The sequence below is a fragment of the Haliotis asinina genome, chromosome 6, assembly GCF_037392515.1.
Source record: "Haliotis asinina isolate JCU_RB_2024 chromosome 6, JCU_Hal_asi_v2, whole genome shotgun sequence".
NCBI classification, from domain to species: Eukaryota; Metazoa; Mollusca; class Gastropoda; order Lepetellida; family Haliotidae; genus Haliotis; species Haliotis asinina.
Window position 1 is genome coordinate 71,219,379 of NC_090285.1, and position 71,613 is coordinate 71,290,991.

At 39.9% G+C, this 71,613-nt stretch overlaps 1 protein-coding gene across 4 annotated transcripts; it reads left to right on the plus strand.

Moving 5' to 3' along the window:
- Positions 1-14,632: 14,632 nt before the first annotated feature.
- Positions 14,633-44,693, plus strand: LOC137287579 (beta-1,4-galactosyltransferase galt-1-like). Of its 4 annotated transcripts, XM_067819947.1 has the most exons (4): positions 23,396-24,500; positions 25,107-25,209; positions 28,466-28,577; positions 41,329-44,693. In XM_067819947.1, exon 4 carries the CDS (start codon positions 41,689-41,691, stop codon positions 43,204-43,206), a length of 1,518 nt encoding a protein of 505 aa, XP_067676048.1. In that variant the 5' UTR covers positions 23,396-24,500; positions 25,107-25,209; positions 28,466-28,577; positions 41,329-41,688; the 3' UTR covers positions 43,207-44,693. The 4 variants fall into 4 exon arrangements, with proteins under 4 accessions (XP_067676047.1, XP_067676048.1, XP_067676049.1 ...); XM_067819948.1 differs by lacking the exon at positions 25,107-25,209 and having other exon boundaries at positions 24,292-24,500; XM_067819946.1 differs by lacking the exons at positions 23,396-24,500; positions 25,107-25,209; positions 28,466-28,577 and adding an exon at positions 14,633-15,101.
- The last annotated feature ends 26,920 nt before the right edge of the window (positions 44,694-71,613 follow it).

Consider the following 71,613-nt stretch of genomic DNA (forward strand, 5'->3'; position numbering starts at 1 on the left):
ACAATGTATCACATACCGATACACAGCTATAAAGTGTTACAATGTATCATATACCGATACACAGCTATACAGTGTTACAATGTATCATATGCCGATACACGGCTATACAGAGTTACAATGTATCACATACCGATACACAGCTATAAAGTGTTACAATGTATCATATACCGATACACAGCTATACAGTGTTACAATGTATCACATACCGATACACAGCTATACAGAGTTACAATGTATCATATACCGATACACAGCTATAAAGTGTTACAATGTATTATATACCGATACACAACCATACAGTGTTACAATGTATTATAAGCCTTAACACAACCACACAGTCGCAGCACATGAGTAATTAAATGGATACCACAGCACACATGGGTACATCAGTAGATCACAGATGTCACACACTGGTACATCAGCAAGACATATCCCAGATATCACAGATATCACACACTGGTACATCAGCAAGACATATCCCAGATATCACAGATATCACACACTGGTACATCAGCAAGACAGATCACAGATATCACAGATATCACACACTGGTACATCAGCAAGACAGATCACAGATGTTACACACTGGTACATCAGCAACATGTATCACAGGTGTCACACATGGGTACATCAGCAAGGTGTATCACAGATGTCACAAATGGGTACATCAGAAAGATAGATCACAGATGTCACACATGGGTACATCAGCAAGACAGATCACAAATGTCACAAATGTAAGAATGTCAAGTTTTGATTGGCTCACGTAACTCTGATAAAATACCATGTACACTCGTTATGATCCGTAAGCATGGAGTACAAAAGTCGTATCAACCCCCCATGCCTCAGTGACCATGTGAAGTGAGAAAAGTGTGCATCACCAAGCCTTCAGCATAACGTGTGCTGCATTGAGGGCAATCCATCAGTTGGTGTTAAAATGGTAACGTTTTGCCACAACAACTCAGTTCGATGCGTAGTGTTTTCTTTTGATTTAGTAAAAGCATTTGACTAAATAAATCCATTATCACATCCTGTCTCGGGAAATACAGGGTTTTATCAGTCTAATAAAACCCCATATTTCCCTTGACAGGATGTAAACACTTATAACATCAGCAAGACATGTTACACGTGGGTATCAGTAGATCTCAGATGTCACATATGGGTACATCAGTAGATCACAGATGTCACACATGGTACATCAGAAGATCAGAGATGTCACACATGGTACATCAGAAGATCACAGATGTCACACATGGGTGCATCAGAAGATCACAGATGTCACACATGGGTGCATCAGAAGATCACAGATGTCACACATATGTACCTCAAGGTCATGAAGTTCAGAAGTAGGGTATGAAGGCCTCGTATCTACTTTATTCCAACCTTACAGTAATCACATATGTGACATTGCATCTCTCTCATAAACTGCCACCTTCTCATGAGGATGCATGATTATTTACTATGTTCCATTATTTATTAGCTTTGATTGCAACATATCAGCATATTGGTATTGCCACACTCAAGGCACCAAATACTCCCCCACTGCCAGCACATTAAACATTAATCTCACTCAATATCAAAACGATGGTGTATGACCCATGTAATGGTACAGCACGAAGGCCAGTACAACTGTTTGTGTCCATGTTGTTGATCATCCTTCTTTGTTTGCATATGGACCTAAAAGTCCAGTGACCAAGCGCCGACAAACAGTGTTTCCAGTTCCAGTCTTGCAAATCAACACGTTCAACAACATACAAATTTGCACTCTCCACTCATGTTCCTTATAGATAGACGTTTTCTCACAAACTGAGCGAACTCTTTCTCATTTCTCATTGCCACAAGGCACACAGATCATAGGAGACTTGTCAAACCTGACACTGCAGCCTCCACTTGAAGGCTGCAGACTTAATATTTCTCCCAACCTAATAAGGAGAGCCATTTGGAGCTTTGGGGCTGATTAAAGCTGCCCTATGTGGACAGGTTGTAGGACATATTATCTGTTCAACAGACGTCAAGTCCCGACCTGTCGCCATCAATAATTAATTCTACAATTGGTTATCATTGTAAACATGGAGCAAAGAACGTGGTAGAGTTCTGTCTAAGTTCAGCAGACAGAAGGCTGATTATAGTCTGGCTGTTTTTGGAGAGGAAGGGTGGCTTGTCTTGCTGTGCAAAGATGGTCTGTCTTCAGCCATATCACTTTCTCATGGCTAATCATACCGATTTATGTTACTAAGCACTGAAATGATCTGACATGCTAGTGAGTGAGTGAGTGAGTGAGTGAGTGAGTGAGTTTGTGAGGTTATATGCTGCTCTAAACCACCTTTCAGTGATAATATCTCATGGGGAATGAACACATGTCTTATATATATATATATCATATATATCTGGTGGACCTTCCACTGGAATGTCCTGACAGACTGTTGTGTATGGTGGACCTTCAACTGGACTTTTGAACTTGTCCTGGCAGACTCCTCCATCTGGTGGACCTTCTACTGGACAGTTGAATGTCATGACAGACTGTTGTGTATGGTGGACCTTCAGCTGGACTTTTGAACTTGTCCTGGCAGACTCCTTCATCTGGTGGACCTTCTACTGGACAGTTGAATGTCATGACAGACTGTTGTGTATGGTGGACCTTCTACTGGACAGTTGAATGTCATGACAGACTGTTGTGTATGGTGAACCTTCCACTGGAGGTTTGAACTTGTCCTGGCAGACTCCTCCATCTGGTGGACCTTCTACTGGACAGTTGAATGTCATGACAGACTGTTGTGTATGGTGAACCTTCCACTGGAGGTTTCAGTATCTATATCCATGCCCATATTATCTGTATTCTTTTCCAGTAACCTGTACATTCTAGTCAGTATCTGTATATCCTTGACTATATCTGTATATCCTTGACTATATCTGTATATCCTTGACTATGTCTTCATATCCTTGACTATATCTGTATATCCTTGACTTCATGTGTTTATCCTTATGTACATCTGTGTGTACTTGTCTATATCTGTATATCTTTGACTATATCTCTATATCCACATTCATATCTGTATATTCTAGTCTATGGCTCTATATCTTTGTCCATATGTCTATATCCTTGTTCATATTTGTATAGCCTTTTCCATATCTCTATATGCCTGTCCACTATGTCTGTAGATCTTGTATAAAATATATTGTATATATAAGTCTGAATATCCTGGTCAAGAGACATAATTCAGTCCTTTTGGTTAGCCTGATTGGAACAATCAGCATATCCCGACAAATTGGTCACCTACTTTCTGAAATATACAACAGACATATGTCTCACGTGACACCCCATGGTAGCCCACTGCAGCCCACTCAACCTACAGCATGAGCATCAATGAGGACCATCAGGTCATGATGACCAAGGTGATGCATAGTGTTAATCTACAACCTACTAAGGCCTACTCTACATGTCAGTGTGCACGCAATACAGATAACATCACCAGGGACAAGTTAGGAACACAGACTGGTGACTGTCCCACACCACTTAATCACTGACAGATTTATATCAGCAGTTTGCATGCATGTCTCGTTGAGGTGTTTCAAGGGTACATATATATTGGATTTGCCCTGTGTGTAGGGTGGGTGTGACTATGTATATGATGGACTGTGTCAGCCAATGCCATGTACAGGGCATGGGAAAGTTAAACTGAAGTCCTACCATTGCAACACACTGCAAACATCCAGTTGAATACCTTCTCAAGCCATGAAGTTGTCCAGTTGTCAGCTTTATCAATGAATGACCAGCTTTACTTACCATAGTGATACATGCAGACACAACAGACATAAACACACAGTCAGAGGCACAGACACACAGAGACACACACAAGTTGTGTGACTCAATAGTTTGCCAACCTCCACAAATGCCTAAAGTGTAATATGTTATTTACTGGATGAAAGTTTGCATTCAACATTATTTGGCTTTGTTTGGATTGTAAAAGGTATTAACATTTTAGTTCCAATGACTTGTAACTACGCAATCCTCAAGGTAAAACCTGTCACTGATTATATATCATGTTCTCTAGTCTGTTTGAAGTTCTACATGTCAGGTATCACGTTTCAGCTGCTTAGACAATGACTGTCATTCAATGACTGTAGTTACCGAGTTAGCTTTTAAACATTACTTTATCAACATAAACAATGTAAACATCATATACATCATGCACAGGATGATGATTGTCTTTAAAATATATCATAAATGTTAGGCCTAGAGGACAACAGACCTGATGTGCTACAGAAGGTGTCCAAAACACAATGTTAACTGCTTTTGTATGGATGACTGTGAGCAGGACGTCCAAACACCCAGACTTAGTTCTGGTGAACCCCCCATTTTTTTATTGCCTCTTTGACACATCAACAATATAACTATGGTAACAACCCATGTTAACAATATAACTGTTAACAATCAATATCAACAATGTAACTATGGTAACAACCCACATCAACTATATGACTGTTAACAACCTACTACAACAATATAACTCTGGTAACAACCAACATCAACAATACAACTATGGTAGCAACTCACATCAACAGTATAACTGTTAACAACCTACACCAACAATATAACTGTTAGCCACTCATGTCAGCAATGTAACTATGGTAACAACTCCAATCAACAATGTAACAATGGTAACAACCCACATCAACTACATAACTGTTAACAACCTACTACAACAATATAACTATGGTAACAACCAACATCAACAATACAATTATGGTAACAACTCACATCAACAATATAACTGTTAACAACCTACACCAACAATATAACTGTTAGCCACTCATGTCAGCAATGTAACTATGGTAACAACTCCAATCAACAATGTAACAATGGTAACAACCCACATCAACTACATAACTGTTAACAACCTACTACAACAATATAACTATGGTAACAACCAACATCAACAATACAATTATGGTAACAACTCACATCAACAATATAACTATGGTAACAACCAACATCAACAATACAATTATGGTAACAACTCACATCAACAGTATAACTGTTAACAACCTACACCAACAATATAACTGTTAGCCACTCATGTCAGCAATGTATAGTATTCCCAGAAATTATTGAGAATCATGTTGCGTCATGTAACTCATTACGTTTATTAACTTCTGGCGTTTTACTTACATAAACATGTTAAAACATCATCCTTTTACAGTCTCAGTCTTGTTTTAGTACTTTGTTAGACCTCCTCGCTCAGCAATGTATGCCTGAATACGCCTAGGCACACTACCCATGACTCCCCACACATTCTCAATTGGGTTTAGGTCTGGGCTGTAACTGGGCCAGTCTAAAACTTGAACATTTTCGCCCGACAACCACTGTTTTGTGTAGCGCGCAGTGTGTTTTGGGTCATTATCATGCTGAAAATCCAATCATCTTCAAACAATGTTTGTGCTGTCGGAAGAAGGTGACCATTTAGAATGTCAACGTATCTTTCTTTTGTCAAGTTTCCCGTGAAAAGACACAATGGCGTCACTCCGCGAGCCGATATGCCAGCCCACATGTGAAACTTCGGGCTATGTTTTGGTCGCTGGTAGATAGATTTGACAGTATCTTTGGTCCAAATTTTCACACAATTAGGGAAAAGCCAAACAGAACTTTCATCCGAAAAGAAAACATTATCCCAATCTTGATTTTCATGAGCCCGACACCAGTTTCAACGTTTTTCCTTTTGTGCATCTTTCATCAACGGCGAGGGAATTCCACGTTTTTTCACCCAATTAAGTCTCTGTAATTCCTGCCTAACTGTTTCATTGCATACCTGAGGACTTCCTCTGCTAATCATTTCATTTCTGATGTTCTCAACACTTTTCAATTTGCCCCTACTCACAATCTGCCCAGGTCTTCGGCGATCCACAACACTGAATTTCCTAGGCCGACCTGCCCCTGCTTTGTGCTCTATCCCGGTTCCTGTTTGAATATTCTTCAAAGTTCTGTATGCTGTAGACAGAGGAATACCATGTCTACAAGCTAACACTTTAGCATCAGCCTCACCCCTTTCAAAATCATCTAGAATGAGCTTTCTTTTCTTTCTTGCTGTAAATTCTGCCATGTCAACACAGGAAGCCGTCTGCTCAGACAAGGGAGATAACTCTTGACGTAATGAGCTGCCTTCTAAGCCTTGAAGAGCTGTCTCCCTTATTTAGTATGCTTAGTGCATAGTGAAAGCCCTTTTTCCAATCTTATCATCATTAGAAAAAAAACAAAGATTTTCTCAATAATTTCTGGGAACACTGTAACTATGTTAACAAATCATATCCACAATACAATTATGGTAACAACTCACATCAACAATATAACTATGGTAACAAGCCACATCAACAATATAACTATGGTAACAACCTACACCAACAATATAACTATGGTAACAACTCACATCAACAGTATAACTGTTAACAACCTACACAAACAATATAACTGTTAGCCACTCATGTCAGCAATGTAACTATGGTAACAACTCACATCAACAATGTATCTATGGTAACAACCCACATCAACAATACAATTATGGTAACAACTCACATCAACAATATAACTATGGTAACAACTCACATCAACAATATAACTGTTAACACCTTACACCAACAATATAACTGTTAGCAACTCATGTCAGCAATATAACTATGGTAACAAGCCACATCAACAATGTAACTATGGTAACAACCTACACCAACAATGTAACTATGGTAACAACCTACACCAACAATGTAACTATGGTAACAACTCACATCAACAATGTAACTATGGTAACAACCTACATCAACAATACAACTCTGGTAACAACCTACACCAACAATATAACTATGGCAACAACCTACATCACTAATGTAACTATGGTAACAACTCACATCAACAATGTAACTATGGTAACAACACAGGAAGCCGTCTGCTCAGACAAGGGAGATAACTCTCGACGTAATGAGCTGCCTTCTAAGCCTTGAAGAGCTGTCTCCCTTATTTAGTATGCTTAGTGCATAGTGAAAGCCCTTTTTCCAATCTTATCATCATTAGAAAAAAAACAAAGATTTTCTCAATAATTTCTGGGAACACTGTAACTATGTTAACAAATCATATCCACAATACAATTATGGTAACAACTCACATCAACAATACAACTATGGTAACAACCTACATCAACAATACAACTATGGTAACAACCTACACCAACAATGTAACTATGGTAACAACTCACATCAACAATGCAAAAATGACAACAACCCACATCAACAATATAACTATCAGGTAACAACCTACATGAACAATGTAACTATGGTGACAACCTACATTAACTGCATAACTGTCAACAACCTACACCAACAATGTATCTATGGTAACGACCTACATCAACAATATAACTATGGTAACAACCAACATCAACAATACAACTATGGTAGCAACTCACATCAACAATATAACTGTTAACAACTTACACCAACAATATAACTGTTAGCCACTCATGTCAGCAATGTAACTATGGTAACAACCTACACCAACAATATAACTATGGTAACAACTCACATCAACAATATAACTGTTAACAACCTACACCAACAATATAACTATGGTAACAACTCACATCAACAATATAACTGTTAAACAACTTACACCAACTGTATGCTGAATGTGTACATTAAACTAAACAAATCTTTGGGCTTGAAGTGAAGTAACTGATTCAAATGTTAAACATTGTTAGATTCAAACACCAAAACACAACAGACTCATGCATGTGGAACACAGACTTCCAGTGCAACTTGTGGCAATGTGCCCTTTGAAAAAGCTACAGACAGACAGTATTAAACTCTCACAATTTCTTCTACACGCTATAGTGCAAACCATTAGGTGTCCAGGACAGAAGCAGAGCCACTGAATGGTTACAAGAAGTTGAAGAGGGACAGACAGAGGGACAGGTTCTGGCCACTGACAGAGTACATGGCAGACCTCACTCTGATGGTCCAGAAAAACATGAAGGGTAGATGACTGATAAGTTGTGCTCCAAGCCCTTCGGAACAGATTCAATTTATACATGACTATCAAATTTGAGAGTGTTCACATACTTTTTGTTTGAAGTATATTTCACATCAGTGCTTCATATCAGTGTTTGCAATACTTTAATTTACCAGCCAGCCATCACGGCTTGCTGCTACCTGCAGGCTTTAAAATCTACAGGCCCTGAGCGAAATCTACAGGCCCATTTCAAACCAATAAAATCAAAATAGACTACATTCTACACAGTTTCAAGCTGTTTCTACAAAATCAAGTTAAGCCTGTAGCACCCAGTGCAGTTTTTATTTCTTAGACTGGTGTTGACAATCCTCTGTCAAAGTGCAGTAAAACTGTAAGTTATTGTAACATGATGGACCGTGGATGATTCCTGAACGCTAATAAAGGAAAAATGAGAAAACACTCTACCTGAAAATAACTGACAGTTAATTTACAGAAGACCACTAGTGCCGCCACGTACTTGAAACTGCCGGCCCAACACAATAATTACCGGTGCTGGGCCTCTGGGCCGGTGGATATTTCCAACGCTGTTTCAGTGTATGAATGAATTCTGTACAATACAGTGCATGAATGTGTTACTTACTCTGCATGAATATGTTCCTGTTTTCCTTACACTGCATTAATATCTCCCTTACACTTTATGGATATGTTTCTAACAATGCATAATCTGTACCTTCCATCGCATGAATATATTTTTCAGCGACAGTCACTTGCTATTTTGTTGAACGTATTTCATTACAATGATACATCCATGATTTGATAATGAATGTAAATATGCACAAAAATACACAAATACACATTTTAAACTATTTCAGGAAATACTCATCAGCAAGGAATCAAAGACGCAGGTTGAAAATGTCTGTGACAAGTAGGAAACAAAACTGTTAAAAGAAAACCATTAGTCTCACATTCATCAAGAACAATTCTGTAAAGTGTCTTGGAAACTTCTATAGAAATATTCATCTTGGTGACCTGACCAGGATAATGATTTACGAGAAACATGGCAATTGCATATTTTAAAGATTTATTAAATCCTGTATCACAAGCTGACTGTGGCCAGGAGTGGGGTGTTCACACTGGAAACTGTATTACTGAACAGTTATGCACGTTGTACTGATTGTGTAAATGGTGAACTGTCTTATGACATAACAATTGCAGAAATTACATCTGCCATAGACATTGCTGCACTGAATAAGTCACCAGGAGACAACAGAATTTGGAAAGAAACTGAAGGATATAACTGCACCCTGCCTTATTGTTTTCACAGAAATTGTGTGAAGATGATGTGCCAGCTGTACAGATTACTTCCATGATAATGCCGACAGACAGACAGACAGACAGACAGACAGACAGACAGACAGACAGACAGACAGACAGACAGACAGACAGACAGACAGACAGGAATGAATGAATGAATGATGAATCTAGTAACTATAGGAGCACATCATTGTTCAACTTTCTGTATCATTCACAAGCATTATAAACAAGACAATGAATACCTTTGTCGTGCATGAAGGTCAATACTGGTCAATACCAAGGTGGGTTCAGGAAACATCATTTTATTTATGTTTCAATCCATAAGGCAGATATCCACCTTATGTAAAACATTTTATAACTGTATAAATTATTAGATAAGGCTTGTTACAAAGCCTTCATACAGATATCCAAAACAATGTTATGGACAATGTCACATAAAATTTGTAATCGTAAATGTCTTAAATGGGCAACCGACATAAAGAAATTGTTATTTACATATGTGCTCAGGGGTGGATACAGCTTTTGGAGAAAGAGGGGGCTGTGCACTACTGAGAAAAGAGAGGGTGCACACATTTTCACCTTAGTTTCAATGGTCTTTAACCAAATTTCAGGACAAAGGGGGGCAGGGGGTAGGGGGTGGTTTGATGTGCTCCCTTGTAGCCCACCTCTGGGTGAGTCTGTGGGGGTAGGCAATGTGTGGGTGTGTCAAGGTGTGGGCAATGTAAATGTTTACTCAAAGAGTCGTTGACTGTGTGAATAAGAAATGGCATTCTAAGTACTAGAAAAACAATGTAGCATATGCCAGGTTTGGGCTTCCATTCCAGTACTTTTTTTGGTTGACTTCCATCCGGGATTTGAACCCAAACCCTCAGAAGCAAGTATCTAATCGCCAGCGCACAATGTCATCTGCCTAACCTGCTCAGCCACCATGACTTCCACAAAAACTGAAGTCAGACAACTGACAGTCTAGACTGCATATGTTGTGTACCCCTCTGCTAAGTGTAAACTAGTATGGCTCCTATGGCTGAAAGCTGTAATTACACAATACCATTTAGAAAGTGGTCAAATGTAGGCACCTAATCACTAGTGGTGGCTGAGTGGGGTAGGTGGCTGACTTTGTGTGTTGCTGATTAGGTGCCTGACTCTGAGGGTGTGGGTTCGAATCCTGGATGGGACTCAACCAAATAAAGTACTAGAATGTGTACTTTACTAAGAAAGTGTAATCCCAAATATGATATATGTTGCATTTGACCACTTTCTAAATGGTATTGTGTAATCATAGAAAAAGATCTTTATGTTTCGATTCATCCATGAATACTGCGTATAGTCAAGAATTGTAAATGCTTTGGAGAACCCAAAATACACCAGGTCATTACTTCTATTTAGAACATGTTTTAATCGTTTAAGAGCAGAAATGTTAGAAGAGGTTTTAGTAAAGCTGAAGCTGGTGATGTCCTCTCTGTAATGTACTAGAAGATGAGAAACAGCATTGTCAGGAATATGTTCTACACACTATATCAATATGTGTTCCACTGGCTGGATATGTTCTTTACAATACAAGAATCTGTTCCTGACACTGTGAGCATGTTCCATGCACTGTATGAACATGTTATTTCAGGCCACAACATGTCTGACACCCTGAGGCATGCCCTGCTAGACTTCAACCAAGGACTCAGTTCATGATTTAGTCTCTATGCAAAGCTCCCAACAGCTCACTTAAGTAGAATAATTTTTTTCTATTTTACTGCCGACATGCCCCATAACAAGTTCCATCTTGGAACTCACTCCACTGAAAACTGTGAGCGATACTGGGTCATTAAACATCCCAAACACCAAACAGATGACTAAACCCTCAACACACAGCTGAGTTGATATCACTCATTTCTAAGGATATTCATAAAAATAACAACAAAAAACTGATATAAACACCATTATTTCTCCATCGTAATCATTAACAGTACTGGCAGCCTGCTGCTGGCTAGTTTCATTGTGGGCTTACAACAGTATTTTATAGCCAGCAGAGTGTGCCAATACATTTTCCAAGTGTACATATTTGACCACATCATTAACTACGGGACATAGTTTAGTTTTGGTAGTTCAATGATGTCTGTATAATTCATAATCAATCAAACTGTAACTTCCACAGATCAACCTACCCATTTATCTAACACCAAATGTGACTGGTCCAGAGAATGCTTTCAGCCAATGAATTATGTCATTCTTTTCTGCTTTTCTGATTCAAATGGCAGTGACACTAAATGAATCAACAGTGACCACCAAGCTATGATTTTATTAAACTTGCTTTAGCACATGTTTAAGTTTACCTAACTACAAGTAATTCATTAATTACTTTATTTTAACACTGTATCTCAATTTCCTATTTTTAATACTGGGCTGGTTACATGTTCACTGGGCCAGCAACATTTTTTAGTTATCAGCCCTGCAGGCTTCCTGGCTTTGTTAAAAGTTTCATACACTGCACCATCTCTTCCTCTGATCCCTGTTTCAAGTGAACCTCTCATCTGCTCTCACAGTGTAGCTCTGATCTCAGGATGGTGGACATATCACAGATGTGCATTTCAATATTTCAATCAAGTGTCTCACAGTCACTGGCAGATGGATTGATTCTGTGTCACTGACAGCAGAGGATTTAATTATTCTACAAATATCTGTGTCATTTTTATTAAAGTTTGCAGAGACACAACAAATGTAGTGACATGTCTGCAAGGTGAAGCAGGCCCTGATGTCAGACCTGCAAGCAGGTGCCCCCAACACATATCACCTTATCTTTCTTCAGTTCAATCACTGTAAAGTCAGTTGATTTGTATAACAACATCACTATGACCAAGGATGTAAATACAGTGTTTTCAACATCTCTTTGATCAAGGATGTACACAATGACAGTGTTTCCATCTCAGTGATCAAGGTTGTAGTTTACACTGTGTTTCCAACGGGAACTCCCCAGTTTGCCAGTAGGTATTGTATAAAGGCCCCAGGTCTCTAGACAGTACTAATCTCTTAAAGCAACTGATGATGCACTTTAGTTTTTATCAACATCCCTGAGCTGGTGAATATGGTTCACCTTACCAACACCAACACAGTTCACCTGAACTGACACTAACATGAGTGATTAAATTAAGTGTTTAAATCACTGCATAATGGAAAACATACTAGTTCAGCTCACATTCCTCCCGAATTCTCGAGGAGTTTACTACATGATGGAAGTTGTGAGTGAAATTCAGATGAGAGACTGTGCACTAGAAGTGTGGAAAGGCTTAATGTCCTGCAGCAGTCAACACTGCCAACAATCTCATCCGCAAGTATAGAAACATCATTAAAAACCATGTCTCAGATCCTACAAAGTTGAAATCAGATGCCATCATTGCTGACTTGAAAGTAACAGTCAAATTTGATCACAGACCCGTACTAACCATATACCCAGAGGAGGTTAATACAACAAAACTGTATATTTTAGCAAAATTAATGATGTAAATATCAGTTATATAGTCCATAGGAAACATCTGTTCAATTGTCTGATATATGCCTCATATAAATGTCCGACTCAATAATGATGTATGCGTGTGATAGTGTGTATATTGTCATATTTTGTAATACTGTAGATTTGAAACATGGTGATAGTACTAGTGTTGCCTTATGGCCATATTTCATAATACTGTTGATGAGATTAATGAGGACGATAATATACCATTCAAAATGTAGGGGATATTGGATTTACAATATGAAGCCATAGAGGAAACACATGATGAAGAGATATTACAGGGAAATGTGACAATTTATTCCATTCCTTTGGAAATGTTTCATCTGTATAAATATATATATATATTTTTCTCATATGCGTTGGCATTGGCTAGTGGTTTGCTCCCAAAATGGAATATTCTCTACTTTTTTTTCAAAGTTGTATAAGTTTAAAAGAATGAAGTGACAGTGTCAACGTTGTGGGTAGCCTAGTTACCCTGGACTTCATTACACAGGGAACAGCTTGCCTTGCATGCTCATTCAGGCATATCCTCTAAAATCCCATGTACACCATCTCTATGATCAAGGATGTAAACAGTCTGTTTCCAACATCTCTGTGATCAAGGATATAAACACTATATTCCAACATCCTATGATCAAGGATGTAAATGCTGTGTTTCCAATGTCTCTCTGATTGAGGATGTAAACACTGTATTACAACATACTATGATCAAGGATGTAAATGCTGTGTTTCCAATGTCTCTCTGATTGAGGATGTAAACACTGTATTAGCAACATACTATGATCAAGGATGTAAATGCTGTGTTTCCAATGTCTCTCTGATTGAGGATGTAAACACTGTATTACAACATACTATGATCAAGGATGTAAATGCTGTGTTTCCAATGTCTCTCTGATTGAGGATGTAAACACTGTATTACAATGATCAATCATACAAACACTGTGTACTCGCTCTGACAACTGGAAGCAGGAGTGACAGTTCCATGGAACAATTCACTGACCAATTATAGATCACGCAGTTATAGAATTTACTCATGTCAGCCACCAGAGACGCATTGCTGGAGTCAAGAAAGAAGGATATGAAGAAATAGAGAAAGGGTTTGAGCGAACGTTGACTGGTGCTCAGTGCTGTTGAATCAGGACCTTGAACTGATTGAAGGGAACAGAGTGGTGATTGCAGCCATTGATGCGATTTGAACAGCAGATGTGTCCTGATCACCACACAACTAAAGAAACATGGAAGGAGTAATCAGGAGAGCTAATCAATAGCAGACAGTAGACAAGTCTCCCTTCCCTGACTCAGACTTCTGCTGCAAGTGGAGACCCTCCTGCTACAGAATATGCTCCATCCTCCAATACCCGCCATGCCTGATAACCAGCAGTCTAAGAATGGCAGAATGTATTGAACTGGTGCCGAGTCACGATGGCAGACGGGCATACATTATGAGGATAAGCCATGATGCTTCACATGTTGCCTGATCCGTGATGTGTGTTATTGTGTGGATACCATGTGTGTTTATGCCTAAGTGTATAGAAAACAATGTCATGGGGGATTCCTCACTGGTTCTGCTTCAGTGAACATAGCGAACCATATTGTGTGCAGTGCCTTTGAAATAGCTCACTGAATTAACAAATGTGGTGTGGATGTACTTGTGGCTCAATCTAATGTGTCCATTGCATGTCGTGTGACAGTGGACATACAGATCAATGAGAATTTGTGAGTAATCCTGTTCTGAGAATGGAGAGATCGTGTGGATGTCCAGTTCCATTCATACATCAGGCAGTGTCGCGTCTTGTGCTGAAGACAATGGACCGGCCTCGGCAACAGTCTCACAACACTCACAAGCAAGGGAACAAAAGCCAGCTTCCTCAACACAATTAGGATAGCAGAAATTCAGCTGGGTCTGCAGTGATGATGTTTGTCTGTACTCTCTTTCCACAGTCACTGTCACCGATGGCTGCTGACACAGTAGGGTATGCTGGCATGAAGGTGTTATAATGTGGATCAGCCACCATCCATTGTGCAGAGACACAGGGCCACTGTTATGCCATAACTATCTGATCATTATGACATGAACTAAGGCAGTCCTGTGTGATGTGTGACAGTACCACTAGTGGACATTAGAGGTATCTCTGTAGTGCCAAACCCAGCAATAACTGTCCAGTGTTCTCCCAACACACCGCTGTAGTGGCTGCAGTCGTCAGCTGATCCCCAGGCTGGAGCAAGACGACTATTGCCAGGGAAAACTCTTGTACAATGCTGGACTACTAGCTGACAGAATCAGCAGTCACTATACTTCAGGTAAGTATTGCCTGCTGTCACCTTTAACCAGCTTCATACACCATGACACGATACATGATACTCCCTACCCATGTGTGCTTGTGTGCAGGAATGTTTACTGAAGTATAATATTAGTGGAAAGCTGTGCTTGATAACTTCCTGGTCACACGTTGCTCACTTCATACCAGGAAAAATGTAACAGTGAATGAGTATAGAAAACCATCACCACAAACAACACTTTATCTGTCATTCATGTTAAACATGATCAGATTGAAGAAAGGACATCCCACAGGGTGGTCTTCATAGGAAATCCTTTTTTCCTCGATGCCTATATGCTGTTAGGTACATAGACTATGTATCTTTCATATTATAACTTGTTTCACAATACACATACACAGGTCTATATGCTGTTAAGTACACAGTAATGTATGTGTCACAATACACATCTTGACATGCACAGGTTTATACGCTGTTAAGTACACAGTAATGTATATGTCACAATACACATCTTGACATGCACGGGTTTATATGCTGTCAAGTACACAGTAATGTATGTGTCACAATATACATCTTGACATGCACAGGTTTATATGCTGTAAAGTACACAGTAATGTATGTGTCACAATACACATCTTGACATGCACGGGTTTATATGCTGTCAAGTACACAGTAATGTATGTGTCACAATACACATTCTGACATGCACAAGTTTATATGCTGTTAAGTACACAGCAATGTATGTGTCACAATACATATCTTGACATGCACAGGTTTATATGCTGTCAAGTACACAGTAATGTATGTGTCACAATACACATCTTGACATGCACAGGCTTATATGCTGTCAAGTACACAGTAATGTATGTGTCACAATACACATTCTGACATGCACAGGTTTATATGCTGTTAAGTACACAGTAATGTATGTGTCACAATACACATCTTCACATGCACAGGTTTATATGCTGTCAAGTACACAGTAATGTATGTGTCACAATACACATCTTGACATGCACAGGTTTATATGCTGTCAAGTACACAGTAATGTATGTGTCACAATACACATTCTGACATGCACAGGTTTATATGCTGTCAAGTACACAGTAATGTATGTGTCACAATACACATCTTGACATGCACAGGTTTATATGCTGTCAAGTACACAGTAATGTATGTGTCACAATACACATTCTGACATGCACAAGTTTATATGCTGTCAAGTACACAGTAATGTATGTGTCACAATACACATTCTGACATGCACAAGTTTATATGCTGTTAAGTACACAGTAATGTATGTGTCACAATACACATCCTGAAATACACAGGCCTATATGCTGTTAAGTACACTGTATTGCATGTGTCAGAATACACATCCTGACATACACAGGTCTATATGCTGTGAAGTACACAGTATTGTATGTGTCACAATACACATCCTGACATACACAGGTCTATATGCTGTTAAGTACACAGTATTGTATGTGTCACAATACACATCCTGACATACACTGTATATAAGTATACTGACTAAAAGCCTTTAAGGGTTTGAAATCTGCTGTATGTAATGCAACACTCTACTCTTAGATAAATTAAACGGACAATATTAAGCATTATCTGTTTTACTCTTGTTATTTCAACTTAGTTTCAACAGGTTCTGAAAATCAACTATGCAGTGTGGTTTATAATGAATACTGTATTCATTATTCGTCCCCTGTTGTGAGCAGCTCACTGCTGATTCTGTAGATGACAATTATATGTGGGCACTTACTACGCAAGTTGTTAAGTGCAGTTACAGCAGCACTTTAATTAAAGCAAAACGACAGGTCATCTGTTCTTTGAATGGCATCTACAAATGCTGCACATAAGGAAGAGAATTTGATGAATGTCAGCTTCTTTGTCATAAGGCACACAATGTTTCACAGTATATATTTACTTCTTTATCAGCTGATATAGTGAGTGAGTGAGTTGGGTTTTACACCACTTTTAGCAACATTCTAGCAATATCATTACAGGTGACACCCGAAATGTCAGGTGATGAAGGTGAAAGTATACACAAACATTAGGTCCACCTATATTTTCTAGCATAGCGTAAAGGTGTACAGTGTATAAACTGAGTTTAGTCGACTTCTTTCAGAGAAATTTGGTGGCAGGTACCACAAAAAAATGTCTCATGGTTTGTTCCTAGTTACTTTGCATGATGTTGTGCGAGATGGTGTCTGAGATGTCCATTATATAAATGAAATAAATACTGCAGAGTGATGTGTTAAACAATAGTGAAGTGAAGAGCAGAAAAGTTAATCATTGCCAGCAACTACTAGCTCACCAGGTGGCCAACTGGGAGGTGTGTTTGTCAGTTAGGTGGTTGATGCCCATAATGTGCAACTAGTACAGCCCTGATACAAGATTGTTACAGGTTCCAGTTACTCAGTTATTGTTCCAGGGTGGATATGCTGAGTGAGTGAGTGAGTTGATTGGGGTGATTTATTGTCGCTTACTTTACATTAGGACATATCTTGGCTTGGTGTTGTCAGCAGCAGATACACTTGGGGAGACATGTTGTGTGCATAACCTTCCTATACTCTGACTGAAGGCAACAAGTTGATGTGACCATCCATCACTGTAAGGTTCTCAGGTACAGAGTGGGACTGCAGGCAAATATTGATAGCAATCAATAGATCAGTGTCACCACTTACAACCCTGACTGACCTTTCACCACAACTCCGACCATCCGACCTCAGCACAACCTGTGACTGGGAGACATAAGACAAAAGTCATGTTTGATAATGTTGGGGGTATGTCCTGTTAATATCTCCTTTCTTGCAGCTGTTACAAACAATTATGTGTTTTTCTGATCTGTTTTTAAGACACAACACATAACTTGAAGAGCAGGTCTCCATGACATATTGTGCCACAGTATTGATGGAATATCAACACAAGGAAGAATATATGTTAAATGATTGTAGCAGTAACTCCTGCAAGCACTGACCTGAACGGGATGTTTGGGGAATGTTGAAACACCCAAAACCGTCCCAGTACTCAATCTCCATAGATATACAGAGGAGAATCTAGACTACAGTAAAAAGACAAGGAATCACCAAGGTTGACTGGATTTTTAGTGCTGCCATGTAGACAGTACTGCCATGTGGGTGTCCTGTAGACAATACTGCCATGTGGGTGTCCTGTAGACAATACTGCCATGTGGGTGTCCTGTAGACAATACTGCCATGTGAGTGTCCTGTAGACCGTACAGCCATGTGGGTGTACAGTAGACAATACTGCCATATGGGTGTACTGTAGTCAGTACTGCCATGTGCATGTCCTGTAGACAGTACTTCCATGTGAGTGTCCTGTAGACAGTACTGCCATGTGGGTGTCCTGTAGACAGTACTGCCATGTGGGTGTACAGTAGACAATACTGCCATATGGGTGTACTGTAGTCAGTACTGCCATGTGCATGTCCTGTAGACAGTACTTCCATGTGAGTGTCCTGTAGACAGTACTGCCATGTGGGTGTCCTGTAGACAATACTGCCATGTGGGTGTCCTGTAGACAGTACTGCCATGTGGGTGTCCTGCAGACAATACTGCCATGTGGGTGTACAGTAAACAATACTGCCATGTGGGTGTACTGTAGATAGTACTGCCATGTGGGTGTCCTGTAGACAATATTACCATGTGGGAGTCCTGTAGACAGTACTGCCATGTGGGTGTCCTGTAGACAATACTGCTATGTGGGTGTCCTGTAGATAATATGGCCATGTGGGTGTTCTGTGGACAATAATGCCATGTGGGTGTCCTGTAGACAATACGGCCACATGGGTGCCTTGTAGACAACACTGCCATATGGGTGTTATGTAGACAATACTGATATGTAGGTGTCCTGTAGACAATACTGCCATGTGGGTGTCCTGTGGACAATACAGCCACATGGGTGTCCTGTAGACAATACTGCTATGTGGGTGTCCTGTAGACAATACTGCCGTGTGGGTGTCCTGTGGACAATACAGCCACATGGGTGTCCTGTAGACAATACTGCTATGTGGGTGTCCTGTAGACAGTACTGCCATGTGGGTGTCCTGTAGACAATACTGCCATGTGGGTGTCCTGTAGACAGTACTGCCATGTGGGTGTCCTGCAGACAATACTGCCATGTGGGTGTACAGTAAACAATACTGCCATGTGGGTGTACTGTAGATAGTACTGCCATGTGGGTGTCCTGTAGACAATATTACCATGTGGGAGTCCTGTAGACAGTACTGCCATGTGGGTGTCCTGTAGACAATACTGCTATGTGGGTGTCCTGTAGATAATATGGCCATGTGGGTGTTCTGTGGACAATAATGCCATGTGGGTGTCCTGTAGACAATACGGCCACATGGGTGCCTTGTAGACAACACTGCCATATGGGTGTTATGTAGACAATACTGATATGTAGGTGTCCTGTAGACAATACTGCCATGTGGGAGTCCTGTAGACAGTACTGCCATGTGGGTGTCCTGTAGACAATACTGCTATGTGGGTGTCCTGTAGACAATACTGCTATGTGGGTGTCCTGTAGATAATACTGCTATGTGGGTGTCCTGTAGACAATACTGCCGTGTGGGTGTCCTGTGGACAATACAGCCACATGGGTGTCCTGTAGACAATACTGCTATGTGGGTGTCCTGTAGATAATATGGCCATGTGGGTGTTCCATGACAATAATGCCACATGGGTGTCTTGTAGACAATACTGCTATGTGGGTGTCCTGTAGACAATACTGCTATGTGGGTGTCCTGTAGACAATACAGCCACATGGGTGTCCTGTGGACAATACAGCCACATGGGTGTCCTGTAGACAATACTGCTATGTGGGTGTCCTGTAGACAATACTGCTATGTGGGTGTCCTGTAGACAATACTGCTATGTGGGTGTCCTGTAGACAATACTGCCATGTGGGTGTCCTGTAGACAATACTGCTATGTGGGTGTCCTGTAGACAATACTGCCATGTGGGTGTTCCATGACAATAATGCCACATGGGTGTCTTGTAGACAGTACTGCCATGTGAGTGTCCTGTAGGCAATACTACTACGTAGGTGAACTGTAGACAGTACTGCCATGTGTCTTATTGACAATACTGCCATGTGGGTGTCCTGTAGGCAATACTGATATGTAGGTGTATTGTGGACAATACTGCCATGTGGGTGTCTGTGTTAATAGGAAGGTTAAAACAGACAGAAAAGTACATCACTTTATAGCTGGCACGTAATCGCCAGCTGACAATGTCAGCCGCCTAACCCACTCAGCCACAAACGTGGAAGTTGGACAACTGATAGTTGATTTAAGCACCTAACTGATGATTCAAACCAAGGAATATATCCACACAGTTCAACAAATTTCCTCCATGATATCTTGTTAACTATTACATTAATATTTGATAGGTAACGATCTTTAGCCTCATGAATAAAATAAAAGCTGCCGTAATCAATAAATGAGTGAATGAAGTTTCAGAGAGCTGTCAGCAGTTAGAGTCCTCCACTGCCTGACACTGTACCACAATGTCACATGCAATCCCTCACTATGATAGCCTACAACTGACTACATCACACTGTGATAATCAACAATTGAGGACTTCACACTATGAAAATCAACAACTGACTACATCACACTATGAGAGTCAACAACTGACTACTTCACACTATGATAGTCAACAATTGACGACTTAACACTATGAGAGTCAACAACTGACTACATCACACTATGAGAGTCAACAACTGACTACATCACACTATGATAATCAACAATTGACGACTTCACACTATGAGAGTCAACATCTGACTACATCACACTATGATAGTCAACAACTGACTACATCACACTATGATAATCAACAATTGACGACTTCACACTATGAGAGTCAAAAATTGACTGCATCACACTATGATAGTCAAGAACTGACTACATCACACTATGATAATCAAGAACTGACTACATCACACTATGATAATCAACAACTGACTACATCACACTATATATGATAACATACAACTGACTTCATTTCACTATGATAATCAACAACTGACTACATAGCACTGAGATAGCCTACAACTGACTACATCACACTATGATAATCAACAACTGACTACATAGCACTGAGATAGCCTACAACTGACTACATCACACTATGATAATCAACAACTGACTACATAGCACTGAGATAGCCTACAACTGACTACATCACACTATGATAATCAACAACTGACTACACAGCACTGAGATAGCCTACAACTGACTACATCACACTATGATAATCAACAACTGACTACATAGCACTGAGATAGCCTAAACTAAATAGCTCAGCCTACCAATAACTATTTCAATCTACATCTGATAACAGTCTACACCTGTTTACAACATGCTTATTGATAACATATGAATGTAGTGGAGAACTTTGTGAATACATGATGTCAGTGTTCAGTGAGTATAGACTTCATAGCACATGATATCTATTCATGTAGTAGTCACATCATGAGGAGCGTTACCTTGACATCCATCTTGTATATGCAGCATCATTTCATGTTATCACCACACACTAACACAATGCATGGAAGCACGTGAACAAAATGGGAGCCTCATACACGTGCATGGGGTTTCATTATGAATCTTGACTGCCAACCTTGTTGAATATAGGCAAATGACAGCCACAACATACTATTCCACTGTGAGCAGTGGGGTAGCCTAGCGGTTAAAGTTTTGGTTTGTCATGCTGAAGACTCGGGTTCAAATCCCCATATGTGTACAATATGTGAAGCCCATTCCTGAAGTTCCCTGCCCTGATGTTGTGGAATATTGGAAAAGTGGCATGAAACCAAACTCAGTCAGTCAATCAGTACTATTCCACTGGCTCATTCCTTGTCCACAGATGACATGTCTGCCATGATGCTGACACAACCATACATCCCCTACCATATCTATGGTTTGTACATAGGTCACTCACAAATGCATTGTAGCTTCAAAGAAGCAATGGGTTCAAAGTTCAAAGAAGCGACATTTATAGTGCAATATAACATGTACAGTCTGGCATTGTGTTGACTGGTACAGTGTCACATTGACACAATGGCAACTCGGTACACATGACTGTGACAGTGTCACACCGACACATGACCACTGTCATCAACACCTGATTACTACAGACACCCAGGAGGGACTCACCCCAGCCTGTTACAAACGTTTCATTCTATAAACCAGCTACTACTCATGTTTGTGGAGCATGTAAAAACGACATTGTATGTACAATGTAAGTGCCCACATCCCTACTCCCCTGCATGTTATGTCCAGAATTAATATATTAAAATATTTCTAAAATAATTTACAATTGTGGCAGCTAGATGGTGTCTGTATAAGTCATAATCAATCAAACTGTAATTTCAACATGTCAGCCTACCCATTTATCTAACACTAAATGTTTCTTGTCTAGAGAATGCTTTCAGCCAATGAATAATATCATTCCTATCTGGTTTTCTGATTCAGATGGCAGTGACACTAAATACTAAATGAATCAATAGTGACCACCAAGCTATGATTTTATTAAATTTGCTTTTGCACATGTTAATGTTTACCTCACTACAAGTAATTCATTAATAACTTTAATTTAACACCATATCTCAATTTCCTGTATTTAATACAGGGCTGGTTACATGTTAACACTTGCAGCCTCAAACCAAATATATACTGAGGGAAAAAAATAATGGATCACCTAAAAGCTTGAGGGTTCCTTTATTTTTTTTCCATGTTTCTTCATGAGCTATGTTATACACAAGTTTTTGAAGACCTTGGTAATAACTACTTATGACCATCTCCTAAACAGCATCACATATTCATGTATGTGAATGATACCAGAAGCTATAAACTCAACAGAACTAGCATCTACTGGAAACTGAAGCCATGTGTCTACTGGTGTAGTCCAACCTACAGTTGGTTGCCTTGCTTAATGATGGAGCTGTTGATTAATGCAGTATCGGGAACGCCCAGGTCACAGTGTCAAGTGTGCTCTGACTGCATAGTTAGACATCTCTCACTCAAAACAATACATTGGTAACTATTGCAATTAGTTTTAGTCCTGATCAAATTTTTTCAGATTTATCAAAATTATGAACAGTAAATAAATAACTTGCAGTGTCTGAATATAGATTGCCTGCCACATCACTCACTGCATGTGAGGCAGTTGACTCAAAATGAGCTGAGATTCAGATAAACACCAGGATATCATGGTGAGCTGCAGCAGTATGCAAATCACCTATGTGAGAACAAGCCGTGAGCACAACTAGCCCCTATAGTCTGAAGTGATCAAATCAGGAGATCACCACAAGGGAAGTTCCACGACAATGTGTGGAAGTTGGTTCCGGCTCTGATTGGTCCAGTCTCAGTTGTCTGCTACAGCGCAGGTGACGGGGGACCACACCACATAAAGTTAATGAACACGCCAGAAGGAGGTCTGTAAGTGGAGGGACGTCTTTAGCAGCATGTGCTACTCATGTGGATAATTGTGCTGTCCCAATATTGAATGGCTTCCACTTGTACACCAGCAGCTACAGAATTATAGTAGTGAACATTATTAATGAAGGGAAGTTTCAAGCTTGCTTCTACCATCACAGTGTCATAAGCCAGTAGCCAGATGTTTGTGATCTCATAAAGCTGACGACCTGATGCCAGCATTACAGAGGCAAGTCTAGGATCTGGAGCTTGAGAGAGAATATAGTAACGTGTTTTAACAGAGGGAGATTTCATCACTGAAACACAAGGAAAAATAGCCAGTTGAAATGTCAGCTTCATCTATGTAAATGTGTTTACTTTTTCCATCCAGTGAGGAGTCAGTGAATTATACCAATCCCTGGTTATGAAGTCACTTTTCCTGTTGAAATTATGTTTTTTGTATAACTTTCAGAACTTGAACCAATATTCTGTGATGATTTTTCTGATTTTCTGTGAGTTACTGTGAATTTATCAATTAATGAGAAAAAAACAACCATTTCAAATATAGACAAAATCCCCGCGCTTCAGCATTCCATCTCATGAATCTTGCAAGATTCATAATGTCTCTCTGCCTCAAGCAGACAATCCCAAACAAGCTGTGACAGACAAACTTGAGGACTAAACAAGCAAAAAGCCTTCAACAGAGGCATGCCTGATTTATAGCCCTTATCAAGGCAGTAAACGTGCTACAGATTTACTGTGATACAGAGTCCACTCAAGTACATTGAGGGAGGGAGGGAGGGACAGCGCTGTCTGCTTCCTCCAATACGGCTTCTCCAAGTTGGACAGCTGGAACACCTGTGAGTAGGTGACATGAGCCTGTCGTCTGCAGCCACGAGGTGGTTGTTGGGAGAGCTGGGGGCCGGTGTTGGATGTACATGGAGTAACAGAACAGCCTCCTGAAGGTAGGGGAGGATACAATGTCCACTTGAACATTGTCCTTTTATAAAGAGCAGATAATTGTATATTTTGTTCATATTCTCATTAAACTGGAAAAGAATTTAATTTGATGTAATTCATAAAACATTGTATGGCAAACGATTTGCATAATTTTCTATAGAATATTCAAAATATACCATCAATTTTTTCGACTGTACAATTTTTAAAACATTTATGTGGGAGTCTGCAGTTGAGGCAATAACTAAGCAGTTGTATTAGGAGTCTTCTTCAGTATCAAATATCTGACTGATATAGCACTATATGAGGCTAAGAGGATGACAAAAGGATTTTAAATTTATCAGTAAATGCAGATAAATGCTGTTAATATTTAGTTGTGTCAGTACCATTCCATCTAGAGTAGAACTATGAAAGCATGAACTGAACTGATTATATACACTGTATGTATTCCAAATGAAACAAACCAATTCGATTTCCATATATAGCAAAACGGAAGTCGTTCGTCATGTTCCATTGGAATTAAGACATTGTTAAATATTAACAATGGCCAAATGACAGAATCAATATAAGTGAAACTGTATCTTAGGGGTAATAGCATGATGTTGTCTCTCCAGATGTGATTGTCCTCTGCTTGCTGTTGTACTCTGTGGATTCTACCTACAGCACCAGGAAGTCAGCTTTAAGGGAGCTATGTGGGGCAGATTGGAGAGCAAAGGGGTACCTATCTGGGGTAGAGTAGAGAATAAGGGACACCTGTCTGGGGTAGTGTGAAGAGTAAGGGACACCTGTCTGGGGTAGTGTGAAGAGTAAGAAGCACCTGTCTGGGGTAGTGCAGAGAATCTGCTCCTTGAATCATAGTAGACCATTCCCCTTTCATAATTCATCAGATTCATTAGTGCAAGTGGATACACATACTTGGCCACTACCTAACTCTGGGGTTCCACAACACATCATTGTACACATATGTACCCATGCTAATCTCCACTGAGAAATATCTCACTTAATGTAACTCTGATGAGCACAGATACTTAAAGATCACATATACTCTAGGGGGTCAAAATGCATAAATCACTCATTGATCGTTATATATGAAACCCCATCATTAAAACTGCACATTTCGATCTTTAATTACCTTAAATCGACCTTTTTGACAACACTGCACAATTCTCAACCGCAAAGGAAATTTCAGCCAATCAGAGCGGCGCATCTCTGTGATGTAATAGTAGGTATAAATATGACAGATATGAGGGTCTAAAAAGAATTCATCTACATTTCAGGGGTTAAACTATTTCATTTACAGGTTTGTACAAACTCGAAATCGCGAAAGCTGTTGTGAAAAATGAAAGCTATATGTTCTCACAATCTACTATCATTTAGTTTTGTCTCCTGCTTTGCCTAGTTTTCAAGTTACAACCCTTGTTTTCATAGATTCTGTCAAAATCACTTGGTGTTGCAAGGTTGTAATCCGTGTTAGGTGGTATAAACCTACATGTTATTTGTCATCATTCACTTGGTGCTCACTTAATGAATTTATAAAAGGTAAAATTAGTGGTAACGCCACTTAGATTACCAGACAAAGGCCCCTATTTGGCATTTCTTGTGTCTGGATTGATCAAAGGATCTGATTGATTAATTACGCTGATTGATTAATTACTTTTATGCAGATTTAAATGGGGGAATTGTCAAAAGGTAGTGTTTATGTATGTACATTTACTAATCTATATTGAATACACTCTGTCATGTCTGTGTCTATGTAAAAACAACACCCTTCTTTCAAAGGATTAACCACCAACACATTGATTGATTGCTCATTATTGGCTAACTAAATTACTTTTTCAAAAGAATGACGCACATTATGCAATTAGTTGCCAGGTGTGCTATCTTGGCTGACCAATGAGACTATACAGCAATGTGAAAAACCTGAAACAATACATCACATTTTCTTATGTTAGACTGTTAAAAGACGCATCTTGGAAGTCTGCAGATGAATTATATATATTACTAATTTTTGTGGTTATTGATGGATACATTCCTCGAACAAGGTATTAGCCTGACACTGCTCCTATAACTCTAATTTTAATATTTGCATTATGTGTTTGTTAAGTTGTCGTAGATTTCAACGGAATCATTGTTTTCGTCGTGAAGTGTAATGATACAGACCACATACACTAGGGCTTGTGTGCGAATTATGATTCATGTAGGCAAACTATGAAATGTCTAGATACTACATTCCTGTTATACATTCACAGATCGCTTCTTTTCATTAAGTTTCAAAATGCATACAAGTATGACTATAAACAAATTAGGATTATGAGACCAAGTATAAAGACGTATATTGACAAGTGTCTACATACTGGTGAGTGAACGTTACAAACCAAGTAAATTTAGCAAGTGAAGAAATGCATCGCGCAGTATTTTCACTTCGACCCCGACCTCGCCTATGTTATGTTACGGGTTGTGTCATGCAAACTCTTTTTGGTAATGATTCAAAGACATATTTAACTACTAGCAGAAAGTACTTTTGATCTTCTAACTTAATGAAAACAAACTATAATCTCATTAATTCAAATGGATTTGACTTCACGATTTTCAATCTTAGGATGAATGCTATTTAAGTTTCTTTAAACTTAAATAAAATTACTTTCTACTGGTATTAAAATATGTATTTTATTGATGGACAATAATATAACAGTTTCACTCTTGGAAGTGAGGTGGAGGTCAATATAACATTGCTTGCAATATAAATGTCACTTCGACTCCCACCTTGCTTCCTTTGAAGAAGTCCTTATGTTAAAAGTTGTGTCGTGCAAAATCCTTTTGGCCATGATTCAAATGCATGTTTAACTACAAGTAAAAAGTAGTTTTGAATTTCTAACTTGATGGGAACAAACCATAATCTTAATAATTCTTACAGACTTTAGCCCATGACTTCACAATTTTCAAAAATGTGAAAAAAAAGAAAGTGGTGCCCTGTCTTAGGATGAATGACTTGTAAAGTCAAAATTACTTTTCACTGGTAGTAAAATATGTATTTTATTGATGGACATTAGGATTTTACATGATATTGCTTATACCATGACAATTTCACTCTTGGAAGCGAGGCGGGGGTCAATATATTATTACTTATGATAATATTGTCACTTCGACCACAACCTCGTTTTGTGGAAGACAGCTTTATATGCATGCAAAATCCTTTGGGTCAGCAATGTGTAGTAGGCAGTCTTGATTTTATAAACTTGATGAAACTTGAACTCCATATCTTATCCTGGAGGCGTGTTAGGGGGCGAACCATCCGATTTAATATATACCACAGGCTTCCACAAAGCTCCCTTTGCACACACTAACAACCAATTTAAGCACAAACTGTGCATAGTGACACCATCACCCGACCCCAAGGAACAATTGACGGCAACACAACAATTCGGCATGTCTTTGGTGACGTCGAGAAATCAGCAAAATGACTAACTTCCTACACATTTTCTGTACAACTAACTGAAAATCGTTCGTTCTATGGCATCACTGCAGGGCTCTGGCGACAGAGTTACGTAACCTGTCTGTGGTTTCATTTGCGGGCAAGAGAGAAGCAGACTGCTTTTTAGCAACTTTTAAGCACTTGGTATTAATTAACCACAAGGTTTTCTTTAAAAAAAAGGAATGGCGTTCAGTTTATGACTAACCAGAAGGCTTTCATATGCAGTGATAAAAAGAGTACCAAAAAATTGAGTTTAGTTGTTCTTTAAGATTTGCAGAATTTCTGTCAACTGTAAACCTTTGCTCTCTTCTAAATTGCCTCCAATTCTGTACTTCATCTGGCTACAATTATATACTATGATGGTGATGATTTGTGTGAATCTGAATTCACCCTATCATTGACCCACTGCACGGAAGAAACGTTAAATAGGCCTATCATGCCATTGAAATTTATTCATACATAAAAGACATGCATTGACAGTTACTTCCCAATATATGGCAGCTCTCTGTTTGACTTGCTGGCTGTTGGGTGACTTCCCGATTTGCAGGAGATGCGTCCTTTCACTTGCCTTCACTGATGCCAGGAGTGTTGTTCTTCTCAACAATATTGTTACGTAAGTGTCTCAGTTTGGGAAGAAATCCTAGTGAGGGTGATAAAAGGAATGTTTTGTTTGTTTATATTTTCAGCACTTTTTTCAGCTTGGAAGATGGGGTGTAGTTTCAGGTGGTTAGGACTGGGAGATGGGGTGTAGTTTCAGGTGGTTAGGATTAGGAGATGGAGTGTAGTTTCAAGTGGTTAGGATTGGGAGATGGAGTGTTACTAGTTTCAGGTGGTTAGGATTATGTGGGGTGGGTATATTTGAAGTGGTAAGGTTTAGGTTGTGTGTGTGTAGTTTCAGGTGGTTAGGACTGGGAGATGGAGTATAGTTTCCGGAGGTTATGATTGGGAGATGGAGTGTAGTTTCAGGTGGTTAGGATTGGGAGATGGAGTGTAGTTTCAGGTGGTTAGGTTTGGCAGATGAAGTGTAGTTTCAGGTGGTTAGGATTGGGAGATGAAGTGTAGTTTCAGGTGGTTAGGATTGGGAGATGAAGTGTAGTTTCAGGTGGTTAGGACTGGGAGATGGAATGTAGTCTCCGGAGGTTATGATTGGGAGATGAAGTGTAGTTTCAGGTGGTTAGGATTAGGAGATGGAGTGTAATTTCAGGTGGTTAGGATTGGGATATGGAGTGTAGTTTCAGGTGGTTAGGATTGGGAGATGAAGTGTAGTTTCAGGTGGTTAGGATTGGGTGGGGGGGGGGGGGGGGTGTACATCTGTAAAACCCAATCTTCACTTTTTTATCATCAGCATTATGATTTTAACAACAAGCAGCATGTGAACAAGTTGTTTTCTCAATACCTTTATTATTAGTATCCATTAAATTTCAGTAACAGGTCTGAAGATCTGTCAAGATACATTTTTGGCTTGTGAAAACAGGTTCATTGTTAGTTATATATTTTGACACACCTGGGCCTTCATGTTTCATAACTGAAGCCCATGCAAAATGTCTGCCTCCCAAATGTCCATTTTTTCTGTTTGATCTCAGACATAATCATCCAGTATCTACCACTATATACATAATCTTCTAATATCTACCATTATATACATAATCTTCTTATATCTACCACTATATATATATAATCATCCAGTATCTATCACTATATACATAATCTTCTTATATCTACCATTATATACATAATCTTCTAATATCTACCACTATATATATATAATCATCCAGTATCTATCACTATATACATAATCTTGTTATATCTACCATTATATACATAATCTTCTAATATCTACCACTATATATATAATCATCCAGTATCTATCACTATATACATAATCTTCTTATATCTACCATTATATACATAATCTTCTAATATCTACCACTATATATATATAATCATCCAGTATCTATCACTATATACATAATCTTGTTATATCTACCGCTATATACATAATCTTCTAATATCTACCACTATATACACAATCTTCCGATATCTACCACTATATACATAATCTTTCAGTATCTACCAATAGCTACTGATGGTATACATGACAAAAGATTGACCAGTTCCAAAGACATCCTACAAATATTTTACCAGCAGAGGTGTCTAGTCAACTCAGGCAGTTTGATTGATCCATTCTGCAACATAAACACAACCTGAAACATTCAGGAAAAGTATATAAGGAAACTACTTTATACTTAAACACATGTCAACAACAAATTCCTGGGCTCCTGCAGACTGAGCCAGGTGTCAATGGAGTGTACACCTTCCTGATAAAATGTGGTGATGTGAAGCATCCACTAAGTCTGTATTGGGTGTTGCTGGTGAGTCTGTACTGGGTGTTGCTGGTGAGTCTGTACTGGGTGTTGCTGGTGAGTCTGTACTGGATGTTGCCTGTGAGTCTGTACTGGGTGTTGCTTGTGAGTCTGTACTGGGTGTTGCTTGTGAGTCTGTACTGGTTGTTGCTGGTGAGTATGTACTTGGTGTTGTGGTGAGTCTATACTGGGTGCTACTTGTGAGTGTATTGGGTGTTGCTTGTGAGTCTGTACTGAGTGTTGCTTGTGAGTCGTCTTTACTGGGTCCTGGGTGCTACTTGTTAGTCTGTACTGGGTGTTGCTTGTGAGTCATCTGTACTGGGTGTTGCTGGTGAGTCTGTACTGGGTGTTGCTTGTGAGTTTGTATTGGCTGTGGCTGGTGAGTCTGTACTGGGTGTTGCTGGTGAGTCTGTACTGGTGATACGTGTTCCCTGCAAGTGATACGTTCCTGGGTGAGGTGCAGGTGATACATGTTGCAGGCAGGTAAACCTGGTCATAAATATTTGAGCCTGAGACAGCTAGCATAATGATTGATGACATGATGTTTGAAGGAGTAAAAAAACACAACAGGAAAAATCAAATGGTAGATAACATACAAAATGGTCCATGGGTTGCAATGTCAAGAATGTGTTGTGGACAATTTGAGCAATGGTCCTGCCTGTAGCTTTACAATCTAGATATCACGAGCAGTGATTTACCACATGAGGTATGATGCCCCATTAATCCAAAACACATTTGATGACCACTTAATGTAGTTGGTTGTGGTGACAAGTACAGGGCAACAGGGACCAATGCTGGACTCACCATGTTCAAGGGGATTTATGATTATCTTGTCCTCCCGTTCATCTGCTAACATTTATGGGGAACATATAACTGATTCTTACCAGGAACTCTCATAGAGATAAAATCAGAGATTTCATTAACATGCTAATAGAACCATTAATGGCGCAGCATGTAAAAGTAGCCTCATCAAAAGCTTAAGATAGAGTAGTAGCCAGGTAAATAGTTCATATTAGATTAATAGCCTCATCAATTGCTCATTGTAGAATATCATCCCCATCAATACCTCAATGTAGAGTAGTAACCTTATCAACGGCTCATTGTGAAATAGCAGCTCATCAACAGATCATAGAACAGTAGCCCCTTCAACAGCTCACAGTAGAATAGTAGCCCCATCAATGGCTCACAGTAGAATAGTAGCCCCATCGATGACTCACAGTGTAATAGTAGAAGCCCCTTCAATAGCTCATTCGTAGCTGATTGTGTTTCTTTTACTATATTATCTTATGCTTTGACATTTTGGTTGTATAGATGAAAGACAGTGGTAAACTGCAAACCTTTAGCTTACAACACCAGCTTAAATTTCAAGAGTGAATTTTGAAAAAAATAGCACATGTACATGGACATGACACTTGAGGAATGTTTCTTGTTAATGTGGAATCCCAGTTCTCCCCAGATGCTGTACAACTTCATCACCCGGGGATCTGCATAGCCGTACCTATCTGTAATGTGTAGGGTCAACTTGAACATAAGAGACCCTTCAAAACAAACTTTCTCAAAGTAAAGACACACTTTCACAAATTTCTCAAGTTGGGTTTTGATGGACTTTCTCAATTGCCTCCCTTATCTACTTAAATCTTGAAATGAGTGTGACAAGTACACTAGAAACTCTGACTGAGGACATAGAGAGAGGAGGTGCAGAGAAAGGAGGACCACACATCTCTCATTATATTGGTATTAGCTCTGTGGGATGGCTAACTGTTATTCTTACAAAAACACACAACAGCTAGAATAGAGAAAGAACACTTTTGAAAGTCACATATGAGTGTTGTGTCTGTCAGCCCATTGAAACATCTCATGTCAAGCAAACACCACTATTTACCATCTCTCATAATCCATTCAGGTAGTTAATTATTGAATGGCGTTTGTGACAATCCTTCACAGTCCTGCCAAAAGACCGTGTATCAGAGACTCTGGCGTACAGTGTTTGCTAATGATTGAGGTAAAGCTGGTGGGATTTAACTCTGTGTTGACACTCAATGCATGTAATGCTCCCACCTTCCCTCGTTGGGGCGGCTGATTACCTTGTTGACATCTCACAAAGTGACCTGCTCAGGTGAGCTATGAAGGTATTCATTGAGATTTAACATTTTCCTCAGGTGACATTTGGACATGTATATTCATACTGTGATTTAAAATTGTCCTAAGGTGACATATGACAGGTTTTCATTGTAATCTAACATGTTTCACAGGTGGCACATGGACAGGTATTGATAGCAAGTTATGAGCTATGAGGCTATTCATTGTGATTTTACACTTTGCTCACCTGAGATAAGGACACTTATCTACTGTCATGTAGCATTTTCCTTTTTCCTTAGCTGAAAATTGGACAGATGTTCATAATGAATTATCACTTTGCTCACCTGTGATAAGGACACTTATCCAATGTGATAATTAATTGTCCTCTAACTGTTCTTCTTTAATCAACCTGAAGCCATGACAGCAGCAGCTAGAGATATCACAGCTGTAAACACTGCTGGAATATCCAACTAGGAACCTATTCAATGTCGCAATAATATTCAGGTGGATAACATCTACCCAGGTGTATAACATCTACTCAGGTGTATAACATCTACCCAGGTGTAAAACATCTACCCAGGTGTATAACATCTACTCAGGTGTATAACATCTACCCAGGTGTATAACATCTACCCAGGTGTAAAACATCTACCCAGGTGTATCACATCTACCCAGGTGTATAACATCTACCCAGGTGTACAACATCTACCCAGGTGTAAAACATCTACCCAGGTGTATAACATCTACTCAGGTGTATAACATCTACCCAGGTGTATAACATCTACTCAGGTGTAAAACATCTACCCAGGTGTATAACATCTACTCAGGTGTATAACATCTACCCAGGTGTATAACATCTACCCAGGTGTATAACATCTACTCAGGTGTATAACATCTACCCAGGTGTATAACATCTACCCAGGTGTATAACATCTACCCAGGTGTATAACATCTACCCAGGTGTATAACATCTACCCAGGTGTATAACATCTACTCAGGTGTATAACATCTACTCAGGTGTATAACATCTACCCAGGTGTATAACATCTACCCAGGTGTATAACATCTACTCAGGTGTATAACATCTACCCAGGTGTATAACATCTACTCAGGTGTAAAACATCTACTCAGGTGTATAACATCTACTCAGGTGTATAACATCTACTCAGGTGTATAACATCTACTCAGGTGTATAACATCTACCCAGGTGTATAGCATCTACTCAGGTGTATAACATCTACCCAGGTGTAAAACATCTACCCAGGTGTATAACATCTACCCAGGTGTATAACATCTACTCAGGTGTATAACATCTACCCAGGTGTATAACATCTACCCAGGTGTAAAACATCTACTCATGTGTATAACATCTACCCAGGTGTATAACATCTGCTCAGGTGTATAACATCTACCCAGGTGTATAACATCTACTCAAGTGTATAACATCTACTCAGGTGTATAACATCTACCCAGGTGTATAACATCTACTCAGGTGTATAACATCTACTCAGGTGTATAACATCTACCCAGGTGTATAACATCTACCCAGGTGTATAACATCTACTCAGGTGTATAACATCTACCCAGGTGTATAACATCTACTCAGGTGTATAACATCTACCCAGGTGTATAACATCTACTCAGGTGTAAAACATCTACTCAGGTGTATAACATCTACTCAGGTGTATAACATCTACTCAGGTGTATAACATCTACCCAGGTGTATAACATCTACTCAGGTGTATAACATCTACCCAGGTGTATAACATCTACTCAGGTGTATAACATCTACCCAGGTGTAAAACATCTACCCAGGTGTACAACATCTACCCAGGTGTATAACATCTACCCAGGTGTATAAAATCTACCCAGGTGTATAACATCTACCCAGGTGTATAACATCTACTCAGGTGTATAACATCTACCCAGGTGTATAACATCTACTCAGGTGTAAAACATCTACCCAGGTGTATAACATCTACTCAGGTGTATAACATCTACTCAGGTGTATAACATCTACTCAGGTGTATAACATCTACCCAGGTGTATAACATCTACTCAGGTGTATAACATCTACCCAGGTGTATAACATCTACCCAGGTGTAAAACATCTACTCAGGTGTATAACATCTACCCAGGTGTATAACATCTACTCAGGTGTAAAACATCTACCCAGGTCTATAACATCTACCCAGGTGTATAACATCTACTCATCTGTATAACATCTACCCAGGTGTATAACATCTACTCAGGTGTATAACATCTACCCAGGTGTATAACATCTACCCAGGTGTATAACATCTACTCAGGTGTATAACATCTACCCAGGTGTATAACATCTACTCAGGTGTAAAACATCTACTCAGGTGTATAACATCTACTCAGGTGTATAACATCTACCCAGGTGTATAACATCTACTCAGGTGTATAACATCTACCCAGGTGTATAACATCTACCCAGGTGTAAAACATCTACTCAGGTGTATAACATCTACCCAGGTGTATAACATCTACTCAGGTGTAAAACATCTACCCAGGTGTATAACATCTACCCAGGTGTATAACATCTACTCAGGTGTATAACATCTACCCAGGTGTATAACATCTACTCAAGTGTATAACATCTACCCAGGTGTATAACATCTACCCAGGTGTATAACATCTACTCAGGTGTATAACATCTACTCAGGTGTATAACATCTACCCAGGTGTATAACATCTACTCAGGTGTATAACATCTACCCAGGTGTATAACATCTACCCAGGTGTATAACATCTACTCAGGTGTATAACATCTACCCAGGTGTATAACATCTACTCAGGTGTAAAACATCTACTCAGGTGTATAACATCTACTCAAGTGTATAACATCTACCCAGGTGTATAACATCTACTCAGGTGTATAACATCTACCCAGGTGTATAACATCTACTCAGGTGTATAACATCTACTCAAGTGTATAACATCTACCCAGGTGTATAACATCTACCCAGGTGTATAACATCTACCCAGGTGTATAACATCTACTCAGGTGTATAACATCTACCCAGGTGTATAACATCTACTCAGGTGTATAACATCTACCCAGGTGTATAGCATCTACCCAGGTGTATAACATCTACTCAGGTGTATAACATCTACCCAGGTGTAAAACATCTACCCAGGTGTACAACATCTACCCAGGTGTATAACATCTACCCAGGTGTATAACATCTACTCAGGTGTATAACATCTACCCAGGTGTATAACATCTACTCAGGTGTATAACATCTACCCAGGTGTATAACATCTACCCAGGTGTAAAACATCTACCCAGGTGTATAACATCTACTCAGGTGTAAAACATCTACTCAGGTGTATAACATCTACTCAAGTGTATAACATCTACCCAGGTGTATAACATCTACTCAGGTGTATAACATCTACCCAGGTGTATAACATCTACCCAGGTGTATAACATCTACCCAGGTGTATAACATCTACCCAGGTGTATAACATCTACTCAGGTGTATAACATCTACCCAGGTGTATAACATCTACTCAGGTGTATAACATCTACCCAGGTGTATAGCATCTACCCAGGTGTATAACATCTACTCAGGTGTATAACATCTACCCAGGTGTAAAACATCTACCCAGGTGTATAACATCTACCCAGGTGTATAACATCTACCCAGGTGTATAACATCTACTCAGGTGTATAACATCTACCCAGGTGTATAACATCTACTCAGGTGTATAACATCTACCCAGGTGTATAACATCTACTCAGGTGTATAACATCTACCCATGTGTATAACATCTACCCAGGTGTAAAACATCTACCCAGGTGTAAAACATCTACTCAGGTGTATAACATCTACCCAGGTGTAAAACATCTACTCAGGTGTAAAACATCTACCCAGGTGTATAACATCTACCCAGGTGTATAACATCTACCCATGTGTATAACATCTACTCAGGTGTATAACATCTACCCATTTGTATAACATCTACTCAGGTGTATAACATCTACCCAGGTGTATAACATCTACCCAGGTGTATAACATCTATCCAGGTGTGTAACAATATCTGCATAACCCAAGCAATGCATTTGTTGGTTTAGCCACATGCATGTGACTGAAGACAAATGGGACAAAATGAAGTCCTCATTTGTATCCACGTCCAACACCTTCAGAGTGAATGGCGTATCTACAGACACATGAATGTCATTTCTACTGATGAATGGTGTATCTACAGATCAGTGAATGTCATTTCTTCATTTCTACAGATGAACGAATGGCGTATTTATACACAAGTGAATGGCGTATCTACACACGAGTGAATGGCATATCTACACACGAGTGAATGTTTTATCTACAGATGAAGGAATGGCATATCTACACACGAGTGAATGTTTTATCTACAGATGAATGAATGGCGTATCTACACACAAGTGAATGGCGTATCTACACACGAGTGAACGGCATATCTACACACGAGTGAATGGGATATCTACACATGAGTGAATGGCATATCTACACATGAGTGAATGGCGTATCTACACACGAGTGAATGGCGTATCTACAGATGAATGAATGGCATATCTACACACGAGTGAATGGCATATCTACACACGAGTGAATGGCGTATCTACACACGAGTGAATGGCGTATCTACAGATGAATGAATGGCGTATCTACAGATGAATGAATGGCATATCTACACACGAGTGAATGGCGTATCTACACATGAGTGAATGGTGTATCTACACACGAGTGAATGGTGTATCTACAGATGAATGAATGGCATATCTACACACGAGTGAATGGCATATCTACACACGAGTGAATGGCGTATCTACACACGAGTGAATGGCATATCTACACACGAGTGAATGGCGTATCTACACACGAGTGAATGGCGTATCTACAGATGAATGAATGGCGTATCTACACACGAGTGAATGGCGTATCTACACACGAGTGAATGGCGTATCTACACACGAGTGAATCGTGTATCTACAGATGAATGAATGTGATTGTTGTAATCACTGTTGTATATTATATAATTGTTGTTATCTTTAAGTATATATTATATAATAGTTGCTATCTTTAAGTATATGTTATATAATGGTTGTTATCTTTAAGTGTTTTGCTCTCAAGAAGCACCCGGGTCTGACATTCCCTGTCTGATCTGTGTGTTGTCACATGGTGAAGTGTGTGTTGACTGATGTTCACTACATACTGATGTGTGTAAGATACACAGACATGGGACCCTTGTTATCACTGTGTGTAATCACGGCAAGCAGTGATGAGGTCAGTCTGAATCCTGATAGCTTTACAAAATATCATCAATAAGTGGGGTGTTTTCCTGTGACAATCCAGCATTTGCTGATCCCACATATACCCTACAATCTGTTCAAACACTTGCTCAATGCGACACAATGTGTTTGTTTGGTTCTCATGTCTCTATTCAAGAAGTGCACATAGGAACTGTTCAAGAGAGAACAAGAGAGAGGTTGGTTGAACTGTAATGATAGCTGGTCAGGGTATTTTGTCGATTGCGTAGGAGAGAGGGAGAAAATGTTTCATTGATTTATGCTGACAGAGTTGCTGATTGTTTAGGAGAGAGTTAGAGAGTTTTTTGCCGATTGTTGAGGAGACAGGGGGAATGTGTTTTGTTGATTGTTCTGGAGATGTGTGAGCATTTTGTTGATTGTTTAGGAGAGAAGGGGACAGAGTGTTTTGATGATTTTTCAGGAGAGACATAGAGAAACTTTTGTTCATTGTTCAGGAGAGGAGAGAGTGTTTTGCTGATTGTTCAGGAGAGAAAGAGAGAATGTTTAGTTGACTGTCAGGTGAGAGAGAGTATCTTATTTATTGTCAAGAGAGAAAGTGTTTTACTGATTGGTCAAAAGAGAGGGAGAGAGTGTTTTGTTGATAGTTTAGTGAGAGAGAGTGTCTTATTTATTGTCAAGAGAGAATGTGTTTTACTGATTGTTCAGGAGAGAGGGAGAGAGTGTTTTACTGATTGTTCAGGAGAGAGGGAGAGAGTGTATTACTGATAGTTCAAGAGAGCCTGCAAGAAGGCCTGTCTGAGACATGCATCACTGGGGTAAACCCACACTCATGGTATGGTAGCTTGCCCTAAGGGCACAACTCAACACAGCGAACTGAGACACCTTACATGATGCATGCATGCATGCCCCTAGGCTTCTAGCTGTTGAGTAAAGATGAAATCAGGAGTTTTTATTCCATGCACCAAGCCTTCAGAGTATCACTAGCAATCTGTATTGAAATCACAACAGCAAAGTTCAGAACAAAACTGCAAGGTTTCTATAAAGCATAATCATCATCATACTTTTCAGTAAGTCTCTGAACAGCTAAGCCTAAAAGCCATGAAATCTTTGATCTTAGGTGTATTTTTCATAGATAATGATCTTAATTACAGTTTCTATTACCTTTTCTCATGACATTTTAGTAATAGGCTTTGAAAGGATCATTTTTCAGTTGTGTATTAAACACATACCTCTAATGATTTCCAAAAACAACATTCATTTAATTTATGAGCTAAAAATGGTATAGGTAGACAGTGTCATACACATATTGTTTACAGAGCAAAATGTCACTATTGTGTCAATGGTCACATATTTACTGTGTAAAGAGGAAAGCAACCCTACTGTGTCAATAGACACTTACTGTGTAAGGAGGAATGCAACACTATTGTGTCGACAGTCACTTACTGTTTATAGAGCAAAACATCCTAATTGTGTCGATAGTCACAAATTTACTGTTTACAGACAAAGCATCTTTATTGTGTCGATAGTCACACAACTGTGTACTGCTTTGTGTTTGATTAACAATTTGCTGCCACGACACATAATCAGCTTTCCAAAACATCATGTGAAAACAAATATTTACTGGTGTTCACAGATTTGTGAGGAGTTGGTTTCATATACAGTCTGCTCCTCTATCAGAGATGTTAGTGAGTTGGTTTTCTATACAGTCTGTTCCTTTGTGAGAGATGTGAGTGAGTTGGTTTTCTACACAGTCTGCTCCTCTGTGAGAGATGTGAGTGAGTGGGTTTCATATACAGTCTGCTCCTCTATCAGAGATGTTATTGAGTGCGTTTCCTATACAGTCCTCCTCTGTGAGAGATGTGAGTGAGTGAGTTTCATATAAAGTCTGCTCCTCTGTGAGAGATGTGAGTGAGTGGGTTTCATATACAGTCTGCTCCTCTGTGAGAGATGTGAGTGAGTGGGTTTCCTATACAGTCTGCTCTCCTCTGTGAGAGATGTTAGTGAGTGGGTTTCATATACAGTCTGCTCCTCTGTGAGAGATGTGAGTGAGTGGGTTTCATATACAGTCTGCTCTCCTCTGTGAGAGATGTTAGTGAGTGGGTTTCATATAAAGTCTGCTCCTCTGTGAGAGATGTTAGTGAGTGGGTTTCATATACAGTCTGCTCCTCTGTGAGAGATGTTAGTGAGTGGGTTTCCTATACAGTCTGCTCCTCTATCAGAGATGTTAGTGAGTGGGTTTCCTATACAGTCTGCTCCTCTATCAGAGATGTTAGTGAGTGGGTTTCATATACAGTCTGCTCCTCTGTGAGAGATGTGAGTCAGTGAGTTTCATATACAGTCTGCTCTCCTCTGTGAGAGATGTGAGTGAGTGGGTTTCATAAACAGTCTGTTCCTCTGTGAGAGATGTGAGTGAGTGGGTTTCCTATACAGTCTGCTCCTCTGCGAGAGATGTGAGCTGGTTTTCTGCACAACCTGATCCTCTATGATACATGTGTAGGATGTAACATGACCCGCAAGTCATGTTATATCCAACTTATAAACCGACCAAAGATATACTTCAGATGTAATTTCAATATTTGATACTCACTGATGACATAAACTGGGATGAGATAGGCAGCTGACATCTTGCCTTGCATGTGCTTAGTAACCTATCTTGTAGGGAACACACAGTTCACACCATGAAACAATCTCGCTCTTCACAGTGACATTTCATAGCCTAGTGGGTAAAACTGCCAAGCTGGTAAGAGAAGGGTTATGGGTTCACAACTGGGTGTTGGCCCTACATGTTGCAAATTGTCAGTAATGTGATATATTATGATCATATTCAGTGATGGCAAGACAAAGTCATATCAATCTTCAAAACAAATAATAATTCAAAGTTCAGGGGCTGAGGGACACCATTTAGATAATTACCCAAAGAAGCAAGATTGTATCAGATCTAAGGGATATTACGAGAAAAAAAGTCCCCTAAGAACAACTGAATGATGTCACTGTTGGTTTAAAAGCCCTGGTTACAAAAAGTCAAAGACCAGGGCCCATCAAGGACCACTATATCAACACTGTGGTCAAACATGGTACAAAACAATTACTGAATACATGTATTTGACAATATTAATCGCCTAGGTTTGTGTGTGAGCTGGTGAAAGTCACTATCTGAGAACTATTCACATGGGTCCTTCTAGGGAACATGGGCCCCTATTGTTGCAACATTTGTAGCCCTAAGAATTTTTGACTTTGATTGCAGCCAATGCGTTAAGAATGGGTCAAGAAGTTTGTAGGCTAAGAATGTTTCGAGAAAAACTAGTCAGGACCTGGTATTTGTCCAGGCTGCCAGGTTTCTAGCATACCGAAAGATGATCGAAGATGCTAAATGTAAGGGCTTGGAGACACTATACTCAGTGGCAGCATATGGTATTTCAGGCACAGCGTGCGTGCGTGTGTGCGTGCATGCATGTATGTATGTGCTGGATATATATGGATATGTGCGTGCGTGCGTGCGTGCGTGCGTGCGTGCGTGCGTGTGTGTTGGATATATATGGATATGTGTGAGTGTGAAGTTAAACCAAAATATTTAAATATACTAGCAAAACCTGCTGTACCACTTATTAATATGATTATATCCTGTTCTTTCTCTATTTCAGTTTAGACCTCCCACTCCAGGAAATAGGCAGGTGAGGAAGACTGTCAGATTAACACTAGCTCTGCAAGACTTGTGGAAGAAAAACCACACTAACTGAAAACAGTATTCAGGACCTTCATCAATGCTATAGTCAACTGTACACAGTCTGACTGCAGACACACATGGCAGTGAATGATCTCATGTGTCTGGACACAGACACGGCAGTGAATGATCTCATGTGTCTGGAGACAGACACGGCAGTACAGGAGGCAATATGAAGAAGCAGTAGAGGAAGTAATAACTGAAACTTTGACTCTCTGACACTAGTAATCAAACATCACAGTTTCCAAACTTTCAACCACTGAATTAAAAACAAAGCATTATGAAAAGGCATTTTTTTCGCTCACTGACTTTCAAACGTTTTTTACTGCTACTGTGTGGGGTGTACCTCTGCATGGTCCTATTGTTCCACAGCAGACTACAGGTAGATCGACCAATCAGTGCAGTTGTTGAAACTGTGCAAGAAAAAACTACAACTTCAGCCATACAAGCGAAAATTCCTGCAGTGGTGTTCAATGACAGTGTTGAGGGCCTCAAAGGCTGGGTAAGGAATTATTACAATGTGAAAAATTTAGCCAAAGAAATATCTAACCTTGAGAAAATGGTGGACAAGGTCAAGGGCGAGCTGATTATCAACACAACACCTCCAAATGTTGATGAAAATGGTGATCTTAACCTCGGCAAAAACTGCATCAGGAAATCAGATGACTCTGGAGTAGGCAAGTTCCGGGAACTTGAAAGGGGTGTGTATGTGTATTCTGCATATCTGGATGATCGGAAAAAACAGAAGTTTATTCGTTTCATCATGTTAGTTGCCAAAGATAGACGGTACAAATTCACCATGACATGTGTATTTGGGGATGGAACTGAAATGTCGACAAAACCATATGAAATGTGTGAAAATCATAACAAACAATTTGGTGGGTATATCTACTCCTGTCCCATCACAAATGGTACTCTCTGTCCTGTAAGGATAAAGACAATAGCAGGACAGAGATTAGTCTCAGTGCCAATTGTTCCTGTTACCATGGTTACAAAACCATACGAGTACGGGATCTGTATACCTCCCTTGTTTGGTAAAATCAAAGGTGATGTTCTTGTTGAGTTCTTGGAACTGTCAATGCTGTTAGGTGCTGAACATTTTTATTTTTATAATTATTCTATCACAAATGAAATGGCAGAAATTCTAAAACATTATCACTCTCGTAAACTTGTCACACTCATTCCCTGGAAGTTACCCAAAGAGGTAAGTGACAAATCTATCTGGTACCATGGTCAGCTGTTGGCTCACAATGACTGTATGTACCGTTCCATGAGCACCATGAAACACATGGCCATCAATGACGTGGACGAGTTTATAATTCCACATACTGCTGCAAAATCCTGGAAAGAATTTATTCCCGGACTCATTGGGGACAAACACTGTGGTGTTTCCTTCTCTAGTGCCTTCTTTGACCCGAGTCACGGCATCAAGCATCCGTCAGGATTACTGACCATGGGACACATGGTGAGATCACAGCAATTCAGCCATGTCCGCACCAAGGTTATGGTGATGCCGCAGCGTGTGTTTGAGGTGGGCATCCACCATATAAGTAAACAAAACGAGGAACGCTGGACACCCCAGAAGGTACATCCCGATGTTGCGTATCTCCACCACTACCGACGTTGTGTTTCTAATTACGGGATGAAGTGCACCACCACAACTGAGGACAAGACTGTGTCCAAATATTTTGAAAAACTTCAGTCAAATTTTGATAAATCAATGACATACATTGAAAACATTCTCGCCAACATTACAACACCAACACCTCCAAAAAAGAAATCAAAAAAGCGTATGTAACGCTTTCTTTTGTTTGCAATACTTTATCTTATTGACCAGACTCAATGTTGATGTGATATTTGGTTGTTTTCCTGAGTGGGTGTGCATTAGCAGTCCTTCATGGGAGTAATTATTAATCATGACATGATTCTCTGAAAGAAGACATACACATGATATCATTTTCTTAACTTCAAGATTACTCTGTCAAAATAACAACTAGTCACACGTTGAAAAAAGTTGAAACTGTCTGAATGTCTTTCAGGTATGTTTGTCTCTTGAATTTAAATTTGAATCAAATAAAAACACCTATTCATCCCAAAATATTAAATGTTTTTCAATAGCTGCCTCTGTCATAAAACAAACATTGAAATTAGTCTAGCAGACACAGGATATGTTTCAATACAACCTTTGACTTGTAGTGCTGGAGATTGTCTCACATAAGATGTAACAGTAAATAATTTCAGTTCCTCCTTTCACTGTGAAGGTCACAATAATGAGTAAATAAATATACCTTTCAAACAAGTACTGTCAATACTGTTAAATACACTTGATGTCATATTAACTTAATGCATTCCACATGTATGTTTCCTGTCTTCTACAGTATGAAATGTGTCATCCATCAATGTCAGAAATACTCAATTCTCATCTGATTCAATATTTTGTAAATTGGTGTAAAAGTTACTCTCAGAAACATTCTTGTTCAGTTCACTCCTGTTCAATATGTTCTTGTTCAGTTTACTCCTGTTCTACATGTTCTTGTTCAGTTTACTCCTGTTCTACATGTTCTTGTTCAGTTTACTCCTGTTCTACATGTTCTTGTTCAATACAATTTCTCTTTTGCATCACGATATGTATACTACCTTTCTTACTTTCACTAATATATTGATGTTTCACCTGTTAAACATTTCCAGTTGTTAGTAAAACAAACATATCTTCTTTGTTCAATCTGACCTTGCACTAGAACAGATGTTGAAGAATACTTCAAAACAGATATAACACAGTCAGTACTTTGGGGAAATGAATTCTCGAATAATTTATCTTTAATCAGGAGAAATATTGTTGTCAAAACTTAACAAACTGGATGTGTGGCTACAAGTGGAAAGAAATCAGACAGTTGTTGAGGACAAGTAAGGATACTACGTCCCAGCTGGCTGGCTATGTCTCCTCAGTAATGGCAGCCCCCATCAGGACCAGTTTAACAATGGCTCGATCACTAGATGTTGTCAGGGCACTGGGAACCCAGGAAGACCTGTTAGTGAGGTCTGGTAGGAATTCACAATTAAAGAACTACTGGTCAAGACTTATTGAACAGGACTGACCAAATCGTTGTAAGTGTTGTGACATAGACCAGCATATGTTGCAGTAAGACTGCTTTCTGCACATGGTCTGTGGTGATCTGCTGGTGATGACCTCACCTTGCTCTGCTGCATGACAATCAAATAAAGCATCTATGCAGATCTCAGTGTTCATATCAGAAACAATGTCAAATAAATGTTGTTTATGTCTTAGCTTAAGGACTTGACAAATTATGTTTTGCAGGTACCTTGTTGCACATAGTGAGTGCAGTATATTATTTTCACCAATATTATTACCACAGTTTGAGGCATGTAATGATGTTCTTCGTAACTAACAAAAGAGTGATACCCCACTTGTCACCTGGAATGATCTGCTTTGCACTGAGATCACTTGCTGGAGCAGGCTCTTGTAGCTACCAGGAACACTGCTGCAGAAACACAGCAGAACACAGTTCAAACTTTCTTTCAACTTTAACCAGTAAAGACTCAATGATGTTATCCTCTCTGTCAACAGCACTGGCTCTTACATTACCTAGCCCTCAGCCCCTCCCTTCCTGGACTTACTGTCCCTCTACTTCACAGCCCTCATCCACTCCCTTCCTGGACTTACTGTCCCTCTACTTCACAGCCTTCATCCACTCTGTTCCTGGACTTACTGTCCCTCTAGATCACAGCCTTCAGCCCCTCCCTTCCTGGACTTACTGTCCCTCTACTTCACAGCTTTCAGCCTCTCCTTTCCTGGACTTACTGTCCCTCTAGTTCACAGCCCTCAGGCACTCCCGTCCTGGACGTACTGTCCCTCTAGTTCACAGCCCTCAGCCCCTCCCGTCCTGGACTTACTGTCCCTCTAGATCACAGCCTTCATCCACTCCCTTCCTGGACTTACTGTCCCTCTACTTCACAGCCTTCATCCACTCCCTTCCTGGACTTACTGTCCCTCTACTTCACAGCCTTCATCCACTCCCTTCCTGGACTTACTGTCCCTCTACTTCACAGCCTTCATCCACTCCCTTCCTGGACTTACTGTCCCTCTACTTCACAGCCTTCATCCCCTCCCTTCCTGGACTTACTGTCCTCTACTTCACAGCCTTCATCCACTCCCTTCCTGGACTTACTATCCTCTACTTCACAGCCTTCATCCACTCCCTTCCTGGACTTACTGTCCCTCTACTTCACAGCCTTCATCCACTCCCTTCCTGGACTTACTGTCCCTCTACTTCACAGCCTTCATCCACTCCCTTCCTGGACTTACTGTCCCTCTACTTCACAGCCCTCATCCACTCCCTTCCTGGGCTTACTGTCCCTCTACTTCACAGCCCTCAGCCGCTCCCTTCCTGAACTTACTGTCCCTCTACTTCACAGCCCTCATCCACTCCCTTCCTGGACTTACTGTCCCTCTAGATCACAGCCCTCATCCACACCCTTCCTGGACTTACTGTCCCTCTACTTCACAGCCTTCAGCCACTCCCTTCCTGGACTTACTGTCCCTCTACTTCACAGCCTTCATCCCCTCCCTTCCTGGACTTACTGTCCTCTACTTCACAGCCTTCATCCACTCCCTTCCTGGACTTACTGTCCCTCTACTTCACAGCCTTCATCCACTCCCTTCCTGGACTTACTGTCCCTCTACTTCACAGCCTTCATCCACTCCCTTCCTGGACTTACTGTCCTCTACTTCACAGCCTTCATCCACTCCCTTCCTGGACTTACTATCCTCTACTTCACAGCCTTCATCCACTCCCTTCCTGGACTTACTGTCCCTCTAGATCACAGCCTTCATCCACTCCCTTCCTGGACTTACTGTCCCTCTACTTCACAGCCTTCATCCACTCCCTTCCTGGACTTACTATCCTCTACTTCACAGCCTTCATCCACTCCCTTCCTGGACTTACTGTCCCTCTACTTCACAGCCTTCAGCCACTCCCTTCCTGGTCTTACTGTCCCTCTACTTCACAGCCTTCATCTGCTCCCTTCCTGGACTCACTATCCTCTACTTCACAGCCTTCATCCACTCCGTTCCTGGACTTACTGTCCCTCTAGATCACAGCCTTCATCCACTCCCTTCCTGGACTTACTGTCCCTCTACTTCACAGCCCTCATCCACTCCCTTCCTGGACTTACTATCCTCTACTTCACAGCCTTCAGCCACTCCCTTCCTGGACTTACTGTCCCTCTAGATCACAGCCTTCAGCCCCTCCCTTCCTGGACTTACTGTCCCTCTACTTCACAGCCTTCAGCCTCTCCTTTCCTGGACTTACTGTCCCTCTACTTCACAGCCCTCAGCCACTCCCTTCCTGGACGTACTGTCCCTCTAGTTCACAGCCCTCAGCCCCTCCCGTCCTGGACTTACTGTCCCTCTAGATCACAGCCTTCATCCACTCCCTTCCTGGACTTACTGTCCCTCTACTTCACAGCCTTCATCCACTCCCTTCCTGGACTTACTGTCCTCTACTTCACAGCCTTCATCCACTCCCTTCCTGGACTTACTGTCCCTCTACTTCACAGCCTTCATCCACTCCCTTCCTGGACTTACTGTCCCTCTACTTCACAGCCTTCATCCACTCCCTTCCTGGACTTACTGTCCTCTACTTCACAGCCTTCATCCACTCCCTTCCTGGACTTACTATCCTCTACTTCACAGCCTTCATCCACTCCCTTCCTGGACTTACTGTCCCTCTAGATCACAGCCTTCATCCACTCCCTTCCTGGACTTACTGTCCCTCTACTTCACAGCCTTCAGCCACTCCCTTCCTGGTCTTACTGTCCCTCTACTTCACAGCCTTCATCTGCTCCCTTCCTGGACTTACTGTCCCTCTACTTCACAGCCTTCATCTGCTCCCTTCCTGGACTTACTGTCCCTCTAGATCACAGCCCTCAGCCACTCCCTTCCTGGACTTACTGTCCCTCTACTTCACAGCTTTCAGCCTCTCCTTTCCTGGACTTACTGTCCCTCTAGTTCACAGCCCTCAGCCACTCCCTTCCTGGACGTACTGTCCCTCTAGTTCACAGCCCTCAGCCCCTCCCGTCCTGGACTTACTGTCCCTCTAGATCACAGCCTTCATCCACTCCCTTCCTGGACTTACTGTCCCTCTACTTCACAGCCTTCATTCACTCCCTTCCTGGACTTACTGTCCCTCTACTTCACAGCCTTCAGCCACTCCCTTCCTGGACTTACTGTCCCTCTACTTCACAGCCCTCAGCCACTCCCTTCCTGGACTTACTGTCCCTCTGTGCAGTTGTGCAATACTTGTGGATCAGGGTTTTGACTACCTTTCAACTAGATACCAAAATACAAGGCGTTGTAATTACCATACTTATTTAGGGATGAAGAAATACTGATAGATACTGATAGACAGACAAATACCCTGTGTATGGATCAGCTGCCTACCTGGACGCTGTAGCTAAAAACAGCATCCCTGATTCATTGGATGAGAAAGGAAAACTACCTCAAAAACATCCAAATACATGACCAGCTCATTATTTCAAATTAATGAATCAATAGCTTTTGTCAACAGAATCAATAACGTGATTATGTCCAGCTAGCTGCTGATCACTCCCTGACATGTCCTTAAATGGAGAATAAATCTGCTTCAGATTATGAAATAAAAATGTCCATCAAAGGCACCAGTACACAGACAATGGTAGTAAGTCACCATCATGATCCAACATCTCACAAATAATTCTTTGCATGATAATTACAGTGCCACTACCCATCCTCTGATTATCTTCTTACAATGGACATCTTGTCATTATCATCAAAGAACATTTAAGAAATGCAGTTTTAAGACCAACTATATCATAGAACTGGGAATATTATATCACAGACATGTGGATATTATATCAAAGACATGGAGATATTATATCATAGACATGTGGATATTATATCAAAGACATGGAGATATTATATCATAGACATGTGGATATTATATCAAAGACATGGAGATATTATATCATAGACATGTGGATATTATATCAAAGACATGGAGATATTATATCATAGACATGGGGATATTATATCATGGACATGGAGATATTATATCATAGACATGTGGATATTATATCAAAGACATGGAGATATTATATCATAGACATGTGGATATTATATCAAAGACATGGAGATATTATATCATAGACATGGGGATATCATATCATAGACATGGAGATATTATATCATAGACATGTGGATATTATATCAAAGACATGGAGATATTATATCATAGACATGGGGATATTATATCATAGACATGGAGATATTATATCATAGACATGGGGATATTATATCATGGACATGGGGATATTATATCATAGACATGTGGATATTATATCAAAGACATGGAGATATTATATCATAGACATGGGGATATTATATCATAGACATGGGGATATTATATCATAGACATGGAGATATTATATCAAAGACATGGAGATATTATATCATAGACATGGGGATATTATATCATAGACATGGGGATATTATATCATAGACATAGGGATATTATATCATTGACATAGGGATATTATATCATAGACATAGGGATATTATATCATAGACATGGGGATATTGTATCATAGACATAGGTATGTTATATCATGGACATGGGGATATTATATCATAGACATGGGGATGTTATATCATAGACATGGGGATATTATATCATAGACATGGGGATATTATATCATGGACATGGAGATATTATATCATAGACATGGGGATTTTTTATCACAGACATGGGGATATTATATCATAGACATGGGGATATTATATCATAGACATGGAGATATTATATCATAGACATGGGGATATTATATCATAGACATGGGGATATTATATCATGGACATGGGGATATTATATCATGGACATGGGGATATTATATCATAGACATGGGGATATTATATCATAGACATAGGGATATTACATCAAAGACATGGAGATATTATATCATAGACATGGGGATATTATATCATAGACATGGGGATATTATATCATAGACATGGGGATATTATATCATAGACATGGGGATATTATATCATAGACATGGGGATATTATATCATGGACATGGGGATATTATATCATAGACATGGGGATATTATATCATAGACATGGGGATATTATATCATAGACATGGGGATATTATATCATAGACATGGAGATATTATATCATAGACATGGGGATATTATATCATAGACATGGGGATATTATATCATGGACATGGGGATATTATATCATAGACATAGGGATATTATATCATAGACATGGGGATATTATATCATAGACATGGGGATATTATATCATGGACATGGGGATATTATATCATAGACATGGGGATATTATATCATAGACATGGAGATATTATATCATAGACATGGAGATATTATATCATAGACATGTGGATATTATATCATAGACATGGGGATATTATATCATAGACATGGGGATATTATATCATAGACATGGGGATATTCTATCATAGACATAGGGATATTACATCAAAGACATGGAGATATTATATCATAGACATGGAGATATTATATCATAGACATGGGGATATTATATCATAGACATGGGGATATGATATCATAGACATGGGGATATTATATCGTAGACATGGGGATATTTTATCGTAGACATGGGGATATTTTATCGTAGATATGGGGATATTTCATCATAGACATGGGGATATTATATCATGGACATAGGGATATTATATCATGGACATGGGGATATTATATCATAGACATAGGGATATTATATCATAGACATGGGGATATTATATCATGGACATAGGGATATTATATCATAGACATAGGGATATTATATCATGGACATAGGGATATTATATCATAGACATGGGGATATTATATCATGGACATAGGGATATTATATCATAGACATAGGGATATTATATCATAGACATGGGGATATTATATCATAGACATGGGGATATTATATCATGGACATAGGGATATTATATCATAGACATGGGGATATTATATCATGGACATAGGGATATTATATCATAGACATGGGGATATTATATCATAGACATGGAGATATTATATCATAGACATAGGGATATTATATCATGGACATAGGGATATTATATCATAGACATGGGGATATTATATCATGGACATAGGGATATTATATCATAGACATGGAGATATTATATCATAGACATAGGGATATTATATCATGGACATAGGGATATTATATCATAGACATGGGGATATTATATCATGGACATAGGGATATTATATCATAGACATGGGGATATTATATCATGGACATAGGGATATTATATCATAGACATAGGGATATTATATCATGGACATAGGGATATTATATCATAGACATGGGGATATTATATCATGGACATAGGGATATTATATCATAGACATGGGGATATTATATCATGGACATAGGGATATTATATCATAGACATAGGGATATTATATCATGGACATGGGGATATTATATCATAGACATAGGGATATTATATCATAGACATGGGGATATTATATCATAGACATAGGGATATTATATCATAGACATGGGGATATTATATCATAGACATAGGGATATTATATCATGGACATGGGGATATTATATCATAGACATAGGGATATTATATCATAGACATGGGGATATTATATCATAGACATAGGGATATTATATCATAGACATGGGGATATTATATCATAGACATAGGGATATTATATCATAGACATGGGGATATTATATCATAGACATGGGGATATTATATCATAGACATGGGGATATTATATCATAGACATAGGGATATTATATCATAGACATGGGGATATTATATCATGGACATAGGGATATTATATCATAGACATGGGGATATTATATCATGGACATAGGGATATTATATCATAGACATGGGGATATTATATCATGGACATGGGGATATTATATCATAGACATAGGGATATTATATCATAGACATGGGGATATTATATCATAGACATAGGGATATTATATCATAGACATGGGGATATTATATCATAGACATAGGGATATTATATCATAGACATGGGGATATTATATCATAGACATAGGGATATTATATCATGGACATGGGGATATTATATCATAGACATAGGGATATTATATCATAGACATGGGGATATTATATCATAGACATAGGGATATTATATCATAGACATGGGGATATTATATCATAGACATAGGGATATTATATCATAGACATGGGGATATTATATCGTAGACATGGGGATATTATATCATAGACATGGGGATATTATATCATAGACATAGGGATATTATATCGTAGACATGGGGATTTTTTATCACAGACATGGGGATATCTAATAGCAGTACATATCACACTGACTCAGGTAGTTTCTCTTTCTCATAGGCACACATTTTCCACAAACTGCACATTTTTTGAGATTTAGTAATACAAAAATAAATAAACAATTACTATGATTTAAAATGTTGTAGAGATAATCTAGGATATGGACTTTCAGAATGATTAACTGGTGGACACAAATGAAGGATGGTTATCAAAATATCGACTGGTGAAAAAGATAAGTCATTTTGTTGATCATCAGATATGTTAGGTAGATAACATATTTCAAAGCAGCCAGAAAGAAAACCTGTTGCATCTTGCATATGCTGGATAAGTCATAAGAATTTAAGAAAACACAAAACAATGACAATATAAAAAATATAAAAACAACAATGATTTGCCATAATATATTCTGAACATTTCATGTTTCACATTTTCAGTCAATTAACACAACCATGGTGAGATGTCCAGCATAATACATTCACATTGACAAATAGGTTCAGAACCAAAACTGTAACTGGAAATGTACATCTATGCTACCTCTTAAGAAATACAACAATACGCCATTGGGAACTACACCATTAATATATCAGATCACATTTAGTAAATGTAAGTTTCACAAGCAAAGGAAGGTTTGGCCTGATGATCATTATTTTGTAGACTAAATTATCACATCAATATTGTCAGTTACTGCTTGAAATAACGTTGGACAGGACATGATCTGCTTCATGAATGTCTACTGTTTTGTTGTGTTTTTTTTCTTTTCATACTGGTTTAGTCTGTCCATATACGTCGGACTTTATAAACTCTTTTGCTCACTAACCTGTTTCTAATTCTTTTCAGCCAGTTGAGTTATTGGGGTTGTCTGTGACTTCGCACACACTTGCTCTTCCTCTTGGTATTCCTTATCATTCTATTAGTATGCTCTCTATACTTCCATTGATAATGGGCACGCATTTTGCCAATTTTCTGAAATGTGTTTGAAATTGTACATTAGCAAGAGTTATCAAGATTACAATGTAAAATTCATTATAATGAGAGGGATCTAGGGGCAAATGGAAGTTGGTAAACGTTGTGTCATTGAATAATTGTCTATTGAAATTTGTTTAATCCATGTCAGTATATAACAATTTCATTAAATATGTTAATCAGTTTTATCAGATATATGTTAAATACATTATTAGTCTATATGTTAAGTGAGAAACCCGACCATAATTTAATTCTGCAGAATAAGACATGCATCATACCTAATGCTTGTGTGATTCAATGCACAACAATTCTTTAAACTGATTGTATAATCACATCACATACTTTAACACAAACTAGTATATGTTAAATACATAACTCAACCAATGTAGCGAGGTTATCAATATTTTTGTATTGCTGATATGTGTCGGTCCACAGATGCACATTTATTGAATATGAATATTTCACTAACAAACTTCACTAACTAGTGTTGGCTAAAAAGATCCCTCCATGATCGTCGTCAATTGAAATCAGTCCTACCAAAAACAATGGGCAGAAGCGTGCTTGTAGATCAGCATTATAATGGATGGATCATAACAGAACACAAACCACTATGTGTGATACTGTTGTCATCCCACACGTGTGTGATACTGTTGTCATCCCACACGTGTGTGATACTGTTGTCATCCCACACATGTGTGATACTGTTGTCATCCCACACATGTGTGATACTGTGGTCATCCCACACATGTGTGATACTGTTGTCATCCCACACATGTGTGATACTGTGGTCATCCCACACATGTGTGATACTGTTGTCATCCCACACATGTGTGATACTGTGGTCATCCCACACGTGTGTGATACTGTTGTCATCCCACACATGTGTGATACTGTGGTCATCCCACACGTGTGTGATACTGTGGTCATCCCACATGTGTGTGATACTGTGGTCATCCCACACATGTGTGATACTGTTGTCATCCCACACATGTGTGATACTGTGGTCATCCCACACATGTGTGATACTGTGGTCATCCCACACATGTGTGATACTGTGGTCATCCCACACATGTGTGATACTGTGGTCATCCCACACATGTGTGATACTGTGGTCATCCCACACGTGTGTGATACTGTTGTCATCCCACACATGTGTGATACTGTGGTCATCCCACACGTGTGTGATACTGTTGTCTTCCCACACATGTGTGATACTGTTGTCTTCCCACACGTGTGTGATACTGTTGTCTTCCCACACGTGTGTGACACTGTTGTCTTCCCACACGTGTGTGACACTGTTGTCATCCCACACATGTGTGACACTGTTGTCATCCCACACATGTGTGACACTGTTGTCATCCCACACATGTGTGACACTGTTGTCATCCCACACATGTGTGATACTGTGGTCATCCCACACGTGTGTGATACTGTGGTCATCCCACACGTGTGTGATACTGTGGTCATCCCACACGTGTGTGATACTGTTGTCATCCCACACGTGTGTGATACTGTGGTCATCCCACACATGTGTGATACTGTGGTCATCCCACACATGTGTGATACTGTTGTCATCCCACACATGTGTGATACTGTTGTCATCCCACACATGTGTGATACTGTTGTCATCCCACACATGTGTGATACTGTTGTCTTCCCACACATGTGATACTGCTGTCAACAGTGCTTAAAAATTAACTGGTTTAGAACTACTGTGCCGTACAGAATCCCTTCAGTTACTGATGACCAGTTTGCATATCTAATGAATATTGAAAGTAAACACCTTCTATTTCAGGTACAACCATACGTATATTTTCAAGTTAACATTACAAAGAAAAAACAAATAACTCTTCTACAGCTTGAGATAACAGGAAACGAAAACACTAATACAACTCGAATGATTTTGTATAAGTATTACAGGTTGAGGACTAAACTGTTTAAAGTATCTGATGGCAATATCCTGGACACACAAATAATGCAGCTGTTTAAGAAACAAAGTTTTCTTATGACTACCTAGTATTTCCTTACAAGTACCTACATATATGTTCTTGTCCAAGGAGAGAACATATTTACACAACTGGTTGCAACGTGGGGAATTGTTACCAGGTACTTGTAACAAATTTCTATATAAACATTCAGAGACGGGTGTAGCCTAAAGTACGTCATGAGCAGCCACACAAATAAAAAATAAAAAACAAAACCAAACAAAAGAAACACAAAAAGAGGGATAAATAACTCCATTGTATACAGTTCATTATTTATGTTCAGTTTTAAAAATACAAACTGTAAGCATAAAAAATAACAAATATAAATGTTCCTGTCCATCACATTAACTGTGTCTGTGGTAAGTCTTGAGTCAATGGGCAGGCCACCAGCCATGTAACACGTGTTTTCTTCACTGTCTAAACTGAATACCAAATTGTTTAAAACATGTATGATAAAACAGAGGTTAGTCCATGTGTATCTCCAGTTACCAGTTACTATGTTACTATTGATGCTGGTGGTAATAAATAGAAGCTTAGATCAAGAACAACATCAAGAAGAATATTCTCAGCTTCCAGATGCCATTGACTTTTAGCAAAGGATATTGAAGAGGCTGTAGAAATGCCTCCATTGTAAACATATTGCTCCATGTACACTGTCACTACAAGACAATCAGCACCTTCCTCTACAACCAGTAGTTGAGCTTTAATTCCTATGAATAAAGACCGCGAATAATGAGAAAAGAAGATTTCAGTAATGAGACAGGCAAGGATGAGTCATCTATTTTCTACAGATTCCCTATAGCTTATGGTACTCTGTCACTCAGTCCACAGTCCTCTAAATGAGTTTCTGATGACAAAGCAGGTCAGATCTAGGCTTCATCATAGAGCAAGTCCATGAAACACTGTCACATATTACTTCATCAGTCTCAAGAAAACTAGTTTGACAAAACAGAACATCTGAAAACAGCGTATTAATTATAAAATGAAACCAACGCCACAACCAAAGTCTTATGAGAAGTCAGCTGGGGCTCTTTGGCCAGTTATTGATTGGTCATGGCTTATCGTACAAGCAGCAATATTGACAGAGGCATGTTCAGCAAGCACAGCCAAATTTGTATTATGTACACAGTGATGTAGACATTATCTTAAACAAATACCATGACACAGAATCATTCCAAAAATAAAACTTTCTACATCTGAGTCTGAGTAAATGTTCGCTTCTACATCTGAAGACATGTTCATCAATATGGGATTGGTGTAGGAATGTTACCTTGGGTGCAAAGTATCACACAGGACTACATCTGATGTGATCATGTTCTTGTTGCAAGAAACAAAATATAAAATGGAATCATGTGAAGACCCAGTGTGAGACTTTCAGAGATCCATTCCTACAAGTGCCATTGCTCACTTTCTTGCAGCAATGAAGACTGGTTCTTCTGGTGTTAGACACTCTCAACTCATATATGCTGGTCATGGTACTCCAATCAACAACAATGAATTCAAACCTTATAAAACAGACACACTAGAAACTTATCATGCCAGAGAACAATGTTCATAGTGCCAGCCAGATAACGATTATAATCGCCAAAGAAAGAACCTTCATATTAAAACTTGGATCAATTACCATCAAAAGGAATATAATTACCAAAACATGACTTCGTGCTTGAGGTTTCCTTACAGGTGTTGAACACCCAGCTTACAACTAAGAACAGAAGGAAAATACAGTTCCATATTGTGGAGGCAAGTCAGATGATGGAAGGGGATCAGTTCTGTATTGTGGTATGAAACACAGTTGTAGGAAGTGGATCAGTTCTGTATTGTGGTATGAAACACAGTTTTAGGAAGTGGATCAGTTCTGTATTGTGGTATGAAACACAGTTGTAGGAAGTGGATCAGTTCAGTATTGTGGTATGAAACAGTTGTAGGAAGTGGATCAGTTCAGTATTGTGGTATGAAACACAGTTGTAGGAAGTGGATCAGTTCAGTATTGTGGTATGAAACACAGTTGTAGGAAGTGGATCAGTTCTGTGCTGTGGTATGAAAGACAGTTGTAGGAAGTGGATCAGTTCAGTATTGTGGTATGAAACACAGTTGTAGGAAGTGGATCAGTTCTGTGTTGTGGTATGAAAGACAGCTGTAGGAAGTGGATCAGTTCTGTGTTATATGAAACACACCTGTACGAAGTTGGTCAGTTCTTTATTGTATGAAAGAATGTGGATGAAGTCTGCATTGTGATATTGTAAGTCAGTTGTAAGATATTATTATCTGATGGTTTCAACATCTAATGTTTAAATATGTTACATCTATATCCTTTGATGCTGAAAAGTGTGGCAGGGGTGCATCCAGTTTTTTGTCAAAGTAGGCCATTTGGCCCACCCTCTTTGAGAAAGTGGGCCAACACACAAGTTAACATGTGTCAAAGCTAAATGACTGTATTTTCTTAGTGCATCACCTGTTATGTATATATGTATTACCATGGTAACAGTGATACTAACATGACTAAGCAGCTTAATTTAACAAATTGATGAAGTACTTACCTTAAAGAGTAAATTTTGAGGGTTTTTTTCTCCAAAACATGTTCATTCATTGATGAATGGTTAAGCGAAGTTGCTTAAATATCCACACTATGATATAACACACTGAATGTTTTGTTATTCACGCTTGATACGGTAGAATCTTTAGCTGCAATATTATGTCAATACCAACTGATTGACGAATAATTTATCACAACAGGCTACATATGGCACACATATTATATCCAAGTGCGCCAGCTCAACTTTATTTGCATGAAATCGGACACACTGAATTGTTTTTTTTACGCCAGAAGGATCACCAAATGCATAATTCCCACATGCCCGTGGCCTGGATGCATCCCTGGTCTGGCAAAAAATTAACCTTAATTCATTCACACCAAAACAGCAACTTGACACCATTCTCAGATTACTATATACATGGTTATCATGCAGATGCTGTGTGTCTAAATGAGTGTGTCAATAAGATGTCTACATATACAATAACATCAGGAAGTTATTGCTTATATCTACCAGTGTTGTGTCAGGTGGCACAGAGCCACATACAAAATATAAGGAATGTGTAATGTATAACATGTATTCATAGTTACTATCATCCACTATCATCCACTATCATCCACTATCCTTGAAGATCTGGCTTAGAATTGGTCTTCCGTAACCCATGCTTGGTTGACACATGTCATCATATGCTAATTGCACAGATTAATGCTCATGCCATTGATCACTGGATTGTCTAGTTTAAACTTGATGATTTACAGACTGCTGCCATATTGATGGAATATTGGTGAGAGGCACATAACACTTAACTCCCAATCATAGAGAAAGTATTTAATGAACAAAAAGTATCTAATTTGTCCTTTACAGACATCTTGACTCGTAGCTAAGCTTGTAGATTCCCAGGTGATGGATGTCCTCAATATTTACTGTGTTCATGGAAATAGTTCTGTCGAAAAAAGAAACACAGTGTGGATGAATCTGGATCCGAACCCTGAATTATTGGTTCTGGCACCAACTTTAGTAATGAGACAGGCAAGGATGAATCATCTTTTTTCTACAGATTCTCTGTAACTTATGGTACTCAGTCCACAGCCCTCTAAATGAGTTTCTGATGACAAAGCAGGTCAGATCTAGGCTTCATCATAGAGCAAGTCCATGAAACACTGTCACATATTACTTCATCAGTCTCAAGAAAACTAGTTTGACAAAACAGAACATGTGAAAACAGTGTATTAATTATAAAATGAAACCAACGCCACAACCTCTTCTGGAGCCTCTATCAGACCCCACCTTAACCTCTCCCAATTGTAAAGTAGACTAGGAAGCAGACCCCACCTTAACCACTCCCAATTGAAACGTAGACTAGGAAGCAGACCCCACCTTAATCACTCCCAATTGTAAAGTAGTCTGGGAAGCAGACCCCACCTTAATCACTCCCAATTGAAGGTAGACTTGGAAGCAGACCCCACCTTAACCACTCCCAATTGTAAAGTAGTCTGGGAAGCAGACCCCACCTTAACCACTCCCAATTGTAAAGTAGTCTAGGAAGCAGACCCCACCTTAATCACTCCCAATTGCAACGTAGACTAGGAAGCAGACCCCACCTTATCACTCCCAATTGCAAAGCAGTCTAGGAAGCAGACCCCACCTTAACCCCTACCTGTGGTAAAGTAGTCTGGGAAGCAGACCCCACCTTAATCACTCCCAATTGCAACGTAGACTAGGAAGCAGACCCCACCTTATCACTCCCAATTGTAAAGTAGACTAGGAAGCAGAACCCACCTTAACCCCTACCTGTGGTAAAGTAGTCTGGGAAGCAGACCCCACCTTAATCACTCCCAATTGTAAAGTAGTCTAGGAAGCAGACCCCACCTTAACTCCTACCTATGGTAAAGTAGTCTGGGAAGCAGACCCCACCTTAATCACTCCCAGTTGTAAAGTAGACTAAGAAGCAGACCCCACCTCAACCACTCCCAATTGTAAAGTAGTCTAGGAAGCAGACCCCACCTTAATCACTCCCAATTGCAACGTAGACTAGGAAGCAGACCCCACCTTATCACTCCCAATTGCAAAGCAGTCTAGGAAGCAGACCCCACCTTAACCCCTACCTGTGGTAAAGTAGTCTGGGAAGCAGACCCCACCTTAATCACTCCCAATTGCAACGTAGACTAGGAAGCAGACCCCACCTTATCACTCCCAATTGTAAAGTAGACTAGGAAGCAGAACCCACCTTAACCCCTACCTGTGGTAAAGTAGTCTGGGAAGCAGACCCCACCTTAATCACTCCCAATTGTAAAGTAGTCTAGGAAGCAGACCCCACCTTAACTCCTACCTATGGTAAAGTAGTCTGGGAAGCAGACCCCACCTTAATCACTCCCAGTTGTAAAGTAGACTAAGAAGCAGACCCCACCTCAACCACTCCCAATTGTAAAGTAGTCTAGGAAGCAGACCCCACCTTAATCACTCCCAGTTGTAAAGTAGTCTAGGAAGCAGACCCCACCTTAATCACTCCCAGTTGTAAAGTAGTCTAGGAAGCAGACCCCACCTTAATCACTCCCAGTTGTAAAGTAGACTAAGAAGCAGACCCCACCTCAACCACTCCCAATTGTAAAGTAGTCTAGGAAGCAGACCCCACCTTAATCACTCCCAGTTGTAAAGTAGTCTGGGAAGCAGACCCCACCTTAATCACTCCCAATTGTAAAGTAGTCTAGGAAGAAGACTCCACCTTAACCACTCCCAGTTGTAAAGTAGTCTAGGAAGCAGACCCCACCTTAATCACTCCCAATTGTAAAGTAGTCTAGGAAGCAGACCCCACCTTAATCACTCCCAATTGTAAAGTAGTCTAGGAAGCAGACCCCACCTTAATCACTCCCAGTTGTAAAGTAGTCTAGGAAGCAGACCCCACCTTAATCACTCCCAGTTGTAAAGTAGTCTAGGAAGCAGACCCCACCTTAATCACTCCCAGTTGTAAAGTAGTCTAGGAAGCAGACCCCACCTTAATCACTCCCAGTTGTAAAGTAGTCTGGGAAGCAGACCCCACCTTAATCACTCCCAGTTGTAAAGTAGTCTGGGAAGCAGACCCCACCTTAATCACTCCCAGTTGTAAAGTAGACTAAGAAGCAGACCCCACCTCAACCACTCCCAATTGTAAAGTAGTCTAGGAAGCAGACCCCACCTTAATCACTCCCAATTGCAACGTAGACTAGGAAGCAGACCCCACCTTATCACTCCCAATTGCAAAGCAGTCTAGGAAGCAGACCCCACCTTAACCCCTACCTGTGGTAAAGTAGTCTGGGAAGCAGACCCCACCTTAATCACTCCCAATTGCAACGTAGACTAGGAAGCAGACCCCACCTTATCACTCCCAATTGTAAAGTAGACTAGGAAGCAGAACCCACCTTAACCCCTACCTGTGGTAAAGTAGTCTGGGAAGCAGACCCCACCTTAATCACTCCCAATTGTAAAGTAGTCTAGGAAGCAGACCCCACCTTAACTCCTACCTATGGTAAAGTAGTCTGGGAAGCAGACCCCACCTTAATCACTCCCAGTTGTAAAGTAGTCTAGGAAGCAGACCCCACCTTAACCCCTACCTGTGGTAAAGTAGTCTGGGAAGCAGACCCCACCTTAATCACTCCCAGTTCTAAAGTAGTCTAGGAAGCAGACCCCATCTTAACCCCTACCTATGGTAAAGTAGTCTGGGAAGCAGACCCCACCTTAATCACTCCCAGTTGTAAAGTAGTCTAGGAAGCAGACCCCACCTTAACCCCTACCTGTGGTAAAGTAGTCTAGGAAGCAGACCCCACCTTAATCACTCCCAATTGTAAAGTAGTCTAGGAAGCAGACCCCACCTTAACCACTCCCAATTGTAAAGTAGACTAGGAAGCAGACCCCACCTTAACCACTCCCAATTGTAAAGTAGTCTAGGAAGCAGACCCCACCTTAATCACTCCCAATTGTAAAGTAGACTAGGAAGCAGACCCCACCTTAATCACTCCCAATTGTAACATAGACTAGGAAGCAGACCCCACCTTAATCACTCCCAATTGTAAAGTAGTCTAGGAAGCAGACCCCACCTTAATCACTCCCAATTGAAAAGTAGACTAGGAAGCAGACCCCACCTTAATCACTCCCAATTGCAACGTAGACTAGGAAGCAGACCCCACCTTATCACTCCCAATTGTAAAGTAGACTAGGAAGCAGACCCCACCTTAATCACTCCCAATTGTAACATAGACTAGGAAGCAGACCCCACCTTAATCACTCCCAATTGTAAAGTAAACTAGGAAGCAGACCCCACCTTAATCTCTCCCAATTGTAAAGTAGACTAAGAAGCAGACCCTGCCTAAACCCTTCCTCATTGTTAAGTAGACTAGGAAGAAGACCCTGCATTAACCCCTTCTCATTGTAAAGTAGTCTAGGAAGCAGACCCTGCATTAACCCCTCCTCATTGTTAAGTAGACTAGGAAGAAGACCCTGCCTTAACCACTCCTCATTGTAAAGTAGTCTAGGAAGCAGACCCCACCTTAACTCCTACCTATGGTAAAGTAGTCTGGGAAGCAGACCCCACCTTAATCACTCCCAGTTGTAAAGTAGACTAAGAAGCAGACCCCACCTCAACCACTCCCAATTGTAAACTAGTCTAGGAAGCAGACCCCACCTTAATCACTCCCAATTGCAACGTAGACTAGGAAGCAGACCCCACCTTATCACTCCCAATTGCAAAGCAGTCTAGGAAGCAGACCCCACCTTAACCCCTACCTGTGGTAAAGTAGTCTGGGAAGCAGACCCCACCTTAATCACTCCCAATTGCAACGTAGACTAGGAAGCAGACCCCACCTTATCACTCCCAATTGTAAAGTAGACTAGGAAGCAGAACCCACCTTAACCCCTACCTGTGGTAAAGTAGTCTGGGAAGCAGACCCCACCTTAATCACTCCCAATTGTAAAGTAGTCTAGGAAGCAGACCCCACCTTAACTCCTACCTATGGTAAAGTAGTCTGGGAAGCAGACCCCACCTTAATCACTCCCAGTTGTAAAGTAGTCTAGGAAGCAGACCCCACCTTAATCACTCCCAGTTGTAAAGTAGACTAAGAAGCAGACCCCACCTCAACCACTCCCAATTGTAAAGTAGTCTAGGAAGCAGACCCCACCTTAATCACTCCCAGTTGTAAAGTAGTCTAGGAAGCAGACCCCACCTTAATCACTCCCAGTTGTAAAGTAGTCTAGGAAGCAGACCCCACCTTAATCACTCCCAGTTGTAAAGTAGTCTGGGAAGCAGACCCCACCTTAATCACTCCCAGTTGTAAAGTAGTCTGGGAAGCAGACCCCACCTTAATCACTCCCAGTTGTAAAGTAGACTAAGAAGCAGACCCCACCTCAACCACTCCCAATTGTAAAGTAGTCTAGGAAGCAGACCCCACCTTAATCACTCCCAATTGCAACGTAGACTAGGAAGCAGACCCCACCTTATCACTCCCAATTGCAAAGCAGTCTAGGAAGCAGACCCCACCTTAACCCCTACCTGTGGTAAAGTAGTCTGGGAAGCAGACCCCACCTTAATCACTCCCAATTGCAACGTAGACTAGGAAGCAGACCCCACCTTATCACTCCCAATTGTAAAGTAGACTAGGAAGCAGAACCCACCTTAACCCCTACCTGTGGTAAAGTAGTCTGGGAAGCAGACCCCACCTTAATCACTCCCAATTGTAAAGTAGTCTAGGAAGCAGACCCCACCTTAACTCCTACCTATGGTAAAGTAGTCTGGGAAGCAGACCCCACCTTAATCACTCCCAGTTGTAAAGTAGTCTAGGAAGCAGACCCCACCTTAACCCCTACCTGTGGTAAAGTAGTCTGGGAAGCAGACCCCACCTTAATCACTCCCAGTTGTAAAGTAGTCTAGGAAGCAGACCCCATCTTAACCCCTACCTATGGTAAAGTAGTCTGGGAAGCAGACCCCACCTTAATCACTCCCAGTTGTAAAGTAGTCTAGGAAGCAGACCCCACCTTAACCACTCCCAATTGTAAAGTAGTCTAGGAAGCAGACCCCACCTTAATCACTCCCAATTGTAAAGTAGACTAGGAAGCAGACCCCACCTTAATCACTCCCAATTGTAACATAGACTAGGAAGCAGACCCCACCTTAATCACTCCCAATTGTAAAGTAGTCTAGGAAGCAGACCCCACCTTAACCACTCCCAATTGTAAAGTAGACTAGGAAGCAGACCCCACCTTAACCACTCCCAATTGTAAAGTAGTCTAGGAAGCAGACCCCACCTTAATCACTCCCAATTGTAAAGTAGACTAGGAAGCAGACCCCACCTTAATCACTCCCAATTGTAACATAGACTAGGAAGCAGACCCCACCTTAATCACTCCCAATTGTAAAGTAGTCTAGGAAGCAGACCCCACCTTAATCACTCCCAATTGAAAAGTAGACTAGGAAGCAGACCCCACCTTAATCACTCCCAATTGCAACGTAGACTAGGAAGCAGACCCCACCTTATCACTCCCAATTGTAAAGTAGACTAGGAAGCAGACCCCACCTTAATCACTCCCAATTGTAACATAGACTAGGAAGCAGACCCCACCTTAATCACTCCCAATTGTAAAGTAAACTAGGAAGCAGACCCCACCTTAATCTCTCCCAATTGTAAAGTAGACTAAGAAGCAGACCCTGCCTAAACCCTTCCTCATTGTTAAGTAGACTAGGAAGAAGACCCTGCATTAACCCCTTCTCATTGTAAAGTAGTCTAGGAAGCAGACCCTGCATTAACCCCTCCTCATTGTTAAGTAGACTAGGAAGAAGACCCTGCCTTAACCACTCCTCATTGTAAAGTAGACTAGGAAGAAGACCCTGCATTAACCCCTCCTTATTGTTAAGTAGACTAGGAAGAAGACCCTGCCTTAACCCCTCCTCATTGTTAAGTAGACTAGGAAGAAGACCCTGCCTTAACCACTCCTCATTGTAAAGTAGTCTAGAAAGTAGACCCTGCCTTAACCCCTCCTCATTGTTAAGTAGACTAGGAAGAAGACCCTGCCTTAACACCTCCTTATTGTAAAGTAGACTAGGAAAAAGACCCTGCCTTAACCCCTTCTCATTGTAAAGTAGTCTAGGAAGCTGACCCTGCCTTAACCCCTCCTCATTGTTAAGTAGTCTAGGAAACAGACCTGGGCCCACTTGCACAAAACGATCTTAGAGCTACAATTATTGTAAATCCTTAAGATCGCGATCTTAGGCTTCGGCTACAATCGCCATCCACTTGCACAAAGCGATTGCAGGCTAAGACCATTGTAAGTTACAATCAAAACTTACAATTGGTCGGAACCAATTGTAAGGAGCTAAGATCATTGTAGTCAGTAGCAAAATGGCGTTCAAGCTGTTGTCAGTTTCACGCAAATAATTAGCTTTGCGTTTGGGGATTGCTTTTATATTGCATAAAACTGTATGATTCGCCTCGACATTTCAACAACACGGAGAATGCAACATCGATTTAACGTTTGAAATATCGTTATTTGAGGTAGTGAACAACATCGTTATCGAGTCGATATCATTGAGTACAATTCTCACCCGATTCAGTGTTGGAAAAAGTATGAACACCATACCTTTTTGATAAACAAGGAAAAGATAGTAACGAAAGGTGTCTGCATACGATTAGCAGTGGCCATGACCTTTTCAATAACTCAAGGGCAGCTAATTTTAGTTTTTACGCAAGATGGGGGTGGTTTCCCTTTGCAGATTATGCTGTTGCCGTAAAATCTGCCATGCCTAAATACAATGCATAATCTGTTGTGACAGAACAGATCTCCACGTGTTTCTTTTCGGTTAATGATTTTGTCTTAGTTTATCATTGAAATAATCTACAGTTGGATAACGTGCAGAATTATGTTTTTTCTAGTTGTAAAAATTGAATCTGACGAGAGACAAGAGTTGTAAACTATGCACTTTAAATAAGTATTCTTCAAACGGGAAAAATACACTTGCTGGGGTATGTGAAATTTGCATAAAACGTTTTTTTAACAAAACAAAAAAATAATTATCAACAAAATATCATAAAGTAATTAATATACTGTGGATGAGCATTCAACAACACATACAACACACACGAAATAAGTTACGTTTTCATATTTCCCTGCTATGAATTTTCCACATCACTCCCACAGTCATGTCACACTTTCATATTTTTACAAATCTAATGCTTGTGGGATATATTTGGGATTTTACTCCAAATAACACCTACAAGATGCCACACTATGTTCAACTGACAGCCACTGACAAATCATGGTACATTTAGGCGTTATGTCATAAGGAAATTTCATTTATGTGCTATCTTTTAATTTCATGATTATTAGGTCAATAACTCGAGACCCAGTTTGTTAACGTATTTGTTTGTATTTCAATACTTGCATAAAACATGATATTTCTGTGGTTGCATTATCATGTCTAGTTCATAAAAAATTAGAATGTAGAAAAATTAGAGAATAACCCCTGAGGTACGAGTGATTATACATGTTACCTTCCACGTTATCGCTTCCTTCTTCAACGTTATCATTTCCTTCAAAGATTTGTGGGTTGGGGTTTTGGGGGGTTTTGTTTTGTTTTCATGAAAAATCTGCAAGGTGCGATTAAGGAAGGAATGTCAGGTGCGTGCAGTAACAAGTTCCACGTTTTATTTGCGCTGCATGCTATGCGCACTTGAAGGCTACTGTAGACAGGAGTCGAGTTTAAGAAGTTTCTACCATCCATCTTTGAAGAGTTCGATCTTAGTTAAGATTGCGATCTTAAATCCATGCTGTCTTAAGATCGTGTTTGTGCAAGTGGATTATAGCAATTGTACGGTGATTGTAAAGTTGATTGTAGGGGCCTAAGATTGATTGTAACTAAGATTGCTCTGTGCAAGCGGGCCCAGGCCTCAACACCTCCTTATTGTTAAGTAGTCTAGGAAGCAGACCAGGCCTTAACACCTCCTTATTGTAAGTAGTCTAGGAAGCAGACCAGGCCTTAACACCTCCTTATTGTAAGTAGTCTAGGAAGCAGAAACCACCTTAATCACTCCCAGTTGTAAAGTAGACTAGGAAGCAGACCCCACCTTAATCACTCCCAATTGTAAAGTAGACTAGGAAGCAGACCCCACCTTATCACTCCCAATTGAAAAGTAGACTAGGAAGCAGACCCCACCTTAATCACTCCCAATTGCAACGTAGACTAGGAAGCAGACCCCACCTTATCACTCCCAATTGTAAAGTAGACTAGGAAGCAGACCCCACCTTAATCACTCCCAATTGTAACATAGACTAGGAAGCAGACCCCACCTTAATCACTCCCAATTGTAAAGTAGTCTAGGAAGCAGACCCCACCTTAATCACTCCCAATTGAAAAGTAGACTAGGATATCACTCCCAATTGCAACGTAGACTAGGAAGCAGACCCCACCTTATCACTCCCAATTGTAAAGTAGACTAGGAAGCAGACCCCACCTTAATCACTCCCAATTGTAACATAGACTAGGAAGCAGACCCCACCTTAATCACTCCCAATTGTAAAGTAAACTAGGAAGCAGACCCCACCTTAATCTCTCCCAATTGTAAAGTAGACTAAGAAGCAGACCCTGCCTAAACCCTTCCTCATTGTTAAGTAGACTAGGAAGAAGACCCTGCATTAACCCCTTCTCATTGTAAAGTAGTCTAGGAAGCAGACCCTGCATTAACCCCTCCTCATTGTTAAGTAGACTAGGAAGAAGACCCTGCCTTAACCACTCCTCATTGTAAAGTAGACTAGGAAGAAGACCCTGCATTAACCCCTCCTTATTGTTAAGTAGACTAGGAAGAAGACCCTGCCTTAACCCCTCCTCATTGTTAAGTAGACTAGGAAGAAGACCCTGCCTTAACCACTCCTCATTGTAAAGTAGTCTAGAAAGTAGACCCTGCCTTAACCCCTTCTCATTGTTAAGTAGACTAGGAAGAAGACCCTGCCTTAACACCTCCTTATTGTAAAGTAGACTAGGAAAAAGACCCTGCCTTAACCCCTTCTCATTGTAAAGTAGTCTAGGAAGCAGACCCTGCCTTAACCCCTCCTCATTGTAAAGTAGTCTAGGAAACAGACCTGGGCCCACTTGCACAAAACGATCTTAGAGCTACAATTATTGTAAATCCTTAAGATCGCGATCTTAGGCTTCGGCTACAATCGCCATCCACTTGCACAAAGCGATTGCAGGCTAAGACCATTGTAAGTTACAATCAAAACTTACAATTGGTCGGAACCAATTGTAAGGAGCTAAGATCATTGTAGTCAGTAGCAAAATGGCGTTCAAGCTGTTGTCAGTTTCACGCAAATAATTAGCTTTGCGTTTGGGGATTGCTTTTATATTGCATAAAACTGTATGATTCGCCTCGACATTTCAACAACACGGAGAATGCAACATCGATTTAACGTTTGAAATATCGTTATTTGAGGTAGTGAACAACATCGTTATCGAGTCGATATCATTGAGTACAATTCTCACCCGATTCAGTGTTGGAAAAAGTATGAACACCATACCTTTTTGATAAACAAGGAAAAGATAGTAACGAAAGGTGTCTGCATACGATTAGCAGTGGCCATGACCTTTTCAATAACTCAAGGGCAGCTAATTTTAGTTTTTACGCAAGATGGGGGTGGTTTCCCTTTGCAGATTATGCTGTTGCCGTAAAATCTGCCATGCCTAAATACAATGCATAATCTGTTGTGACAGAACAGATCTCCACGTGTTTCTTTTCGGTTAATGATTTTGTCTTAGTTTATCATTGAAATAATCTACAGTTGGATAACGTGCAGAATTATGTTTTTTCTAGTTGTAAAAATTGAATCTGACGAGAGACAAGAGTTGTAAACTATGCACTTTAAATAAGTATTCTTCAAACGGGAAAAATACACTTGCTGGGGTATGTGAAATTTGCATAAAACGTTTTTTTAACAAAACAAAAAAATAATTATCAACAAAATATCATAAAGTAATTAATATACTGTGGATGAGCATTCAACAACACATACAACACACACGAAATAAGTTACGTTTTCATATTTCCCTGCTATGAATTTTCCACATCACTCCCACAGTCATGTCACACTTTCATATTTTTACAAATCTAATGCTTGTGGGATATATTTGGGATTTTACTCCAAATAACACCTACAAGATGCCACACTATGTTCAACTGACAGCCACTGACAAATCATGGTACATTTAGGCGTTATGTCATAAGGAAATTTCATTTATGTGCTATCTTTTAATTTCATGATTATTAGGTCAATAACTCGAGACCCAGTTTGTTAACGTATTTGTTTGTATTTCAATACTTGCATAAAACATGATATTTCTGTGGTTGCATTATCATGTCTAGTTCATAAAAAATTAGAATGTAGAAAAATTAGAGAATAACCCCTGAGGTACGAGTGATTATACATGTTACCTTCCACGTTATCGCTTCCTTCTTCAACGTTATCATTTCCTTCAAAGATTTGTGGGTTGGGGTTTTGGGGGGTTTTGTTTTGTTTTCATGAAAAATCTGCAAGGTGCGATTAAGGAAGGAATGTCAGGTGCGTGCAGTAACAAGTTCCACGTTTTATTTGCGCTGCATGCTATGCGCACTTGAAGGCTACTGTAGACAGGAGTCGAGTTTAAGAAGTTTCTACCATCCATCTTTGAAGAGTTCGATCTTAGTTAAGATTGCGATCTTAAATCCATGCTGTCTTAAGATCGTGTTTGTGCAAGTGGATTATAGCAATTGTACGGTGATTGTAAAGTTGATTGTAGGGGCCTAAGATTGATTGTAACTAAGATTGCTCTGTGCAAGCGGGCCCAGGCCTCAACACCTCCTTATTGTTAAGTAGTCTAGGAAGCAGACCAGGCCTTAACACCTCCTTATTGTAAGTAGTCTAGGAAGCAGACCAGGCCTTAACACCTCCTTATTGTAAGTAGTCTAGGAAGCAGAAACCACCTTAATCACTCCCAATTGTAAAGTAGACTAGGAAGCAGACCCCACCTTAATCACTCCCAATTGTAACATAGACTAGGAAGCAGACCCCACCTTAATCACTCCCAATTGTAAAGGAGTCTAGGAAGCAGACCCCACCTTAATCACTCCCAATTGAAAAGTAGACTAGGAAGCAGACCCCACCTTAATCACTCCCAACTGTAACATAGGCTAGGAAGCAGACCCCACCTTAATCACTCCCAATTGTAAAGTAAACTAGGAAGCAGACCCCACCTTAATCTCTCCCAATTGTAAAGTAGACTAAGAAGCAGACCCCACCTTAACCACTCCCAATTGTAAAGTAGACTAGGAAGCAGACCCTGCCTAAACCCTTCCTCATTGTTAAGTAGACTAGGAAGAAGACCCTGCATTAACCCCTTCTCATTGTAAAGTAGTCTAGGAAGCAGACCCTGCATTAACCCCTCCTCATTGTTAAGTAGACTAGGAAGAAGACCCTGCCTTAACCACTCCTCATTGTAAAGTAGACTAGGAAGAAGACCCTGCATTAACCCCTCCTTATTGTTAAGTAGACTAGGAAGCAGACCCTGCATTAACCCCTCCTCATTGTTAAGTAGACTAGGAAGAAGACCCTGCCTTAACCACTCCTCACTGTAAAGTAGTCTAGAAAGTAGACCCTGCCTTAACCCCTCCTCATTGTTAAGTAGACTAGGAAGAAGACCCTGCCTTAACCCCTTCTCATTGTTAAGTACACTAGGAAGCAGACCCTGCCTTAACACCTCCTTATTGTAAAGTAGACTAGGAAAAAGACCCTGCCTTAACCCCTTCTCATTGTAAAGTAGTCTAGGAAGCAGACCCTGCCTTAACCCCTCCTCATTGTTAAGTAGTCTAGGAAACAGACCTGGGCCCACTTGCACAAAACGATCTTAGAGCTACAATTATTGTAAATCCTTAAGATCGCGATCTTAGGCTTCGGCTACAATCGCCATCCACTTGCACAAAGCGATTGCAGGCTAAGACCATTGTAAGTTACAATCAAAACTTACAATTGGTCGGAACCAATTGTAAGGAGCTAAGATCATTGTAGTCAGTAGCAAAATGGCGTTCAAGCTGTTGTCAGTTTCACGCAAATAATTAGCTTTGCGTTTGGGGATTGCTTTTATATTGCATAAAACTGTATGATTCGCCTCGACATTTCAACAACACGGAGAATGCAACATCGATTTAACGTTTGAAATATCGTTATTTGAGGTAGTGAACAACATCGTTATCGAGTCGATATCATTGAGTACAATTCTCACCCGATTCAGTGTTGGAAAAAGTATGAACACCATACCTTTTTGATAAACAAGGAAAGGATAGTAACGAAAGGTGTCTGCATACGATTAGCAGTGGCCATGACCTTTTCAATAACTCAAGGGCAGCTAATTTTAGTTTTTACGCAAGATGGGGGTGGTTTCCCTTTGCAGATTATGCTGTTGCCGTAAAATCTGCCATGCCTAAATACAATGCATAATCTGTTGTGACAGAACAGATCTCCACGTGTTTCTTTTCGGTTAATGATTTTGTCTTAGTTTATCATTGAAATAATCTACAGTTGGATAACGTGCAGAATTATGTTTTTTCTAGTTGTAAAAATTGAATCTGACGAGAGACAAGAGTTGTAAACTATGCACTTTAAATAAGTATTCTTCAAACGGGAAAAATACACTTGCTGGGGTATGTGAAATTTGCATAAAACGTTTTTTTAACAAAACGAAAAAATAATTATCAACAAAATATCATAAAGTAATTAATATACTGTGGATGAGCATTCAACAACACATACAACACACACGAAATAAGTTACGTTTTCATATTTCCCTGCTATGAATTTTCCACATCACTCCCACAATCATGTCACACTTTCATATTTTTACAAATCTAATGCTTGTGGGATATATTTGGGATTTTACTCCAAATAACACCTACAAGATGCCACACTATGTTCAACTGACAGCCACTGACAAATCATGGTACATTTAGGCATTATGTCATAAGGAAATTTCATTTATGTGCTATCTTTTAATTTCATGATTATTAGGTCAATAACTCGAGACCCAGTTTGTTAACGTATTTGTTTGTATTTCAATACTTGCATAAAACATGATATTTCTGTGGTTGCATTATCATGTCTAGTTCATAAAAAATTAGAATGTAGAAAAATTAGAGAATAACCCCTGAGGTACGAGTGATTATACATGTTACCTTCCACGTTATCGCTTCCTTCTTCAACGTTATCATTTCCTTCAAAGATTTGTGGGTTGGGGTTTTGGGGGGTTTTGTTTTGTTTTCATGAAAAATCT

Coding starts and splice junctions, on each gene's coding strand:
- LOC137287579 (XM_067819946.1), top strand. CDS start 41,689: ATGAAAAGGCATTTTTTTCGCTCACTGACTTTCAAACGTTTTTTACTG.